The 70,397-nt window shown below is 49.0% G+C and overlaps 2 protein-coding genes and 1 long non-coding RNA gene across 5 annotated transcripts in view; 1 reads left to right on the top strand and 2 right to left on the bottom strand.

The window, feature by feature from the left end:
- The first annotated feature begins 1,501 nt into the window (after window positions 1-1,501).
- On the top strand, window positions 1,502-23,143 carry FAM167A (family with sequence similarity 167 member A). The gene is made up of 3 exons (XM_071447670.1): window positions 1,502-1,825; window positions 9,043-9,578; window positions 20,265-23,143. The coding sequence occupies exons 2-3, from the start codon at window positions 9,201-9,203 to the stop codon at window positions 20,526-20,528; spliced, it is 642 nt and encodes a 213-aa protein (XP_071303771.1). The 5' UTR covers window positions 1,502-1,825; window positions 9,043-9,200; the 3' UTR covers window positions 20,529-23,143.
- Window positions 23,144-23,452: 309 nt separating this feature from the next.
- Window positions 23,453-33,264, bottom strand: LOC139599933 (uncharacterized). The gene is made up of 3 exons (XR_011682365.1): window positions 33,055-33,264; window positions 29,433-29,634; window positions 23,453-23,957 (listed from the first exon to the last, which is right to left on the bottom strand). It is a non-coding gene; the product is annotated as an uncharacterized lncRNA (long non-coding RNA).
- A 29,957-nt stretch (window positions 33,265-63,221) lies between these two features.
- LOC139599940 (L-threonine 3-dehydrogenase, mitochondrial-like) overlaps window positions 63,222-70,397 on the bottom strand; it is a 13,655-nt gene continuing 6,479 nt past the window's right edge. For all 3 annotated transcript variants that reach the window (XM_071447688.1, XM_071447697.1, XM_071447706.1), the window contains exons 5-10: window positions 70,286-70,356; window positions 69,423-69,572; window positions 68,052-68,224; window positions 67,023-67,113; window positions 66,316-66,585; window positions 63,222-66,103 (exon numbers count right to left, since the gene is read on the bottom strand). In XM_071447688.1, coding sequence (XP_071303789.1) covers window positions 65,964-66,103; window positions 66,316-66,585; window positions 67,023-67,113; window positions 68,052-68,224; window positions 69,423-69,572; window positions 70,286-70,356 — 895 coding nt within the window. In that variant the 3' untranslated portion in view covers window positions 63,222-65,963. The remainder of the gene's footprint in view (window positions 66,104-66,315; window positions 66,586-67,022; window positions 67,114-68,051; window positions 68,225-69,422; window positions 69,573-70,285; window positions 70,357-70,397) is intronic.

Raw genomic sequence — 70,397 nt, forward strand, 5'->3', positions numbered from 1 at the left:
ATGCTGCTGTTCATTCTGAATCTGCATTGCTGCATCCAGGACACCCCCCTTCTCTGCACTCCAGATTTCCAAACCCTGTGCAGGCACAGCCTCTAAATTCCTGTGGGGGTCTGGGGTACCCCTGGCATTCGGAGGGAGGTGAGGTCGGAAATCCCAGCCCTCCCATGCTGGAGCTCAGGAGGGGGCTGTAAATCTCCCCATTGCCCTTAGGGGGTCAGGGGGGATGGATCAGACAGCAGAAGGGAAGGGTAAAAAAAAAGGAATAAAAAGGCTGTGAAGGGGTTTCTCTCAGAAAAAAAGCTGAATCTGGGAATGGGGGAAGGGGCCTGGGTGGTTGGGGGTCGATGGCCAAGGTGGAAAGGAGGAGGGAGGGAGGGAGGGAGGGAGGGAAGTGAGGGAAGGAAGTGGCAGAAGGAAGGAAGGAAGTGGCAGAAGGAAGTGGCGGAAGGAAGGAAGTGGCGGAAGGAAGTGGCGGAAGGAAGGAAGGAAGTGGCGGAAGGAAGGAAGTGGCGGAAGGAAGTGGCGGAAGGAAGTGGCGGAAGGAAGTGGCGGAAGGAAGGAAGGAAGTGGCGGAAGGAAGGAAGGAAGTGGCGGAAGGAAGGAAGGAAGGAAGGAAGGAAGGAAGGAAGGAAGGAAGGAAGGAAGGAAGGAAGGAAGGAAGGAAGGAAATGGCGGAAGGAAGTGGCGGAAGGAAGGAAGTGGCGGAAGGAAGGAAGGAAGGAAGTGGCGGAAGGAAGGAAGTGGCGGAAGGAAGGAAGTGGCGGAAGGAAGGAAGTGGCGGAAGGAAGGAAGTGGCGGAAGGAAGGAAGTGGCGGAAGGAAGGAAGGAAGGAAGGAAGGAAGGAAGGAAGGAAGGAAGGAAGGAAGGAAGGAAGGAAGGAAGGAAGGAAGGAAGGAAGCCCCCTCTGTCCCAGGGCACTGCCTCTCTCCGTCCCTCCTCAGAAGCAGCTAAAATTGTTCCCAGCCCCTCTGGGGCAGCTGTGGAAGCAACAGGAGCTTCCCCAGCACAAAATTCAGGCACAGGCTGGTTCCTAAGCTTGTTTCTGCCCGGGGATGGATGGTACCAGCCAGGGAAGCACCTCCCTGGGGCTTCCCAGAGATGCTGATGCATCCTTGCAAAATCCCTGTTGGAACCTGGAAAACGTCATCCCAAAGCTCTCCCGAATGCCAGAAGACCCCAAACTCTTTGTGGTGGGGCTGATATCCGTGCTAAGAAACACCATCAGCATGGGGACAGCAGCAGGTTGGTGTCGGGAAGAGCCACAGATTCCTTCGGGCATCTCCTGCAAGACTCGAGGGTACCTGCCCTCCTCTGGACCGCTGCATCCCTGCTCTCCACGCCGAAAGCATCGCGGATGTTCCTCCCTCTCCTGGGTGCCGGAGGATGTTTAGGACCCGGGCTGTGCAGCTCCTCCTCCCTTCCAGGTCTCTCCAGGGTTATTGCTTGGTGGGAGGTAGGTTCAGGGCTCGGTGGTATGAATGAAAGAGAGAGAGAGAGAGGAAATCGGCGCTGAAAAGCTCAAACTGGAATAGCTCGCCTGTCTCCAGGCAACAGCCCTGACGCAACCGCTGGGGAAAGAAAAAAAAAAGGAAAAAAAAAAAAAAAAAAGAGTCCCCTAAATGAAAAAAAAAAAAAGGCAAAAAACAACAAACCAACCACCACACGCACAGATTGCTGGAGCGAGACACAGAGGAGGAGGAGGATGAGACAGACTCCAGGAGGAGGCACTGGTGACACCGCTCTGCAAACACCAAGTTGGGGACCCGAGGTGCAAGGAGGGAGCCGAGATGTCCGTGCAATAATCCCCAGCCTGACTCCAGCCCCGGTAAGTTTTGGTGCTGGTGGTGGCTTGGGGGGGACAGAGCCACCCTGGGGACACCCAGCACGGGGGCTGTGGGGGACCCCAGGAGCAGCAGAGAGGGGCGATGGGGACCGCAGCGGGGTCTGGCCAGCCGGTTCTGCTGTGGGGTTTGCAAAGCGTCCCCCCCTGCCCCGCCGACATTCCCTGGAGATGGCTCCCCATTGACTGGGAATGTCTGAATCCTCCTTTCCCCGTGCTGTTTGTGGCTTTTCTCTCAGCTGGGAGCAGCGTGGGGCTCCTCACCCTCTCCAGGAGGATTTTTCCTCGCTGGGTGAGGTGTGACAGGGGAGAGGCTGCCCGGGTTTCGGGACCATCACCTGTTGCTCCCTCTGCCCCCAGCCTGAGATGTTCGGGAGCCCTGCAAACCTTCCCGAACCTGGAAAGGTTGGTGGGGTTGTGCAGTGCAGACATGGTGGGATGAGCCTCGCAGGGCGTAGCTACCTCTGGTTTTTTGAATAAATAAAAAAAAAAAACCCAACAAAAACCTGCTACCTCTGGTTTTTGAATCAAAAAAAACCAAAAATACCTCTGTGCTGAGCAGAGCAGGTTTCCACCTGCTCGGGTCTGGCCCTCGCAGCTCACGTTTACACCGAGAAGGGGGAAAAAAACCCAACAAAATAACAGACAGAACTTCTTCAGAGCCCTTCATAACAGCCTGGGGCTAATTGTTAAAATAATAGCGCCAGCTTGCAGCACGAGTGTTTGTGCCCGAACACCCCGGGGTGTGCAGCATCCCCATCCCACAGCCACAGGGCTGGCACCTCTCCCACCACAGGCACCTCTTTAAGGACATCCCTCCCTGCTTCCCTGCGATGCTCCCCCTGTTATTCCACAATCCGGAGCTTTCCTACATGGGAGATCTCAGCAGAGGCGGGAGGGGAGGTGGGAATGGATGGAAAGCAAGTTCCTGGCTTCCAGCGAGGAGCTGATTCCTCTGGCTTTGTCTGCTCGTCCCCTGTATCCCAGGAATTCCCCACTTTCCAGCGGGAACGAGCTTGTTTTGGCTGCCGCGAGTTTGCACTGTGCCAGCCATCATTTCAGCACTCGGGAGATGCTGCTGGGTTTCTGCATCCCAGCTCTTCTCTGCTTTCGAATGCCCATTAAATTCCACCCCCCATCCTTCATGGAGGGGGGGTTTGTACACCACAAAAATCCACCAGAACGGGAGGAATCCGGCTTCTGCCGGGCTCTGGGCTTGCAACAGCCCCGCAGCCATTAGGTGTTTGCAAATGTAGCAGAGACACTGCAGGGGAAAAGAGAAAAAAAAAAAATAAAAATAATCAGCCTCAGAGCAGCATAGCCCTTCTGGGGGGAGGGAGAGGAGGGTCTGTTTGCAACCAGCTGATCTTGAATGGTATTAAATGCTACAGAGCAGCTCAGCACTGGGAGAAGACAGGTCTGGGGACAGGGGTTGGATGATCATGGTTTGGATAATTGGATGGGACAGGGGGCATGTAAAGGGGATTAGGGGGTCACCGAGGGGCTGACCCCACTCCCCTGATCGTGTTAACTTGGAGCCTGGGGGTCTCCAGTGACCCTGGTGTTGTCCCTGCAGGGGCTGAGCTGGGTGCTGAGCAGATTGGAGCTCAACAAAACAAAACAAAAAGGTTGGGTTGTTTTTTTTTTTTTTTTCTTTCTGAAAACACACCCTTGCATGCTGCATCTGGGGAAAAAATAGCTCCCCGTGCTAGTCTCCTGGGAAGAGAGCATTTCTCAGCCTGCCCTGGCTCATTCCCAAGGAATCCCAGCCCCTTTCATAACCCTGGGCACAGGGGCAGGGTAATGAAAAGTGGCCGTGCCTGGGGTGGCAGTGGGGAAAAAGGGGGAACAACCAGCTGTGCCAAGCCACAGATCCTTTGGGGGCACCTCTGGGAACAGTCTGGCTGTGCCACCTCCAAATTTAGCTCCAAAACCTGCCTGCAGCCTGGGGCAGAGAGTGGAGATGAAACCCTTGCCCATAATCCATGACTCTACAGAGCTCAGAACACACTGAAGGTGGACATGGTGACTTCACCAAGAGCCTGAAAGCTTGCCTTTGCTTCTGCTCCTTAATCCTTCTCCTCCTGAGAGGAATCCCACCTGGTTTGGGCTGGTGGGTTGTAAGCACTGACCCCGTTCAGCTCCCCAGTTTGCAGCCACTTCCAGCCGACTGGAAGACTGGTTTGCTGGAATGCCAAGGATTTCCACACAAAGCCTGGAAATCTGCTGATCCAGGGGAGCCTAACCGGTCTGAAAATGGAGCTGCAAGGGTCCCTCTGAAGCAGGCAGCAGCCTCAGCCCTGCTGCCTCACCAGGAGCCTGCTAGAAGCTGTGTGGGGGACGCAGGAGGGATGAGGTGGAGTCAGGCAGGAAGGTGCAGATGTGTTTACTGAAACAGGTTCTGACTCTGCCTGTGAGGCTGGAAATCAGCCAGGGAGAAGTGCCTTGGGGCAGGGAGTGCAAACTGGTCCCCTCTAATCTCACAGAATCACGAAATGGTTTGGGCTGGGAGGGAGGTCCCTTCCATAAAGCTCATCCACCTTCCACTATGCCAGGTTGCTCCAAGCCCTGTCCAGCCTGGCCTTGAACACTGCCAGGGCTGGGGCAGCCATCTCTGCATCCCTCCACTCCTCTGATGGGTTTTCTGCAGCCCCCACTGCCCTCCCCTCCTCCCTTGCAGTGTTCAGGGCTCTTTCTGGAGGCCATTTGGGCAGAAGGATGTGCTGGAGCAAACCCTCATCTTGCTCCAGGTCATATGTGAATGGAAAGCCCCTCTTTTTCCCTTTTCCCCATTTTTCTGTGAATTCCATGTCCACATTATGCTTGTAATGCCCATTTTGGTCCCATCAGTGCTGTCATTTTTCCATGGAGAAAGAAACAAGCTCACAGACAGGAGCGTGGCCAGAAGGTCTCCATGGGCACCGTGCTCAGTGTCACTGAGGGCTCTGCCATGGCTCCTCCAGCATGGGCAGAGCCCTTTCCATCCTGTCCCAGCCATCCTGAGCAGGCAGAGAGCATCTGATCCTGACAGCACCAATTCCAGCCCTGGAGCATGTCCTGGCTCCTCAGGATCAGACAGCTCTTCCTGGCGCTGGGGTTTTGTCCTTTGGAAGGAAGGGAAGATGAAGGTCACTTTGGGACCAGGCTGCTTTTCTGCAGGAGAGGATTTCAGCTGCTACAGAAAAGGATTGGGTGGGTAAACACTGAATAATAAAATCCAAGGAAAACAGCTCTCCTCGGGGTCAGCGGGGTGCCCAGGGATTTGTTCTCCACCTCTGCAGAGCCCTTGTGCAGAGCCAGCAGGATGGGGGGGCTCTGGCAGGGTGAGGAAGCCCCCAGCTCACCAAATCCACACAGCACAGCAGCTCCTCTCCTGACAGAGCTCATTCTGGCATGGGGAAGGGAATGAGTGATGTGCAACCACCCTGAAAGGGATCCAGCAGCTCCAGGGAGCTGCAGTGTTGATCCTGATGGGTCTCTCCTTCCCTCACCCCATTCCTGAGGCCTCTGAGTCTCTGCTGCCCTGAGGATGCTCTGGAACATCCATCCTCCCTCAGCCATACTCCATTGCTATGGCAACCCCTTCTCACAGGCATCTCCTCCTCTCTGCCCCTCTCCCAACCTGCAGCAGAAACCCAGGGAGGGGTCAGAGACCCCCAGGGGGGTCAGTCACCCCCACCCCATCCCTGTGTCATTGCTGTGCATGGAGGGAGGCAAACACAGCTCTCCCTGCACACCAGGCACTGTCCCCCACCTCAGTGTTCCTCCACCCCACCTTTCCAGGCTCAGGGTCCTCCTCTGCTGCTGGGAGCTGCAGAGCTGGATGGTGATGCTGGCAGCTCAGATTTACTCCAGGGCTTATCTGGGTGATCCCTGTGCAAACCTTCAGAGCAAATGGCCAGGGGAAGCACATCCCAAACTCCATGGATCATGGGGGATGTCCCCGCACCCACTGGAGTGAGAGCATGAGCACCCAGGTGAGACCTGGATAAATCAGAGGCGAATTCTGTACATCTCTGAAAACCCTCAGAGCATTTTTCCTGAAGGCCAGTTGCACAGGCTGACTTCCCAGTGAGAGGGAAACTGAGGCACAGAGGGGCTGAGGTGCTGTTTGAGGGTCATTCACAGGCTGAAGCATTGCCTCTGCCCTGTTTGCTCCATGCCAGAAGTGTCACCCGTGGTGTGTGTGTGTGGCAAAAGGGCTTCTGTCAGCTGAGGTTTTGTCTCCCATCGAGGCTTTTTTGTCCTCCCAGCCTCCAGAGGAGCAGAATTCCTCTAACACAGACTCCTGCAGCCACTGCTGCTCCTCTGCAATAAGAAATGGTGTTACAAGAATCCACAGTCCACCAGGAACAGCGAAGGAAGAAGAATAATTTGCTTTCCACAGCTCCTCCTTGGCTAATTGTTGAAGTCCCAGTTTAACATTCCTGTTATTTCTCCATCCCAGGCTGGTTCTTCTGCTGATCCCTTGGGGTAGGTCAGTTGACTTCTCCAGTGGAAATCTAACACCAAAAAGAAGTTAAAGGGGTTTTTTGTTATTGTCTCAGTGGCCTGTTGTGCTCTGGGCTTTCAGGATTCATCCTTGAGCAGAAGTTCTTAGTGAGGTGTGAACACATCCTCCCCCTGTTTTGGGGTGAACTCTTTACCCCTAATTAAGAGTGGCACAAACTCCCTGTGGCAGGTGTGATAATGAGACAAATCAAGGATTAATCACTTAAATCCCCTCTCACAGGCCAGCCTAGGGGGAGCCAAGCCTAGGGCAGGGAGACTGGGAGGATGTGGATTTGAGCCAGAGGCAGGTTTGTTCCTGGGAATTTGGTAACTCTCAGGGTTTGTGTTACAGCACAAGGGCATTTTTCTCACACTTACAACTTTCAGATCTCTTTCTCCACAGCAGGTCTTTGATCCAAGTCCAAGGTATTGATAGGAAATTAGAGGTGGCTCCCTTCCATCATTTTGGAGTTTGGACAGGCTGGGGAATGCTGCCAATTTAGGGGGTGTCCCTGCAGAGGGATTGAGACTTTTCATGTTACACCAGAGAGAAAGTGAAGGATGGGCTGAATCAATGCTGCTTTTAGGGCAGAAAAACCAAATCCCCTCCAAAACTGCTGGGAGTTGTGGTGACAGGGAGGGGGAGATGGCAGCAGGGTTGTGACAAAGGGGATGCTCCAAGCTGCTGTTCTGTTTTCATGGTCCAGTGCTCTAAATGTTAACTGAGCTGTGCCCAGGGCTCAAATACCAGGGGCCATTGCCACCCTGAGGATTCCATACACGCTGAAAAACAGGACAAAAGAGTTTGTGTGGGGCTCTGTTTTGGAGCTGTGGCATTCAGAAAATGATAAAAATATGATCTTTGCTGGGGATTAGCAAATCCAGTGTGGAACTGCAGCAGACTCTGGGGCTGCTGGGTTTGGGCCACCCTCAGCAATCTGCACAGAGGTCTCATAGGATAGAGAAAAAAGCTCAGAAATGAGGTCTTTAGAGTCATTACTTGTTTTTCTTTATTGATTTGGGGAGGCTGGAGCAGGAGGAAAGGTAAATTCATCGACATGCCCGGAGCCCTGCAGAGAACTCTTCCACCAGGGCAGCTCACTGCTCTCCCCTCTCTTTTTCAACAGAAAAAAGGAAAATTGTTGCTGCTCCAGGCACGAGAGCTGTTGGCTCCAACCTGCCAGAGTGTCTGTGTGTGCTCCCTCTCCCTGTAAAACTCTCATTAACATAAATAAGAGCAGGAAGGAGACCACAACATGAGTAATCCTCCACCCCCACACTGTCTGTGTGTACGCTCTCAACTCCTCCTTCAGCTCATGTGCCCCCACACACAATTGTTGGGATAAGTCTTGCTCTCACTCAGTGTTTATTTCAAATTGAATCTTCTCACTGAAAAGGTTGGAGAGGCGTAATTATGGTCTGGATTTCAGAGCTGCACGTGCCCCTGGGGGAATGGCAGGGACAAGAATGGCTGAGTATCTCTAGGAAGCTGCACACATCCTGCCTGGTTTTCCAGGCACCTCACCAGGCAGGCAGAGAAGTATTTTGTTTTGTGCCTGACGTTCAGAGGAGAGCTCTGGATCTATTCCTAGCTCAGCTATAGATGAGCACACGACCTTGAGAATGTCTCCTATCTGATCCTGCTGGCAAACGAGTACAGAAGCTGCCTGAGCTTAACTCTTGAGGAGTTCTCTGCCCCTCCAGGTCCCAGGGTTTGTCAGACCAGCTTTGGGCACAGCTCCCATGACAGGAGGAGAAGTGGGGAGGAAGCTCCTGGCTTCTCTGTGCTGCTGCTCCTAAGGGTGTTTTCAAGGGACCATTCCCACTGGACAAACTGGACGTGGCCAGTGATGGAAACCACAAGTCCAAGCCTCCCTGGGTGTCTGAGCCCAGACCATGCCAGCACCCCAGGTTAGTTCCTCACCTGCCTGGGACCACGTTCCTGACTGGAGCCACTGGGCCAGGACGGGACTGAGTCCTCAGGCTGCAGCTTTGGCAAACCCAGATCTTAAACTGGATCCTAAAGTGTGGTGTGGGGAAGAATAAATCCCTTTTCCCAGTTCTCCTTTTGACTCAAACTCTTGGGAGAAGTTTGGGTTTCCAGAATGGTTTGTGTTGGAAGGGACCTTAAAGATTCCACCCCCTGCCATGGGCAGGGACACCTCCCATGATCCCAGGGTGCTCCAAGCCTCATCCAGCCTGACCTTGGACACTGCCAGGGATCCAGGGGCAGCCACAGCTTCTCTGGGCAACCTGTGCCAGGCCCTCCTCACCCTCACAGGGAAGGATTTCTCCCTAATATTTAATCCAAACTTCCCCTCTTTCAGGTTGTCCTATTTCATCTGGACCTGATTTGCCCAGATGGGGAAATGTGGGCTTGCCAGGCAGAAAATCAGCAAAACCGGACATCCCAACATCCAGCAGCAGCCACTGCTGTCTCCAGAGGACTTTGGGCTCTGGGAATGTGTCCTGGCCTCCTTGGCCACCCTTCTGTAGCCCCTTGAGTTAAGATTGGAGGTGTAGGTAACCAGAGCTTTGCTAAAAGCCAGAGCCTGTCTGTTCCTGCCCCAGAGCACTCAGATAACTGAGGTGAGGTCACCCTCCCCTGCAGCACCTTGGCACTGAGCCTCTCCCAAAACCCTCACAGGAGCTGTCTCTCTTTCCTCACTCCCTTTTCCTTCTCAAAATCAATCATTTTTTTTTTCTTCTAGGTGTTCATCCAAGGCTGGTTTGGTGCTTGAGGAGGGGCCCACACCTCAGTTGTCCTCCAGGGAGCTGTGCTGAGCACCTCGTGACAAACCTTGAGGGTTCTCATCTCCATCCCTGGTCCTTCCCAGCCCACCTCTATGCCTTTGGACTGCCAGAGAGGATGGCTGTGCCCCAAGTCCAAATAGAAGAAGCTCTGGACAGCATGGATGCTGGCTCTGGGGGGGTTCCTCCTCCAGATGATCACCTGAGAACCCTCAAGGCATTGACAGAGAAGCTGAGACTGGAGACCAGGCGCCCTTCCTACTTGGAATGGAAGGCAAAGCTGGAGGAGCAGGCTTGGAAGAGCCCCCAGGCCGAGGGAGACAGGGAGGACGAGGCCACCAAGGCCAAAAAGAGCCCAGGGGAGACTGTGCCCATGAGGAAGGTGCAGCTGCACCTCAATGGGAGCCCTGGCCAGGACAAGGGGACTGTCACCTCGGGGAGGATAGGTGGCTTTGAGAGCATCGACGAAGCTCTGACGTGGCTCAGGAAGGAGCTGGTGAGTGATTGCCTGTCCCTGTTAGCACAAATTTTCAAGAGGCATAAAAATGAAAGAGTGGGGAAACTCCTTGTTGCTACCTGCCTTCAGCCCCAGGTGGAAAGGCAACAATCAGTCATTGTGTTTTCCATCACTTGTTGAATTTTCCATCACTCATTTTGTTTTCCACACCTGGCTCTTCCAGGCCCATCCTCTGTTGTTATTTCTTGATTCAAACCCAGTCCACATTTCAGTCATCCCCCCCATCCCAGCCCCGGGCCCTGTCTCACACATCTGTTTATTTCTGGTTTTTATGTGCTGGATATTTCACAGAGAAGGAGAGGACAAAAATCCTTTATATTTTCTAGGAACCTGTGCTAGGAAAATCCACAGAGCCAGGGCTGGAATTCACCTTTTCTCTGTCACTTTGCTATCCTGATTTTTTGCACAAATTTATCCTGGGCCTGACCCAGCTCCCAGCTGAGCTCAGGAGTCAGCATAGCCTGGGGATAATTCCCAGGTGGATGCACCAATCCTGACAGAGCTCAAGAAATGTTTGGAAAACACTCTCAGGCACATCCAGTGATTCTGGGGTTGCCTTGTGCAGGGCCAGGAGTTGGACTTGATGATCCTTGTGGGTCCCTTCCCTTTTAGGGTGTTCTGTGATTCTCTGGAGGTTGATAGGATGGGTATGTCCCTGTCAGGGCAGCTGAAGTCAGAGCTGGAGGCTGAGCTCAGGTGCTCTTCACAAGAGTAGAAGCAACCAGACACCAAAACCACACTTCCCTTCTCTTTGCTGGCATGAAAATTCTTTATTATTTGGCCCAAATCACTGGAAGTGACTCATGACACGTGGCTTTGTTTCTCTTGCCCAGTTGGAATTTTGCCTGTGAGTCCCAGCAGGAATATTCGCAGCAGGGGCCGGGACATCACTTGTGGCCAGCACTTGTGAAAATGTTCCTGTGCAGACACTTTGTTTTTGAGAAGCACTGAAATCTTTGAGGAAAGCTTCTGACAAAAATGAATAGCAGTTTTAAAGATTTCTCTGTGACTTTTGCTTCAGATAATGTTGATTTGTCAACTTTCTGTTGCTGCATTCTCCCAACTCCACCGGCCCCCTGAGGATTTATTTACAGAGGTGGTTCTGGATATTGCACTTTGGTGAGTTTGTTTCTCAGGATCATGATTTCAGGAATTCAGGACTATTAGGAACAGCTTTGAGATGATCCCCTACAAGCCCTCAGTGCTCTGGAGAACCTCAGCTCCAGATCTGTGACCCGAATCTGGGTCTAATCTTAAATTCACACTTGACGGAAACCCTGAATCTCAAGATGATCGAAGAGAGTAAGAAGCAGATTTTCCTTCTCAGAATCCTGGATTTTAAAAGATTTGGGGTTTTCTTTCAATCTCTGCCCATGATGGAAGTACAAATTGTCTCAGAATCTGACTCTACCCCTTAGACTGGGGTGTGGTATCTAAACCACCATCTGTCAAAAACTGAAAGTTTGAATTAAAGATGAGAAAAGGCCAAGCAAACCCTAATTGTTCCTCACTTTCCATTTCCCAGCCACTTAATTATACCAGTCTGGTATCATCTGGATGTGACTGGTAATTTAGACCAATTTCCCCAAAAGACAGAGCAATTTTTTTGACTGACCACAGGGTGAAATAGCTGAGCTGGAGGCACGAGTGTGGGCAAGAGCTGCCAGCAGGCAGAGGGAGCACAGCCAGGCCATCCCATCACATGGTGCTGGAACCAAAAGGTGCATTTCACATTACATTTCAAGAGTGAAATGCAGTTTCTTGTCAAATAAAGGAACAAGCTTCCAAAGATCCCACCAAAGACAAGACTTTTTCCTCATGTTGTGGTAGCAGAGCCATCAGGGAGGCTCCACAGCAGCGTGAAGCCCAGAAACCAACCAGATCCTGGGCTGATCCCACAGTGTGGGCAGCAGGGGAGGGGGAATTCTGCCTCTCTGCCCCTCTCAGGTGAGACCCCACCTGCAGAGCTGACCCAGCACAGGAAGGACCTGGAGCTGCAGGAGAGAGTCCAGAGGAGGCACCAGGATGAGCAGAGGGATGGAGCAGCTCTGCTGGGAGGAAAGGATGAGAGAATTGGGTTTGCTCAGCCTGGAGAAGGCTTTGGGATGAGCTGATTGTGGCCTTCCAGTTCCTGAAGGAGCCTACAAGAAAGATGGAGAGGGACTTTAGACAAGGACCTGGAGGGACAGGACAAGGGGCAATGGCTGCCCACTGCCAGAGGTCAGGGTTAGATGGGATATTGGGAAGGAATTCCTTCCTGTGAGGGTGAGGAGGGCACCCAGAGAAGCTGTGGCTGCCCCTGGATCCCTGGAAGTGTCCAAGGCCAGGCTGGACAGGGCTTGGAGTGGCCTGGGATAGTGGAAGATGTCCCTGCCCATGACAGGGTGGAACAAGATGAGCTTTAAGGTCTATTCCCACCCAAACCATTCCATGATCCTGTGATCCCACAAAGCGGTTACGTGGGCTCTGTAGGATTCACCTATCCAATGGAGAGGCAGAAGCTGGTGAATGTGGAGATTCTTCCCATGCAGGGAAGAGCAGCAGCCCTGTCCTTAGGGAGGGAAATGCAGAGTGTGCAGCTCCATCAGCCCCAGCCCTCAGCACAGCTCCCAGCCTGTTCAGGCTGGGTTGTTTCAACAGCTTCACCCTGGAATGGTTCTGGCTTGTCCCAGGGAGCTCCTGCCAAGCACTTGGAGCTTCAGGAGTTTGCACATGCTGATGACTGTTCCCATCAGGCAGCTGGTACAGGACCACCCAGTTTTGGATTTAACTCTATCCCAGCCAAAAGCAGCAGAGGCAGGAGAGTAAATCTGGTGTTATCATAGAAGGGTTCAGGTTGTGAAAGCCCTTTAAGATTGAGTCCAACCACTCCCCAGCACTGCCAAGGCCAGCACTAAACCGTGTCCCCAAGCCACATCCACCCAGCTTTCAAATCCCTCCAGGGATGGGGATTCCTCCACTGCCCTGGACAATCCTTTTGCTGAAGAAATTTTTTCCTAATACCCAATTTAAACCTCCCTTGGTGCAATTTGAGGCCATTTCCTCTTGCCCTATCTCTCATCACTTCCCCATCCACACAAAAGCCATCATCTGACACTGCAAGGAATTTTCCTCTGTGTCTTCTGGGTCTGATCTGCTTTGACTTCAGCCAGGTTCAGGCTGCTCATGTTGAGAAGTGAAGCAAAAGACAAAACCCAAGGTTTTATTGTCCATCTGCTGTCAGAACCCAAGACATTCCTCTAAGTGCCCTAAAAGACTTGAAACCCTGGCAGGGGGCTCAGAAACCTTGGCACAGAGTCAAAGACAGCTGTGCCTTTGATTTTAACCCATAGAAACAATTACCAACTTTATGGGAAAAGTTACAAGCCACAAAAATTTGAATAAAATGATAGTAAATTTATCACAAAGTGAAAAAGTAAAATTTTAAAGATTTTAGAATAGAAGTTCAAAAAGCAAAATCAAAGAATCTAAGCATGTCCTGTCTTTCTTCTTCTTGTCCTCCATCTTCTGCTGTGATAGTAACACTTTTAAATTAGTTTAAGATAAAGACAAACTGTCTAACTTTGGTAATAAGTACCAAAAAAATTATTGTAAATAAAGTACATGTAGTTTTTAGTATAAAAAGATAACACCACCCTGAGAGCAGTCAGTGTGCCTCAACCTGACCTGCTGGACAGACCTCCACAAGTCCAAAAGAAAATGTATGAGATAAGAGAAAATAAACAACCTTAAAAACCAGAGCCGGAGAATCCTGACTTCTTCTTCAAGCACAAAGCTGAGAAAAAAAGACTTTTTAATACCTCAAGAGCCATTCCAGCAAGAACAAACCCAAAAGTCTGCTTTTCTGGGCCTGTCACCTCAGGTGACCCATGCCAGACCCAGGTTTGTAGGACTGACACAAACCCAGAGAGCCTCAGCTGGGCCCTGCTGGGAACCTGCCCCCGAGAAGCTGATTTATTCAGACATGCAAACTGCTCTTGTTTTTTTGTGCTGAGAGGCTCTGTGGAGGTGTAGGAGCAAATTGCAGCTCTCAGCATGTGCTGAGCTGCCCCGGGGCTGGAGCGTTTCCCTCTCCAGCTCCTCCTGCCTCTTCTCTGCCCTTGTGTTTGCCTTTGCACTGTCAAGTGTGGCAGCTCCTCGTCTGTGCTGAGAGCAAAACCATCACCAGCCCAGGGATGGTGACAGACTCGAGGGCTGGAGGGGTCACACTTTGCTCTTTGCTTTTGAAATTTGCCAGGTTTTACAAGTTATAAAATTAAGCATTCAAAGTCCTCTCCCTCCTAAGTATGGCTAAAGTACAACCCTGTGAACAGAGACAGAACAGTTCTAACTTTGTCCTTTTAGGAAAAATCAGTTTTCTAGCTCAAATTCACCAGTTTGGCAGTGAAATCTGAGGGGCGTGAGCCAGAATGCAGGAAAGACCTGAAAAGGAACACAGATGTCTGGGAAATCATAAAGCATCTGTGTCCTGTTGGTCAGATTTTTAAAAATTAAATATTAAGTGCTGTTATTTCCATTTGGGATACTCACATTGGCTGAACAAGTGCTTGAGTGAATTTAAACAACAATGCAGCACCAAATTTCCTCATTATGAGGGTGGGGAGGGCCTGGCACAGGGTGGCCAGAGAAGTTGTGGTGTCCCCACCCCTGGAAGTGTCCAAGGCCAGTCTGGACTGGGCTTGGTGCAACCTGGGATAGTGGGAGGTGTCCCTGCCCATGGCAGGGGGTGGAACAGGATGAGTTTTAAGGTCCTTTCCCACCCAAACCATTGTGTGACTCCGTGACCTCTACTGTTAAATTGCTGAAACTAGGGAAGAGTTTAGGATTTATTATTATGAACAGGACCGTCCCCAAGGGTCAGTTTGGGTGCAGCCACTCTGTTTTGGGGAGAGAGGGAGCCAACGGTGAGGAAGAGTGAGATTTGGGACCCACAACATGGTCCAGCTGGCAAAGAAAGCTCTCCTGGTGGTGGTGGAGAACTCCCAGGCACTCCAGAAGGAGCTGGGATAACTCATCTGGGGCTGTGGGTTGCACCATAAGGGTGTGAGCACCTAAAATTAGCCATGACAGGGTGGCATCTGAGCACTCTGAAGAAGCCCCAAACCAAAACACAGACAACGTGGGCTTGTCTGAAGGGTTTGGCAAGGATCTGACAAGTGGCCTGTGCTTCTTTGTGCTTTCCTTTGTGCTCAGGAAAGTGCCAATTGACATTTCAGTTTCTTTTGATCTTTTTGAAATAAAAAAGGGCTGGCCCTGTGGGAGCAGCTGCCTCTCCACAGACCATCCCCCTGAGCTTCATGGACCAGGCTGGGACTGGGATTATCCATGGGATTCTTCTCTTTTGGGAAGAGAGGGAAATCTCAAAGAGCTCCTCATCTCCATGCCTCGAGGTGCTACCTGCTGAAAATCCCCCAAAAGCAATTCAGAGGAAAGATGGGCTGCTGGAAATGGGAAAATTACTGCTCTTCCTGTCTGCTGAAGGCAAAATTGAAGGCAATTGCTTGTAGCTATTTAGGATGAGCCACCTAGACTGGAAATCAGGAAAGAATACATCCAGAGCTTTCTCTCCCTTACCCCTGTTAAACATCCCTGGGAGACTCTGAGGCTCAATCCAAGCAGAAAATCCTCCCTAGGCTCCTAAGATCTGGTGGTCCAGCTTTGTATTTAAATCCAGCAATTGCTTCCCTGCCAGGGAGAACCTGAGTTTGGTTCCCCTTCCATCCTGGGAAGTTCAACCTGGCATTCTGTCCATTCCAACAACATTCCCCACCCATGCTGGTGAGAAACAGCTGGGTGTGCAGAGAGGGGCAGAATGTGTTAAAATGTTGGTTTTCATCAGCAAGACACACCTAAGGCTCTTCCTGCCCTGGCCATGAGAGGATCAAAGGAAATCCAAAGCCTGGCTTCTGCTGGATGCTCCCCATGCGTTTCTCCAGGATGCTGCACCCATGTGTGGGATCCTGCTGCTGCCTCACATGGATAAACTGGAGTGTGGAGTTACCTCCTGGGTGAACTCTGCAAACCAAAAACCCCACAGCTCCCCGTGGTTAGGCCCCTGTAATCCCATTATTCATTGCCAGGCAGCTTTGTGGAGCTCTGCTGGCCTGACAACTTTGCTGCTTTTAAAGGCACATCACTCATCCTTTCCAGTGATTGTTTGGTCCTCAGCATGGGATGGGGGGAATGGCTTTAGTATTTGTGCAGACCCTGTGGGAAAGGGAAGGAGAATGAGGATTTCTGGGTTCTGGCTGAAATTTCTCTAAATATTCTGGGGGGGGGGTGTTTGAACAGAGCAGTGTTTAATGGGACATGGGTGCAGGAAGGGGGTTTGTATCTCAAGCCAAGCCCCAGGGAGGAGTGTGGGGAGTGAGAGTTCATGCCCTGCAGAGCAGCTCCACTTTGGTGCTCCACCCTCTGCCCAGCTGCCTCCACAGGACCTGTCACCAAGCAAGGAACTCCCAAGCCCTTGGGAAGACAAGGCAGCCTTCCAAGGAGCCCAGGCAGTGCCAGCCCTCATCCCATCTTCCATCTCCTCCTTGTGCACATCATCCCTGCATAGAAACATGGAATTCTTAAGGAAAAGCCCTCAAAGATCATTGAGTCCAGCTCTTAACCCAGCACTGCCAAGGCTGCCACCAAACCATGTCCCCAAGTGCCACATTCCCATGGTTTTAGTCAACCACTGCCAGGCTTTGTTCCTTATCTCTTTATGTTCTAGAGGGCTTTGCCTTCCAGCTTGTGTGAAATCAAATGGATTCCTCAAAAGAGGGAAAACAAGAGCCAGTCAAAAAATGTAAAGCTGGTTTGCAAGAGAAAAAAAAGCACCTATAAATCACAGCTCTCTGCACAATGGCCTTTTGGCAGCAGAGGCTTTTTTAATCCCACATTCTTCCAAATATTCAATGGAAGCCTTTGTTGGCATCTCTTAGGTAACTTGATACACCAAGAAGAAAGAATGACCCAGGGTCACTTCAGTAACACCTGTGATCACCTCCTGATAAAATGTCAGCATTTGTTGTGAGATAGGGCAAAATATCAACAGAATAGGTTTGTTTTTTTTTTATTGTAACTCAGGTAGAAGAATAAAAACTGCCAAGTGGCATTGCTCTGCTGGGGGCACAGGTTATGAGGTCTGAGAGGAAATAGTGGGGTTTTTTTGATAAAGGTAAATGACAACAATTTGAGAGAGATTTCCTGGGAGAGAGAGAGAGATTCACTCAGAGATTGGTACAAAGGTGACTTAATCCTCTCCAGACAGCCAAGCTGGAGTCTTATTTCATCAGGCAAGGTCCTCCAGGATACCTCTGTAGCATCAGAGAATCACAGAGTGGTTTGGGTTTGAAGGGATTTAGAACTTAGAAAAGAATTCTTCCCTGTGAGAGTGGTGAGGCCCTGGCACAGGTTCTCATCCCTGGAAGTGTCCAAGGTCAGGCTGGATGGGGTCTGGAGCAGCCTGGGATAGTGGAAGGTGTCCCTGGCCATGGCAGGGGGTGGGATTGGATGAGATTTAAGGTCTCTTCCAACCCAAACCATTCTGGGATTCTCTGCTTGCCTGGAGGAGGAGGGATCATGGCAAAAGCTAAAGCAACCCTGAGGCTGCTTTGGTTCACACCATCCTTGCAGCAGCCCTTGGAAAAGGGTCATGGAAAGGTCTCATGTGGGAATATCAGAGTCTTTGTGAGGTCTCTCAAGGGGAACTTTCCTTCCTCACTTCCCTTCTGCATCTTCATGCACAACCCACCAGGCCAGGAGTAATTCACTCCCTTTCCTCAGAAATGCATCTGCACCCACAAACTGAGCAGCTCATTTCCAGGCCTGGAGTGAAACTGATATGGTCTGATCACATCCATGCTGCTAAAATCCAGGAAAGGGAAATTTATCCCAAAATGTAGAATCACAGAGTCCTAGAACTGGCTGAATTGGAAGGGACCTTTGAGATCATCCTGTTCCAGCCTCTTCTCGTGAGCCTGTTTGGCTTCTTTCACATCTTTTCTTTGTAGCTTTTGTGGTTTTGTTGCTTTTCTGTGAAGGGGGAAGTGGGGTGGGAAGTGGGAATTGTCTTGTTTTGCTTTTCCAGCCCTGCCTTCCCCTGTTTGCCAGGCTGATTCCCACACCAAGTGTTCACTCCTTCCTTCACTACCTACAGCATCCTGTGGCAATGAGTCTTCTTAATTATGAGCTAGAATTTCTTTTTTTAATAAAAGACCTTTTTTCCTTCATTACTTCTGAATCTTCCACCTTCCCAAGCCAGGTGCCAGGGGAGGAAAAAAATACCTCCAAAACACTTAGATCATTAGCTTGGAGGTTGTAGTTCTCTGTCCTGTGGGAAACTATGGAGATCCCATCCTGAGAGCCACTTCAAATCACTGAGATAAAATAAATCACAGGGGAAGTGGACTCTGTCATGGGCCAGCTCTGATTTATTCAGGCTGGAAACCCAGGCTGAGTATTTGGGGATCAGTTATTTGGTGTTCTTTTAATTGGTCCTTTCCACCTCTAATTGCTCTGTCTCCCTGTGGCTGCTGCCTTATGAGCAAAATTAATTTGGGCTTTGTTTAATGTTGAGATGGAGGCTCTGAAGCCTGACAGATACCCAAGCCAACAGCCTTGGCACAGCTTTAATTCCATTTTCCCGGTGCTCCTGAAAACATGAGCAGGCACAGAATTTCTCAATTGTTAAAAATTCCCCCTCCTGAGCTGGTATTTTTTTTGGATACATTGCTGGCTTGGAAGATCCCTGTCTCCCTCACAGATCCAGCACCTCTAGATGAGTTCACAGAATCAGCTAGGTTGGAAAAGACCTTTGAGACTGAGTCCAGCCTAACACCTAAAACCGCCTTGTCAACCAGACCATGGCACATTTTTTTTAAACACCTCCAGGATGGTGACTCTCACCACCCTGGGCAGCCCATTCCATGCCCAATCACTCTTTCTGTGAAGAACTTTTTCCTACTGTCCAGCCTAAACTTCCTCTGGAGCAGCTTAAGGCTGTGTCCCCTCATCCTGTTGCCAGTTCCCTGGGAGAAGAACCTGACCCCCACCTGGCTGCACCTTCTGTTAGGGAGCTGTGCAGAGTGATGAGGTCTCCCCTGAGCCTCCTTTTCTCCAGGCTGAGCCCCCCTCAGCTCCTCCTTATAGGGGCTTGTGCTCCAGACCCTTCACCAACCTTGTCACCCTTTTCTGGACACATTCAAGCACCTCAACATCCTTCCATTCTCCACAATCCTGTGCAGACTTGTCTTGGTTTGGAAAGACAGGTGCCTGCTAAGGCAGGCAGGAGCCTCCCCTGAAATGGAAAATGTGAACCCCCCACCTCCGACTTGCTATAAATTTTAAATTAAGTGGCTCTCAGGCAAAAAATATGGGAGCAGGAATAACAGTTCTTTAATAGAGAAGAAAATAAAAGGATAAAATAAATAATGCAGTAAACTAAAACAACACTGCCAGAGTCAGAACACAACCTGACACCCTGTTGGTCAGGGTGTCGGTAGCAGTCCCATTGGAAATGTGGCTGCAGCCCTCCAGGAGCGTCAGGTGTGGTTCTGCTGGAACAGGGATCCTGTAGAACAGGGTGTAGCCTTCCTCTGAAAATCCAGTGGAAGAAAGAGGCAGCTGCTGTTCCTCTGGGGAATCCAGTGGAGGATCTGTGCTGGTATTCCAGAATCTCCAGATTATATCTGGGTAGGAATGCTTGGCTCCTCCCTCTGGGCAGAGCATCTCCCAATGGGATGCTGTAGTTCTTATCAATCGTGCAGTGACATTCAATAGCCTGTTATCAGCAGATGTCCCTTCCTGAGAGAGGAGTGGTTGTGGAAGAGATAAGGAAAACTACCCAATGAACAAAACACAACTGCCATACAGATGGCAAATAGAACACATCTTGCCTTGTTGCAGTGTGATTTTAGGGTTTACCTCAGAACCTCGGGTCCCTCCCATGATAATTCCCTCCCAGGTGTGTCACTCACCTCTCCTTTCCCTCCCTGACCCCTCCCAGCACTGTCTGTCAATCCTGGAATTCCAGAAGGGCATTGTCGAGTGATTGGCAGATTCAAAGGATGCCTCTACCCCTGGGGGGGCATTGGGCCATCCAGGTGTCCTTTGTCCCTTGAGACCTCCTCTCCTCTACCTGGTTGGTGGCTTCCTGTCCCTTCCCTCCCCTTCTCTCCGGGGTTAAAAGGAACAGCAACCATTCAGTTTGGGGAGTTCTGTTGGAGCTGTTGCTGGATTCAGAGGCCTGTGGGCCAGAATAAAGCTCTGGATCCAAACCCTCCATCAGAACTGACTCCTTTCCTTCACCATCGCCTTAAAGCTTCTCTGTCAGAGGTAAACCTGAGGAGTGGCCCCTCTTAAGGGAGGAGGCTCCATCCCGCCACCACCAGAGCTCCTGCAAACCTGGACTGGTCTCCACGCACCCAGCTGCAGCATCCAGCTAGACAAAAGTGTCTCTGGGGTGAAAACACCACACATCCAGCTACCCAAAAGTGTCTCTGGGGTGAAAACACCACAGTGCCACTATTTGGTTCAGCACCAAGGGCCAGACAAGTTCTAGCATGTCCCATCCAACTATATTGGTAATATTCCAACATTGCCTTGCAATCTGGCACAAGCCTCAAGCAGGGAGGCAGCAAATTCTCCACTAAAACTCCTCTCCCCTCCCCTTTCCAGGCAGAAATGCGCCTGCAGGACCAGCAGCTGGCCAGGCAGCTGATGCGGCTGCGCAGCGACATCAACAAGCTGAAGATTGAGCAGACGTGCCACCTGCACCAGCGCATGCTCAATGATGCCACCTTCGAGCTGGAGGAGAGGGACGAGCTCGCCGACCTCTTCTGCGACTTCCCCCTCGTCAGCTCCTTCAGCCTCTCCACGCCCCTCAAGCTCATCGGGGTCACCAAGATGAACATCAACTCCCGCCGGTTCTCGCTGTGCTGAACGGGGAGGGGGAAGGAGAGGGAAGGATGGGAAAGGGGAGAGGGCTCTCTCTGCCTCATGGCTGGGTGAGGAGAGGCCAATGAGGAGAGAGCTTCCCTGGGAAGCTGCAGCTGGTCTTGGTGGCAGAGTGGAGATTGGCGCTGGAACGGCCTGGGGATGCTCGTGGGGAAGGCAGGACCTGCGTGGAAGAAGCCTGGAGAGCATCCAGACCCAACACATGCACTCAGCTCCTTTGCCAAGCCCCTTCTCCTCCTCTTCCTCCCACAGGACGCAGCCCGGTGTGGGTGGTTGTGCTCAAAAATCCAAGGAGGGGTCAAAAATCAGCCACAAAGCAAAATCCCTCTTCCCCTTCCCCTCCTCCCAGGCTGGAGCAACATTGCTCTCCTCCATGGATGTCCCCTTGGGCACCAGCCCTCAGCCTCTGCTGCTCCAAGTGTGCGATCCATGGGGCTGTTTCAGATGGGAAGTTGATTTCCAGTGGGAAGGAGCCCTCCCATCAAGCAGAGGACTGTGGGTTAAATGGTACCAGCCTCAAGAAGTGGTGAGAAGATGTTTTGTTGGATTGCTCCATAGAGTCCAGGGCACTACAGCTTCATTTTGCCTGTGGTATAGATGATGGACTCACCATGGGCACATTCAGAGATTCCAGCTGACCAGAAGTCTCCTGTGTGCCCTGGAAGTCATACCCAGAGCAATACACGTTATTGATCCTGTTGGATCCTGTTGTCAGCCCCAAGGCACGCTGTGGTTCACCCTGCAAACAAGGAAATGTTGTACCCAAGATGTTTCCTGTCAGAGAAATCCCCAGGCTGACGCCCCCCAACAGCAGCACCAGCAAACCCTGGATCCTCTGTGGCAGCACCCATCCATCTGAGAGAGGGACTTCAAGAGGAGAAAGGTGACTTTTGGGTAACAAACTCAAAATGGGACTTAAAATTAAAGGGAGAAATTCCTGTTTGAGCTTTGGACCTTCAGCAACACAGGGGGTTCCCTCCCTGCCCAGCAGAATGTGAGATGGATGCTGTGTTTTCTTGCCTTTCAGTGCACACAGCTGCCTGTACCTGGCACGGGGGGCAGAGACCTCTGGTGCTGCCCAGCAAGGGACTCCAGAGGTCTTGCCATGGCAATTTTGGGACACCTGGCACCCAAGACAGTGCAGATCAAGCATGGATGCCTTCAGGTTCTCCCTCCTGTGCCCACCCCACTCCTGACCCTGTCAGAGGGAACAATCCTGCTCATGGTGCCCATACCCATGGCAGGAAGGTTGGAATGAGATGATCTTTATGGTCCTGTCCAACCCAAACCATTCTAGGATCTCAGCCCAACTCTGCTCCTCCCCATGTGCCCGAGCAGGAGCAGCTCTTGGCTGAGCAGACCTGGCTGTGCCCAAGGCCTGGGGAGGAGCAGGAGGAGCAACCCCACTGCTCTGGAAGCTGTGGCTGTGTCGATGTGCCTGTAGCTGTCTGTGAGCTCTGTGTGTGTGTGTGTCAGTTGCTGTGTGTCCATCTGAGCCCACAGGATGCCTCTGCCGGGAGGCTCCGGGCTGGGTTCACGCCTTTGTTCTGAAACGCGATGGGAACCACGATCCAGTGAGGATCCGACGTGCCTGGGGGGATGCAAGGAGGTTTTCACACCTGGAGCTCCACAAAGAGCTCTAGATTGGTGCAGAGAGGACAGATAATTTGTGTTCCTCCACAGGTCTGCACAGGAGGGATGAATTAAGGGGTTCACAGACCTGTGGGACTGTGGGCTCTGAGCTGAGTCCTCCATCCCCACAACCCCTGGGTGGTGCCTCCCCATCCACCCCAAAGCTCCCCGAGTATCTTTTCTTTCTGCTAAGGAAGAAGGAATTTTAGGCACCAGAGCTTTATCAGCACCACGCCTGGGTGCTGATTCTTGTGCTCCCCAGGTGAGGAAGGTTTATTTTGGGTTGTGACCAGTCTGTCACTTGGCCTCTGGACAAGACAACCAGCCACCCCAAAGCTCCCTGAGTATCTCTTCTTTCTGCTAAGGAAGAAGGAGTTTTAGGCACCAGAGCTTTATCTATACCATCAGCAGCACACCTAGGTGCTGATTCTTGTGCTCCCCAGGTGAGGAAGGTTTATTTTGGGTTGTGACCAGACTGTCACTTGGCCTCTGGACAAGACAACCAGCCACGGTGCCATTCAGTTTACTAGGAACAGCCTTACTTCCCCATGGACATCTTGGAAAAAAAAAAATACCCACCTCATTAAAATTCTTCTTTGTTTACTTTTTTCATAAAAATAAATCAGTTTTGTGTCCCACATGTTGATTTTCAGAGGCGTTTTCAATCAGAAGAAAGACATTATGGTTTTTCTGTTAAAATAATGCCTTGGAAAGGGGGATTGGTTCTCTCTAGGTTCAAATGGAGTGGAGTACAGCGTGGGCCTGCCTTTGGGCTCTTGTCTGGTAGCCAAAAGCAGGGGTTAATTCAAGCACAGTCTTAGTGGATCATTACACGTGGCAGTAGAAAATCAGACGTCTGGGTTCCAGACATTTATTTTCTGCATTAAGGGGGAAGAGGAATGAGTGTAACTGCCAGCTGTTTGTCAAAATGCACAATTTTTTAATTATAAAACCTCTGTCTGTATTGATTTCTGCCTCTGGTCTCTCACTGCATTGGGGAAGCACCAAGATGGTGTGTTCCAGGGTTACAGGTGTGCCAGGCTTTTTCCTGGCAGGTTTTTGTATCCATTCAAGCCCATCAGCTCCACCTGGCAGTCCAGGAGAGATGGGAGGAAAATAAGGTTGGAGCACATATGGTGTGTTTGGACAAAAGACTATGGGAAAGAAAAAAAAAAAAAAAAAGTTATGTTTTATGTTAGTTAGCCACTGAGTAAAAAGTGGGTCCAGGCACTTCAAATATATCAGGCTAGGGAGGAAAAAATAAATAGAAATAGGTCTGATTTTTGCTAAATTTTATTTAAAATTAAAAGTCACACAATTTTTGGGTCAGATTTGAGAAACATGAGGACAGGTCATTGCTCCCACCACAAAATTCCCAGACAGGAGCCTGCAGGTCTCAGCTGTCCACAATGGGATGATTCAAACCCTCGAGTGCTGGTTTCTCTCCTGTGTCTTAGAGCCACATTCCCTTTCCCAGATGCCTGGAGAGAAAAGCTGGTGGGAATCAAGGTTGGTTCTGCTGAAGTCCATCCAAAAAATGCTTCTTTGTAGACCAACAAATCAAAGCTGCATCTCCATCTGGAGCACCAGTGGCTGCTGCCCCATTTCTTGGAAGCAGGAATCTTCTGGGCACTGATTCCAGTGCTGTCCTCAGCCACCCAGCAGTGAGACACGTTGCTCGTGAAATGGAAGAGCCAGTTTGAGAATTAATCCATGGGAATAATTAACTGCAGTTTTAATTTAGGTGGCCAGGCTGGAGGACCATGGATTTCTCCAGGCTAACTGGAAGACAAAATTTCAGATTATTTTTGCTTGCCCCTAAAATCTCAACGCAAATTTTAAAGGGGAGGAATCAGTCTAGCATTTTAATGAGATAAACTTTGCTATTACTCAAAACTCAAATGCATCACTTAAAATTCTTTGCTTAGGAGGAAGTTGTTCCCTGTGAGGGTGGTGAGGCCCTGGCACAGGTTTCCCAGAGAAGCTGTGGCTGTCCCTGGATCCCTGGAAGTGTCCAAGGCCAGGCTGGATGGGGTTTGGAGCAGCCTGGGACAGTGGGAGGTGTCCCTGACCATGGCAGGGTGCTGGAACTGGATGAACTTTAAGGTCCCTTCCAACCCAAACCATTCTGGGATTCTGCAAAAATAGTTCTAAAAATTTTAAATTACAGCTGAGACATTAACACTTCATTTTCATTCAAACACTGTTTTGCTGTTAACTGTTAAAAAATTTTCCTTGAAGGAGCCTTAATAAAACTTTTCCACTTTCTCTTTCTTAACTAGACCCAATCCCTGAAGTTTTAGTCAGTCCAAAGCTCTACATTTCTCACCATAAAAAAATCAGTTAAAAATTAATTGGCCCGGGTTTCTTTTTTCTTTTTACTTCCTTTGGGTCAATTAAGAGGAAGCACAAAGCAATTTTACACATTTTACTTCACTCTCAGCTGGCTGCTGTCCCTGGCATGAGCTGCCACGACCTGGTAATGGACAGGACCTTGCTCCTCTGCCACAGCCCCAAAGCAGAAATGATTAAAAGGGTCATTGTTCCCAGCAAAGTGTCTCATTCCTCACTCTTTTGGCATGAGAAGTGTTTTCTCATAATCAGTGAGTGATCCAGGGTCTCTCACAATTACCCCCATAAAACCTTAATTAAATTCAGTGGAGACTCTGTCACAGAAAGCCACACTGGGTCCCCTTGCACCAGGAAAGCCAAGGAATGACACATTTAAGGATTTAAAGGCTGAATTTTCAGACTGGCTCTGCTACACAGGATTTCAACTGTCACAGTTTAACCTTTTTTAGAGATGTAGACGATATAGATATGGATGCATATGGGAACAAATCCCAGCTGGAGTATTCCCAGCACCTCGTGGGTTTATTTCACAGCCTGGCACTCTCTGCTGAGTGGGTTTTCCTTCAGATCAAGGCAGACAGGAGGAGGGGGAAGGCAAAAACAAGGGATTGCAAGGAGGAGGTGGCAGGCTCCACACCAGGACCGGAGCCAGGCTCGCTTCCCCTGCTGCACGTTTTACAACCAAGTGTTGTGTCTGAGGGGATGCGAGTGAGACAGCCCAAAACCCAGCAGGAACCACCCCTCTGGCATCACTCACAAACCAGATGCAGCACCCAAAGATGTGCAAACCACTCCAAAAATCCTCGCTCATCTCCATGTGACCTGGGATATCTGGGAGGCTGAGGGCAGCACTTCCCTCCCCTCTGCAGGCTCAGGACTCTCCTGATGACATTCCTTGGGACACTCCTGGATGATCACACTCACTCCTGGGAGCCCCAGGTTCCAATGGTTGGGAAGTTAAAGTGAAATGTGGAATTTAAGGTAAGCAACAATTGAATTTGGGCCAAACTCCTGCTTTCAGCCTTTCATCTTTTCAATCTATTTTATGGAGAAGGATCAAGAAACCACCTTCATTCACCCATCATTCAGAGCAGCCAAGACCTGGACTGGCTCTATCCTTGGAAAAGGTGGATATTACAGAGCTCCTGTGGTCAGACAAACCATTCTGGTCACTGTTGCCATCAGCACGTAAATGTGCTTTAAAATGCTCTGGGGCAGCCACTGAGAGGGGTCTGCAGTGCCAAAGTTGTGGCTGTCCCATCCCTGGAAGTGTCCAAGGCCAGGCTGGACAGGGCTTGGAGCAACCTGGGATGGTGGAAGGTGGAGGTTGGAATGAGATAATCTTTATTTTCCCTCCCAACCCAGTCCATTCTCAGTGAGGAATGATCAGGGCTTCACCACTGCTCCTTCCCCGACCCCCCCTCTCCCTTGTGGCTGTCTCAGCTCCCCCCAGAGGGGGATGAGGGGGAGGAGGGAGGTTATTACACAATGTTTTTGTTCCACTGACAGCTTCCCTCTGCCAGTTGGAACAGGCCGCTCATAAATTTCGGCTTTCTGGAGGGGTTTCAGGAGTTTTGCATTCTTAGATCATTGTCTGCCTTTCCCAGGAACAATGGGGGCAGGAAGGAGCTGCTCCAGAAATGCCATGTGCTCTGAGGGGATCTCTCCTGTGTGGGCATTGCTCAGGGGGGGCACACAGGGAGTTGCCCTCGACTGTTTCAGCTCCCGGCCTGGGTAGCCAAGGAGGCAGCTCAGGGGGAAGCAGGAATGCTGCTGACAGTGCCCCATGGAGATCTGCAAAGGTCAGCTCCAGGCAGAGGACTGGAGGGATTATCCTGTGAGTATAAGGTGGGAAATGAGATGTGGGGTTGTTGGGATCTCTGGCTTGTCAGAGTGACCCCGAGAAGGGTTGGAAAGTCTCTTTTCCCAGCCCAATGCTCGAAGGAGTCAGAGCTCTTGATTTCTCGTTCTCAAGGTTGTTTATTGTATCTTATCTATAAAATTCTTTCTCCTGTCCAGCCAAGGTCCATCCTGCAAGTCAGTCCAGGCACTCTGCCTGCCCCCAGGGTGGTGTTATGTCTTTATACTAAAAATTACGTGTACAATATTTACAATCACTTCCCAATACCTATCACCTGTGTTAGACAGTGAGCTTCTACTCTAAACCAATCCAAAAGTGCCACCATCACAGCAGAAGATGGAGGCCAAGAAGAAGAAGGACAAAGGCTGGACATGCCCAGATCCCTCCATCTTGCTCCCCTGAATCCCCATTCTAAAAACCCCAAGATCTACTTTTTCACCCCATGATAAATTCACCATCATTCTACTTAATTTGTCATGGCTCACAGATCTTCATCTAAGGTTGGTAACTTGCTCCATGGGTCATAATCAAAACCAGAGGCATTTTGGGCTCCGTGCCAGGGTCTCTGAGCCCCCTGGCAGGGGTCTTGGCTGCTCAGGACAGCCAGAGGGATGTCAGGGGTCCTGACATGGGATGGCCCCTGCTGTGGGTGCTCAGCTGGAGATGCAGCTGAGCCCCTCCCGGGCTCCCAGGTGTGAACACCTTGGCAGGCTCAGCACATCCTGCACCACCCTGGGAGCTGCTGGGACTGGGGCTTTGGAGAAAATCTTGTCCTGCAGGTGAATTATAACTGAAAGCCTGTTGCAAGGCTTCTAACCAGATCAGAGGGCTCAAGTTCTCAATTCTCTCAGACTCATCCTGTGAAGGCAGCAGCTTTTCAGAGTGTGCTGTTGCCTTCCCAGGCTGCCAATTCCATCCCAAGATTTGGTGCCTTGAATGCCTTGCCAACGGTGGGCTCTGCCTGCCCCATGAGGTTCCTGGCATGGTGTGGGTCCAGCCCAACCAGCAGGATGTGTTCAGGAGTTGTAGGAACCAGGGATCATCCCAAACTGCCAGCCTGGGGGCTGCTATCCTCTTTGGGGGCATGAGGGTTTAACCATATTGTGAGAAATAGCTGCTCACTTTTCATAGTTTAGGAAGGTTTATTAAACCTTATCAAAAATACAACAGAAGATTCAATAAAGAAAAAAGGTTACAGGGCTGGGAGCAAAAGATTTCCCCCACTATGTGCTCAGCTCCCTCACAATGGAGGTTTTCCCTTTTTAACCCTTTAACCCCTCCCAAAGTTCTGTCCATCAACCCCTTCTTTGCTGTCCAGTGGTGGAGATCTCTTCCTAAACCCTGATTGGAGGTCAGATGTCACCAAAGTGACAAGCCAGCCCTCCCAGATGTCCCAACCCCAGCTGTCCCTTGATAACCACGTGAGGGGGGTACAGCATAACTATAAATCTGTAAAACTTTATTTAACCTATATACATGATATTTGCCCATTAATTGTGAGAGTCAATCATGACAATACTCATCTGTCACAATATCAACCTGTGTGGGTTGCACCAGCTGGAATGCTGGGCACAGGACTGACCCTGGTGCTGTTCAGTTCACCCAGAGAGCCAAGGAAACCCAGCCAGGACAGAGTTCAAGAATCCTTTCCTACAGAGAGCAATCACTGAGGACTCAGGGACCTTGCAAAGGGACAATTCCAGTGCAAAGGGACAATTCCAGTGCAAAGGGACAATTCCAGTGCATTTTTAAGCCAAGGCTGTAGAGGCGAGGTTTTCTTGACTTGTGACATGCAAACCTCTCAGGGATCTTGCAAAGGGACAATTCCAGTGTGCAAAGGGACAATTTCCCAGTGCATTTTTAAGCCAAGGCTGTAGAGGAGAAGTTTTTTTGACTTGTGACACACAAACCTCTCCCCCAGCAGTGGAATCACTCGTTTGGATGGGAACAGCAGGAGCTGTGTCTTTACCAACAACCAGGACCCATCCTGGGGCCTGAAGCCAAGTCCCCAATCTGATCAAGCCCATATTATTAATTACAAAACAGCAGCCACACCAAACCACATTTTAGGAATGTCCCTGATCCATGAAAGCTCCCAAATTTTGCCTGGGAGTTGTTGTCCTGTGCCTAACCCATGCCAGAGACTGGGATGACCATTGAAATCCAGCACCTGGAAATGCTCCTCAGCTTTTGGTTTGCTCCCAGCCCCAGTGCAGCTCCAGCAAAGCCCTGAAGAAGTTATTTTCTTTTCCCTGGGTCTCTTCCAAGCACAGACAGAGGACCCCAGCCCTCTGAGACCCCCACTGGCCAGCTCCTTCAGAAAGGTGGCTATGAAATCTTAATTATCTCCATTAGCTGCCCGCCTGCTCTGAGTTACAGTCCCAGGGATGCCAGGAGGTTTCCTAGTAACAGCATGCAATCAGCCAAAAAAAAAAAAAATAAAATAAAGGGAATTATTTATCAGAGAGCTCCTTGCCATGCAGGAGGAGAGGATGGCAGAGGAAGGATGTCCCAGGGGCTCTACAGGGAGGAGCTTCAGTCTCCAGCACCTCTGTGAAGGATCACAAGTTGTGGTGCTCCTGGAAATCCTTCCTTTGGGCGAAAAGTCCAGCCACCAAAAAATCTTCCTGGGTGGGAAAAGCCAGGGTGTCACACAGAGCCAGGCTGAGCCCCTGCCCTGAGCTAAAAGTAACATTTCAAGCTTGGGGCTGGCTGTATATACCCAGCCACATTTCCTGGGAAAAGCCCTTTTTTGGAGTTTTTTACTATTTTCCCATCCCACCTGCAGGACAAGCAAGGGCAGGGACTGATGTTGGTGCAAAAATCTTGAGATTTACCACGTGCCACAGGGTGAGGTGAAATTTGCCTCGTTGTTCACGATTTCTTTCCAGTTCTGGCAGGGAAAGAAAGGATTTAGCACCAGGATTTGACTCCCAAGGGATTTCTTCACACCCTCAAAATGCCAGCCTTCCTCCTGAGCCCAGGTCAAAGCTCTTGGCACAGAAGAAGAAGAAAGGTTGATTGCTTTGTGTGCTTCCTCTCACCTGGAATTCCATTTCTGCAGAGCTCCTTATGCACCAGCCTCCAGAGAACTAAACTTGGAATCTGTGAGTTCTCATGTCCAGAAATTAATTCCCAGGGGACATGCTCCATGATTTTTCCAGGGTCTAAGGTGGGGCTGACCTCCAGAGCTCTCCAAATCCTCCTTTATTCCTTTCTTAAGGTGTGTATAAATCTTGGAGGCACCTGAGGGTGGGCAGAGATCAGACACCAGGAGTTTTTTGTAGATGACAGGCAGCAGCCCCACAATTCCACCAGAGTTCCATTAGAGCACTCTCATCCAGTCCCATGGATGTAAATAGATTTAATTCCACTAAAACAGCCCCTAAAATTTTATTTCCCTGGCTGCTGGTTATTCTCCCTCCCAAACACTGCTGTTCTGTGCAGAATCTTGGAGCAAGTCTGGCCTATAGAAACTGAGGAAAAGAAGGGAATCCAACCTTTGCCATAATCACCCTTTGTGAGGCTGTCCCCCCATCCAACAACCCACGCACATTTTCCCTGAAGTGTGCTGTTAAAACACTTACAACCCCCTTTTTTTGTCACTCTCAGCATCCCTGGCCACTTTCTGCTCCAGCTGGTCCTCAGCCCTCCAGCTTTCATCCCTAAGTAGCCCAGCCTTGCATTTGCACTCTTCTTTCATTTCCCCTCCTTATTTCCATTTCTTGTATGCTCCCTTTTAAAAGCTCAGCTCGCTAAGAAGTGTCTTAATTAGCCAAGGAGGCTTTGTGCTGAAATTCCTGATTTTCATGAGCAAAGGCAGGGTTTGTTCCCAAGCTCTGAATGAGTTTTCTTTAAAAATAAATCAGCCAGCTGTCTTGGACACCTTCTCCCCTTCATAGCAACCTCAGAGTTGCCCAAAAAGCTGCAATCAACTCTCCTGAAATCTCAACTCCACAGCCAAGAGCTTCTCAAGCCTCTCCAGGTGCAAGTTCAGTTATTTCACAGCTCTGAGAGCCCCACCTGCCACCCCTGACCCCAATTGTCCTCCGCCCCTTTTTCTTTATGAACAGCAGGTCAAACACTCTGGTGGGTGTGGACAGGACTGACCAAGGGCTCCCTCCCTCTACTCATCCAGCCTGGAGCACTGAATCCACCCCTGGAGTATCTGATAAGGACATGGAATCACTGGAGCAGGTCCAGAGGAGGCCACAGAGATGCTCCAAGGGCTGGAGCCCCTCTGCTCTGGAGCCAGGCTGGGAGAGCTGGGGGTGCTCACCTGGAAAAGAGAAGGACCCAGGGAGAGCTCAGAGCCCCCTCCAGTGCCTAAATGGGATTATAAAAAAGAGGATGAGCAACTTTTTATGTGGGCAGAGAGTAGCAGGACAATGGGAACAGTTCTAAACTAGAAGAGGGGATATTTAGATTAGATTTTAGGAAGAAAATCTTCAGTGTGAGGGTGGGGAGGCCCTGGCACAGGCTGCCCAGAGAAGCTGAGGCTGCTGCTGGATCCCTGAAAGTGTCCAAGGCCAGGTTGGACAGGGCTTGGAGCAACCTGGGATAGTGGAAGTTCCTGGGACAGAATGGGATGAACTTTCAGCTCCCTTCCAAGCCAAACCATTCTGTGCTTCTGGATTTATCCTTCCCTGGAGATTTTTAAAAGCCATCTGGACACAACCCTGAGTAACCTGCTCTAGGGAAACCTCAGGCTAGGTGACCTCCAGTGTCCCTTCCAATCCAAACCTGACTCTGACCCGAAGCCAAGCTCTTGCCCTTGCCAGAAGTTCAGCTGCAATTCTTCAGCTGCTGCTCGTGGGGATTTCAGATGGGCCCTCTGCACATCCCAGATCCCCCTGAGTGTGTGTGTGTGCCCATCCCAGCCCGTACAGGACACAGGGATGTGCTTTTCCTGCATTCCCTGCCTTCCTCCCACCCTTCATCACCTCACCCCTGGCATCACAGCCCAGATGAAACGCGGCTTTTAATGATCTCCAGCTCAGCCTCGCAGTGTCACAGGCATCTTTGATGAAAAATCCTTTCCTTAGGATTTTTCCTCCTGAGAAGCTGAGAGGCCTCAGGAACAAAATGTAGCCAATGGTTATCTGCTGCTGTGGAATGCAACAGGTGGATCTTTGATTGGTCTCATGTGGTTGTTTCTAATTAATGGCCAATCACAGTCCAGCTGCATCGGACTTTCTGTCCAAGACACAAACCTTTGTTATCTTTCTTTCTTTTGCTATTCTTAGCCAGCCTTCTGATGAAATCCTTTCTTCTATTCTTTTAGTATAGTTTTAATATTATATATATATATCATAAAATAATAAATCAAGCCTTCTGAAACATGGAGTCAGATCCTCGTCTCTTCCCTCATCCTGGGACCCCTGTGAACACGGTCACATCGCAGCTCCTTTCTTTCCCCTCAGATCCCATCAGTGGAATGTTGACTCTGCCTCTCCCGCTCCCCCCTGCGCTGCTTTGTTCCCCTCGCACCGCGGGGCTTTGATCACCTGCGGCTTTTTCATCCCCGTGTGCAGCTCCCTCCCATCTCCCGGAGAGCAAAGAAAGAAAGGTCCCCTTTCAGTTTCTCCCCGTTTTGTCGCCGGGCTCTCAATACCCGCCTGGAGCAGCTCTGCCCCATCCCCTTGAGCATCCCGCTCGCACAAAGCCCTCTTTGTGCTGGTCTGGGCTCCAGCCAGCCCAGCCTGCAGGCTCAGCTTATCTTTAGGCAGAGCCAGCTTTACAGCCTTCAGCAGAACCACTGAGTGCATCGTGGCATGGCTCGGGGGTGCTCGGGGAGCCTTTGTTTGCTGCTGGCACCTCCCTCAAACCCTCACTTTTTGTTCTCCTGGATTTTGGAGGGAACAGATTTGCTCTTCTCAGCCCCTCTGGGCAGAGCTGGCTGGGGAACAGAAGATTCAGGTTTCCCCCTTACCTGTAAGGGACAATTTTACTCCTTTTCCTAAGGAGTAACTCCTAATTCCTGAGGAACTTCTGAAGAAGTCAGGCAAGGGATATGACCTCAGGATTCAGGCTTGTCCTAGAGATCCTTTACACCCCCTCCTTGAAGCTTTACATCCCATATTGTCAGAGATTCCTGCCATTCCCCTGAACCTTTACATCCCACATTGTCAGAGATTCCTGCCATTCCCCCTGAACATTTACATCCCATATTGTCAGAGATTCCTGCAATTCCCCTGAACCTTTACATCCCATATTGCCAGAGATTCCTGTCATTTCCCTGAACCTTTACATCCCCTCCTGAACCTTTACATCCCATATTGTCAGAGATTCCTGCCATTCCCCCTGAACCTTTACATCCCCTCCTGAACCTTTACATCCCATATTGTCAGAGATTCCTGCCATTCCCCCTGAACCTTTACATTCCATGTTAAAAATAGGTCAGAAAGTGTTGTAGAATAGTTGATAGATCGTTAAGCATGTGCTGTTAGTTTGGTTATTATATTGTAAAAGGGGTTTCAAAGGGCAGTTATAAGAAATATAAGAAATACTCAAAGTACCATAATACACCTAAGTGCAGTGCATCACGCCCCAGCGAAACGAGCCAGCCCGGACAGAACTGTAATGGGCCAATCAAGCGGAAATGAAGGATCCGACAAGAAACCAATCCAAAGGGACAAAAAACCGGGATAAAAAGGGGCTTCTGACCCACTGAACCTGCGCCACTCCATCCGGGGCCATCGCTGCTGAGCAGCCCCAGCGCCGGCGTCGCATCCGAGGTCCTTCTGCAGCGCCCAAAAAATTCCCTGCCCCAGCCCCCACTGCTGAGAATTGCCCGTTTTTTCACATTTTCACTCAAAGATGCTCCTGCTGCTGTGGTGGTCTGCCACCCCTCCCTGGCACCAGCCAGAGGATGTTGGGCTGCCTGGGCAGGATTTGGGAAGCTCTGGCCAGCTCAGGATGCCTTGGGGGCTCGCCCCGGTCTCCCAGAGTGATTGCCAAGGGGAGCAGAGGGAATGGCAGGAATTTCTGCCAGGATGGGACAATAAAACGAGAGCAAGTTCCCAGGACTAAAATTTTCCCGGTGTTGGGAAAATTAAAAATTTTCCTGGTGTTAGGAAGATTAATCCACAAACACCAGAGGTTTATGTCCAAAAAGGAGACAGAGGAGTCCTTTGTGGCTTTATTCAAATAAAGGGAGAGGCTATGGGGCATTCGCTTGGATTGCTCAAATTTTTGGAGGATGCAGCCTCCTTTTTATCCCAATTTCCCGGCCACATTTCCCTTCTCTCTTTCCCCATTGGCTGAGGTACTTGAGAGGTACAAACTTCCCGATACACCTGATACCAAAGATTTCCCTCTAATGTATAACCTTCCCTTTTTATTTTTAATTCTTACTGAATTTAAGGGGTTTCCCCATTGTCTCTTTCACCTTTCAATGTCCAATTTCATTTAACAACAAACCCAAAGTTTCTTTGTAAAAGCAAATATCTTTTTCCATTCATCCATCAGTGGAATATTTCCCATTGTTTCTTTTATCTCTCAGTGCCAGTTTTATCTACCAGCAGACCCACAGCTTGTTTGTAAACACAAATCAGCTATTCCTCTCAAGTGATTTCAGCATTTATTATAAGAAAAAGCAAGGCCTAAAGCAAGGGGACCCTCGGGCGGAGCAGGGGATGGAGTGGCACAGCTTCCCTGGGTCAGAAGCCCCTTTTTATCCTGGTTTTTGTCCCTTTGACTCGGTTTCTTTTTGGATCCTTCATTTGCAGGAAGGTTTAAGGCACTTAATTGGCCCATTATAGTTCTGTCTACGCAGGCTCGTGGTGCACTTTACTTAAGTGTATTATTGTACTTTGAGTACCATATTTTTTATAACTACCCTTTTAAACCTCTTTTAAAATATAATAACCAAACTAACAGTACATGCTTAACCATCTATCAACCATTTTACAACAGTTTCTGACCTATTTTTAACATGGGATGTAAAGGTTATGGGGGAATGGCAGGAATTTCTGCCAAAATGGGGTGTAAATGTTCAGGGGAATGGCAGGAATCTCTGTCAAAATGAGATGTAAAGGTTCAGGGAAATTGCAGGTATCTGTGTCAATATGGGATGTAAATGTTCAGGGGGAATGGCAGGAATTTCTGCCAGTGTGGGATGTAAAGGTTCAGGGGAATAGCAGGAATCTCTGCCAGTGTGGGATGTAAATGTTCAGTGGAATTGTAGGAATTTCTGCCAAAATGGGATGTAAAGGTACCTGGCGGGTTCCATGCCCTGCAGGGGCTGATTCCCTCAGGGAAGGAAAGGAAATCCTCATGGGTGGACTCAAGGGCTGCTTTTAAAATGGTTTTCCTGTGTGGAGTGGGCTTGGTGAGAGGGATCAGAGGTTCTGGGGGGATTCCCTCTAACCTGGCTTTGCTTGGAAAGGAAAACTCCCCTCTTCCTACTGATTTACCCTTAGCAGGCTGCACTTCCAGATTTCAGGCCAGGCACGGACTGGACTCCAGGCTGGTTTCAACCAGGATGCTCTGTGAATCCCAGAGGGAAAAAATGCTGCTTCATTACTCCAGAAGTGCCTTTAACCCCAAAGGAGACCACACCTGACTGTTACTATAGGGTTTTTCCTCAGGGAAAACCCTGATCAGTAATTGCCAGGTGGTTGTTGCAAAGATTTTTGCAGTCACAGGCTGATCTTTTTTCCCCTGTGCTGTTTGCAGGTGGAAATGATCTCCTTAGGGGAATCAGTCCAGGCTATTTACCCATCTCTAGGACAAGCTTGAATCCTGAGGCTTCTTCAGAAACTCCCTAGGAATAGAAAAAGGAGTAAAATTGTCCCTTACAGGTAAGGGGGAAACCTGAATCTTCTGTTCCCCAGCCAGCCCTGCCCAGAGGGGCTGAGAAGAGCAAATCTGCTCCCTCCAAAATCCAGGAGAGCAAAACCTGAGGGTTTGAGGGAGGTGCCAGCAGCAGACAAAGGCTCCCCGAGCAGGGGAGGGAATGAGGAGCTGGCTCCGAGGCTGCTGGCCGGGTTGCCATGGATTTTGTGCTAATCAGCCCCTTTCTTGCCGGGAAGCAGAGGGAAAAGGGAGGATTTTGAGCGTGCAGGAGCTGCCTCCCTACCTGAGCCGTGTCCTGTGACCATCTGCCCAGTGGATGTGCCAGAGCAAAGCGCCAAAATTCGCTGGTACTTTGGGATATTTTGGGAAATGATGTCCCTTTGTCTCGTTCCTGGCTGTGGTTCAGACCTCACCTGGATCCTGCCACGTTTGGGGTGTGGGTGTTGGAAAGGGGAAATTTGGGGATTTTGGGGTGTCTGTGTGAGCTGTGGGACATCTGCAGAGCCCAGAAGAGCCTCCAAAGCTCTCCTGTAAGGGTGCACATGAGTGTGGAAGCCTGTGTGTGTCTCACTGTGCCCCTGTGTGGGGGCTGGCACTGAGCCTGGGGCTCCCCCAACATTTTATTGCTGTTTTCAGGACATTCCCTTGAGCAGACCAGAGGGGCAGAGCCAGGCTCTGGAGCTGAACATGAACCAGGGGAGGTTTATCTTGAATATTAGGAATAATTTCTTCACTGAAATGGGGATCAGACATCGGAACAGGCTGCCCAGGGCAGTGCTGATGTCCCCAGCCCTGGAAGGACTTAAAAGATGGATGTGGCACTTGGGGACATGGGTCAGTGGTGGGCTTGGCAGTGCTGGAGGAATGGTTGGACTCAAGGATTTTAAAGCACTTTTTCAACATAAATTATTTCCAGTATTCCTCCACTTCAGAGTGGCTTTTCATATTTGCAGTCTCTTAAACCTAGATTTATATATTTAAAAAAAAAAAAACCAAACACAAACAACAAACAAACCCTTAAAATTCAGATAACATGAAAAACATCAAATAGACAAACTACTCAGCAGCCTGAAAAATATAAAATATGATAAAATATTTATAAAATAAAATTATTATAAAATATTTATAAAACATTTTATTTTATAAAATATTTATAAAAGATTTTATTTTATAAAATGAAAATAAAATACTTAAAATTTTTATTTTATAAATAAATATTTTATAAATAAATATTTTATTTTATAAAATATTTTATTTTATAATATTTTATTTTATAAATAAATATATATATATAAATATGAAATTAATTTCTCAGTAGCCTGTAACCCTCCCTCTCTCCCTGGAGCACTTTTTGGGACAGCTGTTGACATGACAGAGATTCTGTGAGAAGGATTGGAACAGACCTCCCAGGGAAAGGGTGGAATCACCACCCCTGGATGTGTTCAAAAGCCCTGTGGATGTGACATTTGGGGACATGGGTTAGTGGTGGGTTTGGTAGTGCTGGGGGAACTGTTGGACCCCATTATTTCAAAGCTCTTTTCCACCCTAAATGATCCAAATATTCTGATTTTATGCCCATTCCTTGGGGTGGGGCTGCACACCAGCCCTGGGCACCTGTCCCCCGTGGGGCTGTCCCGTGTGTCTGTGACCTTCAGCCACCTTGTCCCCACCTGCACGGAGCCTCTGTGGCCACAGGGGATGCCCAGGGCCAGGGGACAGCCCTGCTGCTCCTGGCAGCCCGTGCCAGCACAGGCAGGCTGCAGGCAGGAGATCTGTGCTGGCTGTCCTTGGGGACAGCAGGTGAAGGGCATCTCCTTGGAACTGAAACAACTGCCAGAAGATGGATCCTCATGGCATATTTCATTCCCAAACCCCCTTTTCCTCCTTTAATTCCTCCTTTAACCAGCATTCCAAGCCTACTCCTTGCACTCTTTCCTCCCAGGGAGGTTTCCTCCCCTCCCCTCCAACACCATTTTTCCTCTGAAACACCCTCAGCTGTGGGACTCAGATAAAGGCACATCCTTGAAAAGGATGCAGATGTTCTCCCTCCATGCTGCCTTCCAGCTGCCTCCAGGACCCCCTGCTCCAGCCCCTCTGGAGGGCTGAATCCCTGCCACAGAAAGCTCTGCTTGAGTAAGGAGCTGCTTGCTGGCTCACGTTCCGGTTTCTTTTCCCTCAGCACCCCAAACAGTCAAATATTTGCTTTTCCCTGCAGCATCTCTTTGTACAGACAGGGATGAGGGGGAGTGGGGAATGGTCTCAGCTCACCCAGCCCATCTGTCCACGGTGGATCTCTTCAAAATAAAGGACATAATTAAAGGAGAAATAAAGAATAGCTGTGCTGGTCTTACTCTGCTGTTGAGTCGTGTTCCCAGTTATTTCTCTGCTTCATTTAATGCTCATCCTGCACTGGCTGTATCCCAGGAAATTCCTCTTGGCTGCTGTGGGGTTTGGAGCACCACAGACATGTAAATTCTAAGCCTGCAGCAGGACAGGAGCTGATTTTGACACTGTAAGGCTGATGAGGGTTGGAAACTCCAGTGCCCAAAGCTCTTCTGGGCACCACATTCCTTTTTATTCCTGGATTTTCCATAATGGCTTCTGAGATGCTCCTCCAAATCCGCTGCTGCAAAATCCAGGACTGCTAAGGAGCCAGGCTGGGCTTAAAACCCACAAAACTGGGCTTAGAGGCCCCCTGAACTTCTTAAACCACAGCAAAATCTCCCAGTGCCATCACCTCCATGGGGTGCTGCTTTGGAATTCGAGGTTGTGGAGTTCAAGGTGCCAGAGCCCAGAATCCAGAGGTTTGGATCACCCTGCACAAACCCATGGTTCTCCTTCCAGCTCCTGCAGGATGAGTGGCAGCACCCAAAGCCTTTGCTGCCCTTCAGCTGGGGTAATCCTCATCATGGCAACAGCCAAGGATTTCAGTGGGAAGGGCTGAAGGCATCCTGCCTCTTCAGGATCTCCTTTTGGAGGATCTCATCTCCACTCTGGACCCCACTTTTAAGCTTCTGACATCATTGTGAGGTTTTCCTGAGTGAGATTTCATTAAATTCCTATGGATAGACCAACCCTGCATTAATTTCTCTCACCCCTTCCTTGAATCTCCACAACCCCTGGGGAGGATGTGGCACTCCAGGAGCCAGGAGGTTTTTAAGGTTTTTGCTCAAATCCAGGCTGGGAGATGAGGTCCTTGGGCCAGTGCTCAGCCTCCCCAGCCAGGAGCAGCCATTGCCCACCACAACACCATGGATTCATCCCTGGAATGGGGCCCACTGTGCTCCCAGTGCTTCCCAAAGGATGCCTGAGCTGTGAGGCTGAGAAGAGGGAAGGACCAGAGCCACTCTGGGTTTTGTAACAGCAGCATCATTTCCAAGGCCAGCAGCTCCCAAACCAAGTTAAAAACAACCCCAGGTGAATTCCCTGCTCCTCCCCCTTCTCCTCCAGCATTCCCAGTTCCCTTTCACCCAGCAAGGGAACCCTGAATAAGCATTTTGCTCTGAAGAGTTAAGGGAGGCAGGGAAGGGGGGTTGCAACCCCAAACAAAACTGGGTTAATTCAGCATGGAAAGGTTTTTGTCTCCCTGTAGGAACGTTGGGGGGTAGGACGGTCGAGACAGGCGGAGAGGAGAGATCTCTGCAGCCAGGTGGTGGAACCTGGGGTTTATTGCAAAGGGCCTGGGTGCAGGGCCCTGCTGGGAGCTGCCAGCCACAGCTCAGAGCAGGCCTGAGAGAAGAGAGGGGGAGAGAGGATGAGAGGGTAAGGGAGTAAAAAAGGTAAGAGAGGGAGGTTCCCATTACAATACCATAAAACAACTTCTGTGCTGAATATTCTAATTCTCACTAACCAATCTAGTACAAGATACAAATCCTATAGCATTTACATACAGCCTATAAGAATCATTACATTACCATACTGTGTTACATTTTAAACCCTAAAAACTCCTCTTTGGACCCCTTCTGCCAAGCTAGTAGGGTCTGCTCTGACCCTTGGAGCTGTCTGCAAGCAGAGGGAATTGTTTCATCAAAAGGGGATCACCTTCAGCTGGCCACACCATTGTTTTCCACTTGTTCAGTAACTGAGGTATCTCAAAGCTTTCATTTCAATCTCACAGTTTCCATATTCTCAAAATCTTTTGCCAGACAATCATATTTATAAGGCTTTCCTGTTTCATCTTCCCCAGCATCTCCCCACTGCTCCTCCATCAAGGGAAGAGAGTGCTCCTTCCTCTCTCCATTGGTATTCTGAGCTCATTTGCTGCAGTGGGAGCTGCACAGCCGCCAGCCAGGCTGGGAAGCACATCTGCATGGTGATGCAGTCAGAAATTCGGGTCTCCAAATCAATTACTGACCTTCTGCTGCTCCAGAAATTGCTCAGGATGGATTTGCATGCTGGGTGTGGGGAGAGGGAGAGGCTCAGCCTCGTTTTCTGCTTCTCTGCTTCTCCTGCTGCCTCAGAGGCAGAGCTGTGGTTTGTTTTTTGGGTCTGATTAATTGCGCCTTGTAGAAATTTCCCAGCCATCCGGGTTTCCCTTCTCCTGGTGTCAGTTTGGATTGCTGATGCACAAGCTGCTTTTGGAGTGTTTGTTTTATTCCTACAGCACTTGAGAATGATGCTGATTGTGTATCCTGCTGTCGCCCACCCCCTCTTCCCCCCAAACCACTCTGGAACCTCCTCACCCCAGCCAGACTTGATGGAGCAGTGAAGCTCAGAGCTGTCACATTCCCACAAATGTTTCTCAAGTGCTTTTCCATCAGTGCAGTTTTCCAGAGGAGACTGAGGGGGTTGGGCTGTCCAGCCTGGGGAGGAGAAGGCTTCAGGGGGATCTCAGAGCCCTTCTCAGAGCCCAAAGAGGCTGCAGGAGAGCTGGAGAGGGACTTGGAACAAGGGATGGAGGGACAGGACAAGGGGGAATGGGTTCAAACTGGAAAAGGGGAAATTTGGGTGGGATATTGGGAAGGAATTGTTCCCTGTGAGAGTGGTGAGGCCCTTGCACAGGGTGCCCAGAGAAGCTGTGGCTGCTCCTGGATCCCTGGAAGTGTCCAAGGCCAGGTTGGACAGGACTTGGAGAAGCCTGGGATAGTGGAAGGTGCCCCTGCCCATGGCAGGGGGTTATATAAAGACAATCTTTACTTTCCCTTCCAACACAAAATATTCCATATTTCCAGGATCTAACACGTGCTGGACACTGACTACATCCACACCAGTGAAATGACCACTGCCTGGTCCTGTCCCCTGGCCCCTGGATGTGTCAAGTGGCCACAGAGGAGCTGGGTATAACAACTACAGACCCATCTTCCCCCAAATCCTTCAGAGCAAGGGATGAAACCCTCAGGGAATCAGTTTAAAACCATGAATTAGCTGTTAATAAGTGACATGAATTAGCTCTTGGCAAGTAACATGAATTGGCTCTTGGCACAGTGGGCATCAGAAAATATCAGGATGTTGGAGAATATTGTAGCAGTGGGCCCCTGAATGGGGAATAATGAGCATTGACTCTATGATTGCAGAAGGCTGATTAATTGCCTTATTTTACTATACTATTAAGAAAAGAACATTGGCCTTGCAGAGTCTGATACAGACAGACAGATCCAATTGGTCAATTGAAATCTAAACACCACCACCAGTGTCCAGTTAAGAAATCACCCTTTGGTAAACAAACCTCCACAACACATTCTACATGTGCACAACAACAGGTGCAGCAAGTGGAAATAAGAATTGTTTCTCATTCTTTTTTTCTGAGCTTTCTCACAGCTTCCCAGGAAATCCTGGGAGAGAGCTGTGTCCCTCTCTGTTCAGAGGATGTGTGATCACCACAGGGGAAAGGGTGAGAAATACAGCAAGGCCATAAATGTATGTTAAAGACCAGGCTGGGGTGTCCTCTTTGGCATCCCTAACTCCTGGAATCATCCTCTCCAGGGATGAGGATGCTAAGGAAGCACTCAAAGATGGGCCCATGGGGAGCTCCTGCCCATGGATTAACAAGTTCTCCCTAAAAAGCATCTCTTTGGCCACTGTGGGCTCGGGGGACTGTGCTGTGACCCTGGAGAGATTTTCTACATCCACTCCTGCCTGTAGCACTCTGATCCTCACAGTCCCTCTTGGGGCTGATGCTCTTCCTCCTCAATTGTCTGCAATCACATCCTGAGGGGCCCTGATGCCTTGAGAAGGCCAAGCTAGAACAGAGACTAGATGGAGAATAAAGCAAGGATTTATTAAAAGCCTCAATGGATACACCTTGGGCAGCACAAGAGCCCAGCCAGGGCTGCACCCAAAATGAACCAAAATGGTCACAAAATGGATGACCAGTCACAGGATGTCTCATTTTTTTATAATTTCTGGTCCATTTGCATATTGGAGGTAATTGTCCAATTACAGCTTTATGTTTTGAAGTCCCATCCTTCCTGTTTTTTTCTCTTCATTCCACTGTTGTTATGTTCTGGGGCCTGAAATTTGGATCATTTATCCTTGGTCCCCAGCTAGAGAAGGAATTGTTTTTTCTCCCTACTCTGTGCAGAGAGCTCACCATCCCCTAATATGAAGCTCAGAATTTCACACTAAAGCAGCTCAGAATCTGAAAAACACAAAAGCTAAAACCTGAAGCATCAACCCCACATCCCATTTGGGGAGAAGGGAGGCAGATGGGGGAGGACAAAGACGTCTCACAGTGCTCAGAAATCCTGCAGGGAGGGAGAGACCTTGGAAAACTGAGGGGGCTGAGAGCTCATGGGAGCAGATTCCAGCTCCGTGTGCATCACGGCATTCGCTGAGCCATGAACAGGCAGAGCCTGGTGTTGTTTGTCTCCATGAGCTGGTTATTAATCCTTGCAGCCAGGAAGGGATGATTTTGCATTTCCTTGGCAGTATGGAGTGCTGGCAGGAGAGGAGAAGGCAGGAATGTGGGCTCTCCCCTCATTTAAAGACAACCTGGACATGCAGCCATGGCCAGAGGCTGCTCAGCCATCCTCAGGGATGCTGGGGGGGTCTGGTCACTGCCAACACTCAGATCTTCCTAAATTAGAGGGCTGAAGTCTGATCTTTTCAGAAAAAAAAAAAAATAAAATCAACAAAAAACCCAGCCAGCAAGGAAACCCAAGGCTGTTGTTCCCTCAGAAATCCCTACACACACAAACAAACCTGCCCACGCACACGGTGCCAGATAAATAAACAAATACAGGGAGGTTTCTTTAGTTCTCCAAGGGTTTTGCCCTCAGCTCACTGACAGAGATCAGAGCATCCCCTGGATAATGTCAGTGCTTGGATCACACTCCCAGCAGGCACTGAGGGGCCTCGGGAGCTGCTCCTTTCCTCAGATTAAATATCAGCTTTGGATGACTTTGGGTTTGATTATTTCAGTTTCTGTTCAATCCTCTCCTTGTTTTCATGGTTGCTTGGAGCTTACAGGAGAGGGAGGGTGGCTGGAAATGCTCTCATCAGGTGAATGTCAGTGCTTGCAGGGTGGATTTGGAGGAGAGGGGAAAATACAACAGGAATCAAAGCACAGAAGGATCCCCAAATCTTCATGTTCACCCCATCCCCATCCCTCTGGGGTGGGGAATCCTGTGCAGGGAATCTCACCAGTGCTGCTGCACCCAGAGCTCAAACTGAGTGAACTGGTGGAGCTCCAAAGCTCCACTGAGGTTATTCAGATTCTCCCCCTGAATTGAAATATCTCCCCTACAAGTGTTCCTTGAGGGAGTTTCACAGAGCCATGGAATGGTTTGGGTTGGAAATGACCTTAAATCTCCTCCAGTGCCACCCCTGCCACGGGCAGGGACAATTCCCACTATCCCAGGGTGCTCCAAGCCTCATCCAGCCTGGCCTTGGACACTTCCAGGGATCCAGGGGCAGCCACAGCTTCTCTGGGCACCCTGTGCCAGGGCCTCACCACTCTCACAGCCAAGAATTCCTTCCCAATATCCCATCTCTCCCTGCCCTCTGGTACTGGGAAACCATTCCCTGTGTCCTGTCCCTCCAGCCCTTGTCCCCAATCCCTCTCCAGCTCTCCTGGAGCCCCTTTAGGCTCTGGAAGGGGCTCTGAGGTCTCTCTGGGGCCTTCTCTTAGTGGACACCCCCAATTTGGATCTGGAAGGACATTTCTGGGATCACCTGAGTCAGCTCAAACGAAGTGCAAGACCGGGAAAAAGCAGAAGTGGTCAATGCCCAAAGCAGAGCGAGGAGGAAGAACCTTCCTGGCCTTGCACACGACATTTTCAAGGATCACAGTTTCCAGCAGCACCTTTGGAGGTGGGGCAGGACATCCATTTCCAGGGAAAGGTCTGTAAGGCCTCTCTGCCTGCGGAGATGAAGGAAGGCAGAGGATTCACTGAAAGGGTTTCTGCATCCCCAGCAACCTTTGAAAAATCACCTCTGATCAGGAAGAAAGGCAAAGAGGCTCCATTAAATGGGTGAATCTTTTCAGAGCTCATGTTTGTGTCCCACAGCTCCAAGGCTGCTTTTACCCATTCACACAAGACTCCAAGATATTCCACACAATCCTTATCTTTTCTGCTTCAGTCCCTTTTATCTCCCAGGTGCAATTTTTCACTGCTTTCTCTCCTCTGACCCTGTCTGCTCCCCATGGCTGTGAATATCCCCCATCCTGGCCTCATTTGGAAAGTTCCAGGTGCTGAGCAGGTGGGCAGAGGCACCCCCTGGCTGCTGGATCTGTGTTTTAAGGAGCACAAACCATCTCAGGCACTGCCAACCCTGCCCTTCCTTCAGTGCCAACACTGAAACATCTCCTGCCCTTCAGCCAGCAATTAGTTTTACTTAAAACCTTCAAAAACCACCTCTCTTTGAGAGCTGCACCCCCAGATCAGACCTGGCTGTGATTTCTCACCTATTTCAGGTGACCAAACCTGCAGGCAAGCAAGTGACAAAGGTCTGCAGGTCATGTGGGCTGTTTTCTCTAGAAAATCCCCCCAAAAATGGTGTCTCAGGGCCTGGAGTTGGCTGCTGGCTCTGGTGTGGTTTCATTTCCTCCCAGTGTTGCTGTGTAAACACCGATCAGTCCAAATTATTCAAATCACAACTGCTGAGCGTGGAAGGAGCATTAATGAGAAAACAGAGGGAACAGATTGGTGGAGCAGAACGTGTCCCTTGGCTGGAGGTTGGTGGCTCCCATCCAGCACATGCCACTCACACCCCTCCCTCTGCCACAGCCCTTGGAAACCAGCCCTGCAGGGAGAGAGCTCTGGGACAGCTTGTCCAGCCCCAGGGGGCCTGGATGGACAAACCCCAGGGGAAATTTCCTGTCAGGGATATGAGGCCTTTGCAGTCTGACTCCAGAATGTTTGGGGTTGGGAAGGACTTTAAAGCTCATCCCATTCCACCCCCTGCCATGGGCAGGGACACCTTCCACTATCCCAGGCTGCTCCAAGCCCTGTTCAACCTGGCCTTGGACACTTCCAGGGATCCAGGGAGAGCCACAGCTTCTCTGGGCACCCTGTGCCAGGGCCTCCCCACCCTCACAGCCAGCAATTCCTTCCCAATATCCCATCTATTCCTGCCCTCTGGCAGTGGGAAGCCATTCCCTGTGTCCTGTCCCTCCATGCTTTGTCCCCAGTCCCTCTCCAGCTCTTCTGGAGCCCCTTTAAGCACTGGAAGGAGCTCTGAGGTCTCTCTGGAGCCTTCTCCTCTCCTGGTGAACACCCCCAGTTCTCTGAGGACAAGTTTCCAAAGCCCAGGACTGTGAAGAGCATTTAAATTACCATTTCCCCACCCAATTCTGGAGTACCAGAGCTGCATGTATTCATCACTGCCCCTGCCTGGTTCTGTTAGACCAGGGAGACTATGCCAGACCTGGGGAACAGGCATCCTTCCTTCCCCAAAACCTCACACAACATGGTCAGGCCTTTCTTCATCCTCATTCATGGCCTTGCAGGTGTTTAAAACACACCTGGACATGGCCCTCAATGATCTGATGTCTCGGTTTGGAAAGACAGGAGTCTGCTAAGGAAGGCAGGAGCCTCCCCTGAAATGGAGAATGTAAACCCTCCCCACCCCTCTGAATTGCTATAAATTTTAAATTAAGGGGCTGTCAGGCAAAAATATGGGAGCAGGGAATAACAGTTCTTTAATAGGGAAAAGAAAAAAATAAAAGGATAAAAAATAACAATGCAGTACACTAGAACAACACTGACAGAGTCAGAACACAACCTGACACCCTGTTGGTCAGGGTGTTGGCAGCAGTCCCATTGGAAATGTGGCTGCAGTCCTCCTGGAGTGTCAGGTGTGGTTCTGCTGGAGCAGGGATCCTGTAGAAGAGGGTGTAGGCTTCCTCTGAAGATCCAGTGGAAGAAAGAGGCAGCTGCTGTTCCTCTGGGGAATCCAGTGGAGAAGCTGTGCTGGTGTTCCAGGATCTCCAGATTATATCCGGGTAGGAATGCTTGGCTCCTCCCTCTGGGCTCACCTCTCCCAATGGGATGCTGTAGTTCTTATCAGTCATGCAGTGACATTCAATAGCCTGTTATCAGCAGATGTCCCCTCCTGAGGGAGGAGTGATTGTGATCACTCAGAGAGAGATAAGGAAAACTGCCCACTTGACAAAAAATAATCTGCCATACAGATGGGAATAGAATACATCTTGCATTGCAATCTGGAACACCTGATTTAATTAGACCTGCCCTGATCAAGGCATGGGATGAGATGAGCTCCATGAATTCCTTCCAACCTGAATTATTCCACGAGTTTAAATTGCTGCTGTGGTTTGTATTAATAAAATAACTACTACCAGCCACCAGGCCAGGAACAAACTCTCACCCTGGGGGCTGCATCTGGTGGTTGGTTTCTTTTTAAGATAAACTTTTCCAGATCATTTTTGAGCCTCAGTGACACCAAAACCTGGAATAAATGGGAACCACTCACACAGAAAGGTCCTGGCAAAGCCTTGCAGGAGGCTCTTCAAAGGTGGGAATGGGATCTCTTGGGAGCTGCTCAGATTCAGCAATTTTCATATTTGAGCAATTTTGCAAAAGCAAAGCAGGTGTTACAGGTGGAAAGGGTAAAGTGAATTCTGAGGAGGGGCAAATTCACATTTTTCCATGGAAACCTCTTGGTCTATGGAGAAAGCCAGACAGAAATCACCTGCACCCATTCCTGCATCCCACTGCAGCATGAACTAAAGCTTCAAGTCAGTCCCTGAAGCTGATGTTTAAACTACCTGGAAAATATCCCAGACATTAAACACTTGGAGCTGCTACAATAGGGTCAGAATAAGAAAAATTACACTTGGAAAGGGAAAGAATGAACCCATCAATCTCCAGCCTCAGGAAGAGCAATTTTAAACCATCAGGGGCAAGAATTTCAAATTTGGCTGGAGCACCATGAAACGCTGCACCCAAGGTGTTTGGGTTTCCCTCCTTGCTTTGCAGGAAGTCCTGTTTTCCACCTGTCTGGCCCAGAAAAGTGGAAAATCCGGGTGTTCTGCATTGTGGCCCTGCTTCCTTCTCCTGTGCAGTATGAAAGGAGCCATTGTCCCCATCCTTGCTTCAGAGGTGGCAGCATTTTGGAGGGACAGGAGCCAACGCTGTGTCCAGGAGCTGGAGGAGGTGTTGGTATTTCCCAGAGACTGACTGGAACCCTGTTTTCCACCCAAGCTCAACTCAGCTGGGAAAGTGCTTAAAAATGGACTCACTTCCCAGAAATGGGGCAACTCCCTGCTGCAAGGTGCTGTTCCTGCTAAAGGCTGATATGAAATTGTTGGGATGCTGGATTATTTTGTGGCAGTGAAATTCAGTGTTGGTGAATGAGCAGAAGGAAACAACAGATAAATTCAGGAATATTTTGAGGCACAGCCAAATCCTTCCTGGTGAAGAATATTTTAACTTTGCCTCCTCCTGTTGTAACAGAACAAGGGGGGATGGGTTTAAACTGAAAAAGGTTGATTTAAATTAGATTAGATTAGGTATTTTTTTACAATGAGGGTTGTAAAACACTGGCAAAGGTGAGAAGCTGTGGCTGCCCCATCCCTGGAAGTGTCCAAGGCCAGGTTGGACAGGGCACAGAACAACGTGGAAGATGTCCCTGCCCCTGGCAGGGTTTTTGGGCTGGATCACCTTTAAAAGGGTCATCCCTTCAAATCCAAACTATTCCATGATTCCACGATTCTCTGCAATCCATTCTCCAGCTCTGTATGCCTTGCCTGGTCTGTTCCTATTAACAAGGCTTTGTGGTTTGTCTTTATAGGGATAATGTCTCCCAAATGAGACATCTGAATGTTCTCAGCTGTGCTTGGCTCCTGAGAGTGGTGAGATCAGTTCATGCAGCTCCAGAGATTCCTATGCCTCCTCCTGGTTTCCCACCACAAAGGAAACCAGTCCCATCCCTGTTCCCATGCACCTGATTTCCATCTGCCCAAGTAGCTCTTTGCACTGGAGCTAAAACAAGGTTGGGATTACATTTGCAATTCCCAAATGTCCTCCACTGATGGCTAAATAAATCCCTGGGGTTAGCAAGGATGTTCTCCAGGCTGGTGCAGGCTCCTCTCCACCAGTCAGACCCTGCACCCACACCAGTGAGGTGGGTCAGGGCTGCCCCTCAGCCTCTAAAACCTCAAATCAACCCCTTTCAGATGCAGACACACAAGAAATCCTTGGATTTTGTCTTTCCTGCAAACTTTCAGGAGTCTTTGGCCCTGGGAGCACGGTGGGTTGGTGGAAATTAAGCTTTTAGGAGCTATGGGGTATTGTTAAGGTCAGAAAAGATGACCTTTTCCAATGGGATGGATTTTGGGAGGGAATTTGGCCCACTGATCCCATCTGATATAAGTCTGGCATGAAGCAAACCCTTCCCTGCTCAGGGACCCACCTTCCCCACCAACACCACACGGCAAAGGTGGCCCGAGGAGCCTTGGCCTTCCACCAAGTTAAAGGGCAAAGAGAGGAGGGATTGCTGCTCTCCACCATGAAATGTGTCCTCAGGCAGGTCCTGATCTCATTGAGGCTGACCCTGCTCATGGCAGAGGGTTGGAGTAAATGACCTTTAAAGGTCCCTTCCAACCCAAGCCATGCTGTGGCTCTGTGAGAGCCTGGCTTGGCCAAGGGAGCTCCACATCTGAGAGCCCACACAGACCAGCCATGGGGAAGCAGTCCTGGTTCCCAGACTCCCTACCATCCTTCCCTTCAAGGCTTGAGGCAAAACCCCTTTGTTTTGCATGCAGTGGGATCAAAACCATGTGAGGAAGTGTCACAACCTGTTGTATTTGTTCCCAGATGTGGGAAGGAAAATGATGAAGGTTTCCAGATGAAGGAAGGAAATGATGAATTGTGGAAGGGGCTAACAGCGGGCCTGTTAGCTAAAGGAGTGAGAAGAAGCTGAGAAGTAAGAAGAAACTGATAAAGAGCTCTCTCCAAGGCTGTAGCCAAGGAGACCGAGAGAAGAAAGATAGAAGAACTTTGCAGCTAGATGAAGCATTTTTAGAAAGTTAGTTAAGTCACTATAACTTCTCACCAATAGTATTATGTTGATTTATTGTGGCCAATAGTAAAGATAGAAGAAGCATAAACAATTGGAAAGTGTATAAAAGTCAGCCATGTTCAATAATAAAGTATTGCCAACTGAGACTGCTTGTAGTCTCTGCTTTATGTCATGACCACCTTGACAGCGACAATGAATCTGACTCCATGTTCTTAGAAGGCTAATTTATTATTTTAAGATACTATATTATATAAAAGAACACTTCACTAAACTATACTAAAGAATAGAGAAAGGATACAGACAGAAGGCTAGAAAGATAGTAATGAAAAACTCGTGACTCTTTCCAGAGCCTAGACACAGCTTGGCCATGATTGGTCAGCAAGTCAAAACAATTCACAGCAGACACCAATGAAACAATCACCTGTTGGCAAACAAAGTCCAAACACATTCCAAAGCAGAAAAACACAGGAGAAACAAATCAGATCATTACTGTTTTCATTTTTTTCTGAGGCTTCCCAGCTTCCCAGGAGAAGAAATCCTGGGAAAAGAGATATTTCAGAAAACGTGACGGTGAAAACAACCCAGCTGGAGATGTCCATGGTCTGCCACATCCATCTCCCAGCCTTCAGAAGCCCTCTCTGCTGACACAAACACAGTAATGACCCCCACTCCATTTGCACAGAGCTTTATATAAGATTTATATGGGACTTCACCTCCCATAAACCCCACATTCCCTGAAGGAAGCGTGGCAGGGACCCAGAGCTCCTCAGAGGGCAGGACACAGTTCATTAGTGTGGAACTGCAGGACCAATTACAGCAGAAAAGCTGAAAGGAACTGAAAGAGAAAGGTCAGCCCCAGCCTCCAGCTGCCAGGTCATGTCCAGTGTGTGGAAATGCAAAGGGAAGTCTGATGGCTCCAGGAAGGGTAATTAGCTCTCAGTGATGAGTGGGAGACTGGGGACAACGTTAGTGCAGCATAAATAATCTCCTAAACAAGCCTTGTTTATTTATTATGGGCTCCCATGACCTGTGCCCTGAACTTCTCCCCCTCTGCTCCCTTATCCACTCATCTCTGGGTTTTTCCTGGCTGGGTGGAAGGCTGTGGGTTGGCAGGCCCTTCAGAAATGCAGATAAGGAGATCTGCAAAGTGCCTTGAGAGGTTTTTCCAATTATTTCGCTGCCCTGAGGGAGCAGAAATTACACATAAATCCAAGCTGGCAGCGTCCATGTGAGGGTCTCAAGTTCCACACCCATACCGTGTCCATCACCTTCTGCCCCAGCCGCCCTGGGGTTCCTGTGCCACAGGCTGAAGAATCCTTTTATCCCTGCTTGGTTCCATGGCTGCACATCCTTATCTCTGTCCTTCCACCCCAGGATGATGCTTGTGCTGTGGAGCGAGGATCACAGAATGGTTTGGATTGGAAGGAACCTTAAAGGTCATCTGATTCCACCCCCTGCCATGGACAGGGACACCTTCCTCTATCCAGGTTGCTCCAAGCCCATCCAACCCGGCCTTGGACACCTCCAGGGATGGTGTAGCCACAGGCTTTATCAGAATTCTCCACCCAAACCCTGCAGGTGGCATCAGGAAAATCCTCCTTTTCCCCCCAAAAAAGCCCATTATTTTCAGTCCACCACCCCCTTGTGCACAGGTACAGTGAGTGTTTGGGTCAGTGGGATTCATCCTGGCCAAAGCTCTGCCCAAAGCTCAGGGTGAGCAGGTGCAGAGCAGGAGCACAGCCCTGAGCCTGAAATTAAATCAACTCTTTAATTATGCCAGGTTTCTCAAAAAATGGACAATTTCTAGGGAATGTGCTTAAATATATGTATATATAATGAACACCTTGAAGCAAGCAGAGGATAGTGAGACATCTGAGGGCAGAGTGAGGGGTGTCCAAGGGGTTGGGATTGGAGCAGGATGGGCTCTTGGTGGTGCTGGGGGAAAGTGACTTGTCCCCTGCTCCGTCTGTCCTGTGAATGGGACACAAGGGTCAGCCACGGGTCAGCTCTGCCCTAAACTATGCAGATACCCTATAAATAGATGCAGTTTCCTGCTAGAGCCTGGTTGCTGCTGTTTCAAGCCAGATCTTGATGCTGGAGACCCCAAGGAAAGTGGAGAGTGACCTGGAACAGGCAAGAGTGGCCCTCAGTGCTGCCCAGGTGACCCCAGCACCAGCTGTTCCCCAAGGCAGAGCCCCTGCCATGGTGCTGGGAAAGCCAAGACTTTCTGGGATTGAAGACAACTCATCTCCTTCTTGCTGAGATGTGATAATTCCCTGTCTTTATTCCCTTTGACTTGCTGCATCTCCCTGGAAGAAGAGTCCTGATGAAAGGTCAAGTGCCTGTCTTACCCAAGAAAGGGAATTCCTTAATCTCCATCCATTTTTTAAAGTAGCCCAGAGAATTATTTGCCAGGTTTAGTTGGCTTTGAGCAGCCTGGGGTAGTGGAAGGTGCCCCTGCCCATGGCAAGTGGTTGGAATGAGGTGGTTTTTAATGGTCTCCTACAATCCAAAATGTTCTGCGATTCTGTGATTCCACCTTGGAGCAAGGATGTCACCATCATATTTTCTGAAAAATCCCCTTGCCCAGGACTCTTCTCCTGGGAAGCAGAGAAACCTCAGAGAAAAAGGAAAACAATAATTATCTCATTTGCTTCTTGTGTGTTTTTCTGCTTTGTAACGTGTTTTGGACATTATTTATCCAACAGATGATTGTTTCATTGGTGTCTGCTGTGAATTGTTTTGACTTAATGACCAATCACCATCCAGCTGTGTCAGAGCTCTGGAGAGTCATGAGTTTTTAATTAGTATCTTGTTAAGCCTTCTGTATGTATCCTTTCTCTATTCTTTAGTACAGTTTAGTATAGCATAATTATGATATGATATGTTATGATATGATATGATATAATATAATATAATATAATATAATATAATATAATATAATATAATATAATATAATATAATATAATATAATATAATATAATATAATATAATATACATAACACAATATAACACAAGATTATAATAAATTAGCCTTCTAAGAACATGGAGTCAGATTCATCATTTCCTTCCTGCCACAGGGACCCCAGAAAACACCGCACAAAGATTTGGGAATGGGAGTTCTCCTGGCAGGGCTTTGATCACCCCCAGACCCACAAGAGCATTGGCAGCACAAATCTCACTGTGAGCCCTTCCTGCTGCTGGCCCTGGCTCTCCTCTCTGCTCTGTGCTCAGCTGAGGTCAGGGGGAGAGGGTTGTCCTCAGACTCAACCTCACAGTTCATCTGGCTACCAAAAACATCCTGCCCTCCTGTACCTGCCAGTTTTTCCCACTGGCACTGTGCAGTGGGATTTCCACCAGCAAAAAAAGGGAGACCTCAGGCTGGAGAGGGCCTTTGGTCTCCAGCAGTCCTTGGCCAAGCCTCTCATGGAATGGTTTGGGTTGGAGGGGACTTCAAAGATCATCCAGTGCCGTCCCCTGTCATGGGCAGGGACACCTTCCACCATCCCAGGTTGCTCCAAGCTGGCCTTGGACACTTCCAGGGAAGTCTTATAAATGTATAAACAAAATATCCCCAGCACAACTAATTCAGAATTAGAGTTCTGGGAGCCAAGGCACTCTGCAGGTGCCACTCTCTGCTGCAGCTCAGTCTGGGTTAAACTCAGCTCAAACTGCTTGGTTTTCACAAAGCCATTCATAGACTAAAATTTGAGGGCTGGTGCCTCTGACCTCAGAACGCCAGGGAATTTGTGCTCCTTTTTTGATTGGGATTGGGGTTTGAAGAAATGAGTGCTGCTGCACCCAGACCTCATAGAAATCGCTGGAGCCATTTTTAGGCTATGAATGGCTCTTAAAGAAGAGCTTTGAGATACTGAACTGCCCCTTTGCTGCCCAGCTGTGCTTCTAACCCATCATTTTCTATATCCAGACACACACAAACACAGCTCTTTGTCCCCTCCAGATGAAGCCTGGCTTTGCCTGAGCAGCTGGGGCTCAGTGCTTTTCTCCCTCTGACCTGTAAATCCATGAGCACTGTAGCTGAGGAGCTCCCTCAAGGTGACACAAAGACCCTTTGCCTTCTCCCAGCTCCTGGCACAGCTTCCACACTGATCAAGTTGGGTTTAAGACCCCTCAGACAGCCCAGGCTCTCCCTAGAGCCCTTTCCCTGAAGGTGGCCACTCTTAAATCACCACCCCATGCACTCAAAGCCATCCTCAGTGTCCCCCAAGGTCCCCATCCATCCCTTACTCCCCTCCTCCCTCCTCAATCTGCTCAACTCTGAGCAAAACCACTGAAAAGGAAAGCGTGTTCCCAGCTCCAGCCCACAGGGAGAAGGTCTGGAGAGCTAATTATAAACTCCTGCATCAGAGCCATCAATAATTCAGGGAGCTGAAATGGAGCTGGAGAGGAGCGGCAGGACAGGGCCCATTCAGTGCCTTAAGCACCCAGGGTCAGGGTGGCCAAATCACTGGGAATTAGTGGGATGCAGCTCTGCCACCTCTGCATTTCCAGGGCCAGACACCAAATTCAGGCTCCCCATTCCTCCTCCTGCTTCACTGGCAAGTGAAGCTGGCAGGATCCTGCCTCTCTCTGGGTTTCAAGCCACCAAACTCCAGGTTTCCTCCCAAAAAAAGATACAAGTCCCATTCACCACCTCTTCCCACACTCAGCCCTGCACTTCTCTCTGCCCTGGGTGAGATTTTGAATTTGTTAGAACGGGGTTTTATCCATGAGTTGGGGTTGGAGTATCCATATGGCCAGAAATGTTTCTCTCTTCCCATCCTTGAGACACTGGGCTGGGGCTGCCACATCTTCCTGAGCATCCCTTAAATTCAAGAGGAAGGAAAACTGGAAGGAAGAAGCCTGAAGCTGAAGTTAAAACATCACATGGGGTGTATTTTGCTAAATTGTGAGTTCGACCCATCTTTGGATGCATTTCCCATCGGCTGAGCTTCTGTGTGGACTCAGCAAAACAGAGGGACTGCATTTGTTGAGGCAGGTAAAAATGGGATGTGGGTTCCTCATGCCACAGGGGAAGGGACAAGGGGACACTCCAGCCACAGCACAGAGCACTCCATGCAGTTAAAATTCCAGGCAAAACTCACACAGGGCTCAGAATTATTGTCCTGACCACCCTGGGATGTGTCTCCATCCTGATTTAGCCACTCTGCCAGCTGCTAGGAGGAAAATTAACTCTATCCCAGCCAAAACAGCTGGAATCAAGGATTTTAGAGCTTTTCCAAGCTGTGATTCTATGAAACAAGGACAGTCTCCAAAAATTAGGGCCCTGACATGCTCTGAACATCCTCAAGTGTGTCTGGGACCAGCTCCAAAGGGGTAGTTGTGTAATTTGGGGGGTCCCTGCAGCAGTGAGAGCTGTTCCCTGCAGCTCTCCCAGCTCTCAGCTGAGGCTCTGGCTCCCTCTCCTGACTCCTTTTACCGGTCCAGCCATCCTCTAAAAGCTGGTGGGGGAGGCACTGAGATTGCTTTTCACCCATCAGATCCAGGCCAGGGGCACAAACAAAACCTCCGAGTGGCTCAGGTGTCCCCAAAATCCAGTTGTGGAGATGGTTCACCCACTGAAGTTTCTGAAGGAATAACAGGGTGCAATGTGCTTCCAAAGCTCCTCCAAAAAACCCTGTTAAACCTGTTGGACCACATCAAAATACCACCAGCACCTTGCCAAGCCTTGCATTTTTGGGACCTACAGAGAGCCTCCCATGTCCATCTCCTCCCAGTGTACCTGTGCTTTAATGTGGGACAGATCCTTTTTGCTTCTCCAAGCCCTGGTGTCCATCCCATATCCTGGGATGGCTTCCATGCCCTCCTAATTCCACCAAAATCCGTGCCAGGCCACCTCCAGCTCATCCTTGGGAAGGTGGAACCAGGAGAGCAGCAGCAGCAATGAGGCAGAGGAGGGAACATCCCTGAGCCAAGCCTGGGGTGCAGGAAAGGGATCCTGAAGGATATTTAGGAGGGGGGACATGCATCATGGGGATAAACACATTTAAAGAGGAATTAGTGGCTCCAGGAGCAAGGAAATCCTTCTGGAAAACAAAAAATCACCTTGCAAGGCAGCGTTTGGTATCTTCGTGACCAGGCTTGTCCCCTCTGGGGGTGACAACAACAATCCAGGGCTCAGTCCTGCCCTTGTCCCTGTCCTGGATGTCCTCTGTGCCCCTGCCCTGCTCCTCTGACAGGCTCAGGATTGCACCAGCAGATGGCAAGACGAGCCCACATTTTGGGATTAAAGTAACCACGAAGGGGAGAGAAATGTGGGAGCCACCGGTGCCAGAGTGGGGCTCCTCTTGTGTCTGATTTGGGGTTCAGCTCACCCCAGGGCATCTCTCTCACTCCCTCCAGCTGCTACTGCCTCAAATTTTCCATACATTTGGCATTTTTTTGTTTCTCTGCCTCTCAGTGAAGTAAATCCTGGGGTGGAAACATTGCTAGGGAAGGGCTGGTGGGCAAATGGGATAACACCCAGGTGTGTAATGCTTCATTTCCATGGGAAGAAGGCTGGAAAATATTTGTAGCATGGGAGGCTGGGGGAGAAAAAAGGGGAATGGCCAGGTTTCAAGAACCTTTAGGGAAAAAAAATTAAAAAGCAATGCTGGTCCCATGAATCCTGTCCCAGCAGAACACCTGGCTATGGTCCCTGCCTGAATTTGACCTTCTTGGGAGAGATTTGGTTCCCATCCCACCACTTCCCATTCCCATTATTGGGAATTAATTGAGATTTATGTCAAGAAATTCGTTCCTCTCTCTCTCTTTTCCTGTCTCCCATTCCTCCTGTTTATTCTATGATTCCATGATTCTGTGATTCCATTAAAATAACAACACATTTGAGGAGGGGAGAGCTGCTTTCACATAAATGAGTGTATCCCAATTGTACATAACTACCATTTTCTTTTGAAAATATTAAACAATCAAATATTCAAACAAAATCCTGTACCGGGAGAGTTTTGATGATTCAAAACCTTGCCTGCTGATGTTGTCATGCACAAGGTCCTCAAAATCCAGGGTGCAGGGGAGAGAGGATGTGATAAAGCAAAGCAGATTTTTGGCCTGGGCTCAATGAGTGAGGATGGAGAATCCTCCACCTTCTCACTTCTTCAAAATCATTCTTTGAGCAGCTTCTTTAAGTTTGAAGAAGAATCCTGGGTCAGATGTTTCTCTGACACCAAGCTTGGACATGGAAAAAACTTTTCATAGAATCCCAGAACAGGTTGGGTTGGAAGAGAACTTAAAAACCACCCAGTTCCACCCCTTACCATGGCCAGGGACACCTCCCACTATCCCAGGCTGCTCCAAGCCCTGTCCAGCCTGGCCTTGGACACTTCCAGGGATCCAGGGGCAGCCACAGCTTCTCTGGCCAACCTGTGCCAGGGCCTCCCCACCCTCACAGCCAAGAATTCCTTCCCAATATCCCATCTAGCTTTGTCCTCTTTCAACTTAAAGCCATTTTGTGTGTTCTGTCCCTCCATACCTTGTCCCAAGTCCCTCTCAAGCTCTCATGGAGCCTCTTTAGGCACTGAAAGAGGCTCTGAGCTCTCCCTGGATCCTTCTCCAGGTGAACAACCCCAGCTCTTCCAGACTTTCTCCAGAGCAGAGGGGCTCCAGCCCTTGGAACATCTTCTTTCCAAAGACTTCTCCTGCCCCAGCAGTGCTGCTTGCCCCAGGCACACCCCAAATTTCTGCAGCTGCTGCATCTTCAATGCCCCACAGCACAGCAACCTCCACCACCTCCCCTCCAGCCTCCCAGCCAAACCAGCTCCAGTTATTTAATGGCTTCTGGGGAGAGGACAAGTTAAGCCTCAAATTAAACTTTCCACTTCAACAGGCACCTCAGCAGGATGGAGACCCCTGCCCTGGCCAGACAAGTAAAGCTGTGTCTGGCTCCAAGTGTCTTGGAAGAGATGGAGAGGCAGCTTCTGGTGGAGTGGCAGGTGGCTGCCATGGGGAGGGATTTGGGAACTGGCAGGAGAGAGGCACGAGCCTCCAGCCCAGCAAATATCTGATCCTCAGCCATGGAAAAAAAGCCATCACTAAAAAGCATCAGCCAGAGCCATGAGTGGAATCTTCTTGGCAGTAATGGAACAGTGTTGGAAGACCATCCAGGCTTTGAGCTCAGTGTGAGCGGCTCTGTTGTCACTGCATCATCATCATCATCATCATCATCATCATCATCATCATCACTGCATTCAGAGTCTGAATCAGGGCTGAAAACTGAAATGAGGCCTTTCAAACTGACAGAGGGCAGGGATAGATGGGATATTGGGAAGGAATTCTTCCCTGTGAGGGTGGTGAGGCCCTTGCACAGGGTGCCCAGAGCAGCTGTGGCTGCCCCTGGATCCCTGGAAGTGTCCAAGGCCAAGCTGGACATTGGGGCTTGGAGCATCCTGGGATAGTGGGAATTGTCCCTGGCCATGGCAGGGGGTGGAGCGAGATGGCCTTCAAGATCTCTTCCAACATAAACCATTCTATGGTTCTACTATTTTAATGTGGGTTTTTTAAATAATTAAATTACAATTTATTTTATTTGCCTCCATCCAACAGCTTGGGGGCTGTGGACTGCAGTCCCTCCATGGATCCCAGCCTAGCAATGCCTTCTTCCTCCTGTGCACAGCCCTCCTCCATCACAACTCCCTTTACACCATGGCTGTCACCTCTGGAAAAACAAAACCTCCCCAAAGCTCCCCAGGCCCTTGCACAGAGACATTGTCCTGAGAGGGCTGTGGGGTATCCCCAGGGACTGAGGTGCCACCATTCCCATGGAATGCTGACCCTGATGGCCTCAGTCTCCTGCCAGCTGAGGCCCTGGGGACAATGCCAGGTCCATGTGCCCAGGCATGGGTGGGAAATGTCCCCCAGAGGCTCAGGATTATCTCAGGCCAATGGGCTTGGCTGCTGTTGCCAGGCAGGAAGGCTGGAGGTGGGAAATCTGCTCCTGGCACTGATCCTGGGGCATGCTGCCAACAGAGCAAACAGCCCTGTGATCATCAGCACCCAAACGTCTGCTCTGTCACCCACGGGTGCCCAGAGGGACCCTGCTGCTCCTGGCCAAGGGACAGGGCAGCTCTTCCAGCCAGGAGGGCTGAGGGATGGATGGATGGATGGATGGATGGATGGATGGATGGATGGATATGGATGGATGGATGGATGGATGGATGGATGGATGGATGGATGATGGATGGATGATGGATGGATGATGGATGGATGGATGGATGGATGGATGGATGGATGGATGATGGATGGAAGGATGGATGGATGGATGGATGGATGGATGGATGGATGGATGATGGATGGATGATGGATGGATGATGGATGGATGGATGGATGGATGGATGGATGGATGGATGATGGATGGATGGATGGATGGATGGATGATGGATGGAAGGATGGATGGATGGATGGATGGATATGAATGGATGATATGAATGGATGGATGGATGGATGGATGGATGGATGGATGGATGGATGGATGTGGGTGGATGGATGGATGATGGATGGATGGATGGATGGATGATGGATGGATGATGGATGGATGATGGATGGATGGATGGATGGATGGATGGATGGATGATGGATGGATGATGGATGGATGATGGATGGATGATGGATGGATGGATGGATGGATGGATGGATGGATGATGGATGGATGGATGGATGGATGGATGGATGGATGGATGGATGATGGATGGAAGGATGGATGGATGGATGGATGGATATGAATGGATGATATGAATGGATGGATGGATGGATGGATGGATGGATGGATGGATGGATGGATGTGGGTGGATGGATGGATGATGGATGGATGGATGGATGGATGATGGATGGATGATGGATGGATGGATGGATGGATGGATGGATGGATGTGGATGGATGATGGATGAGGGAGGGATGGATGGATGGATGGATGGATGGATGGATGGATGGATGATGGAGGGAAGGATGGATGGATGGATGGATGGATGGATGGATGATGGATGATGGATGGATGGATGGATGGATGGATGGATGATGGATGGAAGGATGGATGGATGGATGGATGGATGGATATGAATGGATGATATGAATGGATGGATGGATGGATGGATGGATGGATGGATGGATGTGGGTGGATGGATGGATGGAAGGATGGATGGATGGATGGATGGATGGATGGATGTGGATGGATGGATGGATATGAATGGATGATATGGATGGATGGATGGATGGATGGATGGATGGATGGATGGATGGATGTGGATGGATGATGGATGAGGGAGGGATGGATGGATGGATGGATGGATGGATGGATATGAATGGATGATATGAATGGATGGATGGATGGATGGATGGATGGATGGATGGATGGATGTGGATGGATGGATGGATATGAATGGATGATATGAATGGATGGATGGATGGATGGATGATGGATGGATGGATGGATGGGTGGATGGATGGATGGATGGATGGATGGATGGATGGATGGATGGATGGAGGTGTTGCTGTTTTCTTGGCATCTCCTCAGCCAGACAGCATATTAAAAACAGCTCAACAAACTTCCAGGTGGGCCCTGTGCCAGTTGGGGCTTTTCAAGGCCTCTGCCTTCCATGGAGGTGGCAAAATTCATGGAGAAGTGAGAGCAGAGGTGGTGGGGGGAACCAGAAGGTTTTTCACAATGTGATTTAGTGGGAATTATGGGATCCAGTCAAAGGCTGGGCTGGATGATCTGAGAGGTTTGTTCCCACCTTAATGCTGACATTCCATTCCCTGTTTCTGTGATCAAACGTGGGCTTGGATGAGCAGGATCTGCACCTCACTGACCCCTCCTCCTCCTCCTGCCACTCTCTGTTCTGGCAAATTCAGCTCTGACCCAACTTGGAATTACTTTTGTTTGTTTTATCTGTCAGCTTCCACACTACCTTGAGGTGGGGGAAAGATTGCAGGAGGAATTGGGATTATCCCTGGTTTCCAACGTATATTTCCCTCCAACAAGGCCAAGTGTGACATCTCTTCATCCCTGCCTCAACTTCAGACCTGCTTAAACCACATCTAACCATGGAAAAACACATGAAAAAATAAATGGGCAATTTATTGACCTTTCCTCCTTTTACCTTCCCCAAAGGCAAGTGCAGCTGGGAAAAGTGTGGAAGCACATGTGTGCCCTCCAGGAGGGGGCTGGACTCAGGCAAAAGGAACATATTTTATTTCAATATTAGACACCCACACCAATCATGAATCCACACCAAATCAATTTCCCTAGAGCTGGAGCTCAGTAAACCACTTATCCCATGAAACAGCATCCTTGGGGTGGTGTTTGTGTGCAGCCAAACACACTCAGACACTCTGTGATGAGTTCCCTACAAGACATCCTACCAAAAAATGTCATTTTAGCAGTTTATCACATGTCATTTTATCAATTTAGGACATGTTGGCAAGCTGTATCTGAGCAATTATGATGTAAATTCCTGTATTTATCAAAGGAATATTGCTGTGGATATAGTGAAAACCTGATCCCACTAAAGTAAGCATGATAATAAGATAAGTAATTATTATAAATAAAATAGTGATAAAATATTAAAACTCAACTGTCTTAAAAATTAATTACAAATTTTGGAGTTCACATGGTTCATATTCCTTTCTAGAAGATAATTTTTTCCTTAAAATTTCAAGGACTAGAAAGGTAAAGATTTTTCCTAAACCTCCTATGAGCCTCTCAGCATCACAAGGGTCCAGGAAGAAGAACTTTAAAAATGCCCCAAATCTGGGCACTTTTGGGCCACGTTGGGTCAAAGGGGATGAACTCTGGACTTTACTTTCTCTCCTCTGACTCATCCTTTTTGCAACAGCTCTGCTGGTGACAGATCTTTAACCTGGAATAGTGGAAAGGCTGGAGAGGTGTGTGATCTGTTGCATCACACAGGTGAAGTGACATCACCCTGGCAGCAATGCTCCTGCCGTGCCAAAAATCCATCGGTGTCCTTGGAGCCGGCTGTGCCCTGCCAAGAGCCTCCTCTATTTTAGGATTGGTCCAAAGCTCATCAGAGAAGTTCCTGAGGATGCATTCCCAACCCAGTTTTCCATTCAGCTTCACATTCACCTGTGAAAGGGTTCACAGAATTGTGGAATCATGGAATGGTTGGTGTTGAAAGGAAATTTGAGAGCATCCAGTTCCTACCCCCTGCCGTGGGCAGGGACAGCTTCCACTATCCAAAGTTTCTCCATGCCCCGTCCAACCTGGCCTTGGACACTTCCAGGGATCCAGGGGCAGCCACAGCTTCTCTGGGCACCTCGCCAGGGCCTCCCCACCCTCACAGCTGAGAATTCCTTCCCAATATCTCATCCATCCCTGCCTTCTGGCAGTGGGAAGCCATTCCCCCTTGTGCTTTCCCTCCATCCCTTGTCCCAAGTCCCTCCCCAGCTCTTCTGGAGTCCCTTTAGGCACAGGAAGGTGCTCTCAGTTCTCTCTGGAGCCTTCTCTTTTCCAAACTGGGATATCAAAGCTCTGCTTGAGGTCAAAAGAAGTATTATCCTGTACCCTAGGTATTTTCTACTCTGGGATTCCATATGAAATGGGGGGAGAGGGCAGAAGACTGTCTATATTTTTGGTTAAAAAGTTTAAATCCTCTCAAAAGCTAACATTAACCTGTGTCCTGTACCTTCTCAGGAGCTGCAGGAGGCTGCACAAGGACTTTAGGGGCAGGAAAACCTCCTGAACTACTCACAGTTGCAGAAACAAGTGCAGGAGACAACTTTCTTTCCTGGTTGAGCAATGCCTAGTTGAGATTTAGCTTCCATAATGGTGCTGCTGAGGCATGAATGTCTTTTGAATTGCATCTCCACAACTCTGTGTGCCAGCTCTGAGCTGCTCTGTGTCATCCCAGTCATCATGAATTCCCTGGGTTTGTTCCAGGAGCTGCCCCCTCCCTGCCCCTCAGCCCCAGCATGCCACAGGCACTCAGTCCCACGGGGAATTTAGGATCACATACAGTTATGGTATGAAGCCAGAAATAGCCTGGAGAGCATCTGTCTGGCCTGAGGCTCCAGGAGAAGGGCAAATGTCAGCTGATGTTCCCTAAAATAGACACAACCTGCCTGCAGCAGGGCAGGAAAGCCACCAGGCCTGGCTGAAACACAGAGCGTGGGGAGGGGGCTGCAAGGTGGGGATCCCAGCCCCTGGATTTCCCTCTGGATAACCCAGATGCTCTCCTCTCTTCACCTCCCTGGGCTCCACTTCTCTTCCCTGCAGGAATGCAGAGCTCCTGACAAACAGTTGGGAACTTGATTCCAACCTGAGGAGCAGCAGGAGGGGTTTTCCAAAAGCACAGGGGTTAATCCCCCACATCCCACACACCTTTCCACTAAGGGAAGGAGCTTCCTCCTCTTTCTGCACCTGTCTGATGTCTTAAACAGCCAAAAGAAGAAAGCAGCTCCAAGTTTCATCCAATCTGGCCTTGGACACTTCTAGGGATCCAGGGGCAGCCACAGCTTTTCTGAGCAATCTGTGCCAGGGCCTGCCCACCCTCACAGCCAAGAATTTCCTCCTAATATCCCATCTAAACCCACTATCTTTCAGTTTAAGGCCATTCCCTGTGTCCTGTTCCTCCATACTTTGTTCCCAAGTCCCTCTCCAGCTCTCCTGGAGCCCCTTTAGGCTCTGGAAGGGGCTCTGAGCTCTCCCTGGATCCTTCTCTTCTCCAGGTGAGCACCCCCAGCTCTCCCAGCCTGGCTCCAGCTGCAGCACCATCACCTCTGGCACCTCTAAAAGCCAGGCTGGGCTTGTGTCAAACAGGACTCAACAAGACCCAGACCAAGGATCAAAGAGGAGTAGCTGGGAAGAGCAACACTCTCCGAAGCGCCATGGCCACGTTATTCATTGTACCGTGGTCAGGAGGAACGTTCTCTCCACCACAGGTTCTCATCATCAGGAGGAATGTTCTCTCCACCAGAGGTTCCCATGATCAGTAGCAATGTTTTCTCCACCAGAGGTTCCCATCGCTGGAAAGCCGAGGTGTGGGAGGAGGGCAAGGCCTCCTTTCACCTGCAGGGAGGGTTTATCCATGGATTAAGGAGGCAGGGTGGGGCTGTGGGGGAGTTATGGGTGTCATATCCTCAGCCAAGCTTCTCTTGCTGACCCATCACAGGTTGTGCAACACCTGGAGGCAGGACCTGCTCAGACAAAGAAACAGGGACCCAGCAGGGCCTCACCACCCTCACAGCAAAGAATTCCTTTCCAATATCCCATCCATCCCTGCCCTCTGGCAGTGGGAGCCATTCCCTGTGTCCTGTCCCTCCATCCCTTGTCCCAAGTCCCTCTCCAGTTCTCCTGGAGCCCCTTTAGGCTCTGAGGCCTTCCTGAATCCTTCCCTTCTCCAGGTGAACACCCGCAGGAGCTTCTCCCAGCCTGGCTCCAGCCCTTGGAGCATCTCCATGGCCTCCTCTGGACTCTCCCCAGCTGCTCCATGTGGATTTTCACTTTACAAACTCTCCCTGTGACTTCATTTACTCCGAGCATCGATGCCACATTTAACACCCCAGCTGCTGACTCAGCCTGCAGGGCTCTTCCCTCCTGGCTGTGTCACTTTTCCCACCTGCTCCAACCAATGACAAACCAAGGATCCATTTGCAAAGGATTTTATTAAAGTAGGCATCACCCACAACTAACAATAGTTGAAAAAATATTCTTAACAACCTTTTTTTTTTTAATGTTTTTTGTCCTGAATAAGTAATTTAACAGCCACAGTGCTCAAGTGTCATAAGGGAAATCTCTGCCCAGAAGTCAAACTTCCAGCTGGTAGAAAAAGGTAGATATTTTGCACCACATCAAGTTGGTTTAATACAGAAAAAAAATTGTGACATCTTTACACATCATTAATGTGGAAAACATGGGGGGAAAAAATTTACAGATCATTGGCGAGATTGAAAATGAGAATTTCAAACAGGATGCAGACCTTGCAGACACATTTAATAACATTCCCTGATTGTCACCACAGTTTCCTTCAGACCACTCTTTATAGGAACATGGGTTATTTCAGATTTTAAAAAAATTAAGTTGCTTAAATGACTGCTCCTAAATGAGGCCAGTAACATCTCGGCAGGAAAAACAAAACTGTTCAAAATGCCATAGGTTTGAATTCCACCTTTGCCATGACACCTGTTCCAAGGCTTTTGTGTAATTCCACCACCAAGGACAGTGTTTCAGAAGAAAGAACATTCCTGTTCCTCACTCTTGCTGACTCCAATGAAACTGGAGCTGGAAATGAGGGTGAGGGGATCAGAGCCCAGGACTCTGAGTGATGTAAGGACATGGAGTGAGACCCATCAAAAACTCTTTATTTTACACTTCCCAAAAGTGGAACAGAGGCACTGCGGAGTGGACAAGACACTTCAGCTCCTTTCCGGCCCTTCATCTGCTGGCTCCAGGTCCCTGGGAGATAATCCAGTCTGGATCCCATCCTTTTGGGCAGAGGACAAAGCCCAGCCAGTCTCTCCTCAGAGGGTGGGAAGGGAGGGCCGACTTCACCGCCCATTGAGCCAAAAATTACACTTGAGCTACATGAGAGTTACAAAGTGGCCAAAGTTTAAAAATTTGTCCTTTCAGCAATGTAAACAATATAAAAATGTTTCAGTAACAGCCACGACCCTTGAGCTTAAATACCGGGGAAATTCCTACTTTGCCCACAGATGAAAGGGTAAAATACATACAAAACCAAGAGATACAAGTGTAACAAATGTTGCAAATAACTGGGTTTCACCAAAGAATCTTCATTGGAAGGTTACTTTTGTGAGGAAACATATTCCCTGCAGGAGAACTCCTGCACAAAGAGACAGAAGTCTGATCATGGCAGGGTTACAGAGAACACAACAGACTCACAACCACCAAAGCACCGTCACAAAAAATAGAGCAAACAAGTTGTAAGCAAAAAAAAAAAAAAAAAAAACCTTGAATGTTTGTTTTTACCTATACACACTACTGGAGTATACAAGACAAAAAAAAAAAATTAAAAAAAAAAGAGAGCTTCCTGTAGGGAATTTCCAGTCATTTTGAAAATGAAAGGTATTTTTCTTTGAAAAAAATAAAAGTCCAAAGCTCCCAGAAGCTGTTTCTCAGCTGGAGTAGCTAACAGCTCAGACTCACATCCATGGAAACTGGTATTTTACCTACAATGGCTTTCCTGTGTCTCCAGTTTGTCATTTCCTGAAGTCTCCTAAGTAGCTTTTGAACTGACACCTCTTCCTCTCACACATCTACTAAAACTCCCTTGTTCATCCCAGAATTCTCCTGTGCTTGAAACTAAACGAGCAGAACAGCCCTTAGCTGTAGCTAGAAGATGGCTTCAGCTTCTGGATCCCTCTCTGAAGAATAAAAGGGTATGAGTTACATATAAACAGCATCTACAAACACAGTGCATGTGGAAAATGGGGTGAACAGGAAAGATTTCCAAGGCTGACCCGACTCTACAGTAAGGCTCCATCCTCAGCCTACCTTTAAAATTTGTTCCAGGCAATGACACTGTGCAGGGACTCCAAACAGCTGGGAGAACCAAAAGTACTGCTAGAAACCCCAGCCAGAGCCTTGCCCTCCCTGAAATCCCACCCAGACTCACATCCATGGAACAGCTCTTCAGATTTCAGCTCTCCCTCCGAGGCTGCACTGAAGGCAGCGGCACTTGCAGAGAACAGGAGAAAGCTTTGCTTGTAAACCCTGTTTTTTTTTAAAGCATGATGAGAATTCAAGTCCTATTCCACTTCACATTTATAAATAGCATCATAAGAATGCTACTCTGTATGCCCTAGGTATAGAAAAGTGTATGCTTAGACAGCACTAAAGAGAGATATAAATAGGAGCTATCAAGCAAAGCTTGATTTCAAACTAGAATTGCAACACCCCCCTGCAATTTGGAAACATGAAACAGCTCTTCTGATGTCTCTTTTGTAAGCAAAAACTAAAAAAAGGTTCTTGCTACAACCTAACATCCTCCACCAGCAAAAAGCAAAACCTATTGTTAGCTTTTTGGGATATGCCTAAAAGTTGGACAATGCTATCCCACGTTGTTTGCCAAGGAAGAGGCAGGAATGATTGGAGAGCCATCAGCCAGGAGTAAGTGCTATTTTGGTGTTTTTCCCTAAGTGTGAAAGTTCAAGAACTCTGTGTTTGCCAGCAGTGCTGTGTTTGGGGACAGCACCCAGTGCTGTTGTTTATCTAAAGGACATTCCAGCTACAGGACATTTCTGCCCAACTCTGTCACTACTTACAAAAATTAGTAACTGACATGCTCTAAGACTCAGAAAATTAGAAACTAAAATGCAGCCATTTCTTCCTGGTCCTCTGTGGAAATCTGGAAACATCTGAAAGCATTTCAGTTAGCTTGGGCAATCCTAGAGTCAGACCCAAGGTAGCTAAACATGGTGGTCACCAGCTCAGGGAGGTCATAGTCGTGTTTCCAACCCCAGTCCCTGCGGGCATTGCTGTCGTCGAAGTTCATGGGCCAGCTGTCAGCTGCAGGGGAAAAAAAGAAAAAGAACCAAGAAAGGTGAGGTTTAGGAAAAAATCTCCCTGAACTTTGAGATGTTTCATCACTACTAAAGCTGAATTTTGAACCATAAGACTTGAACTGCACAGGAGCAATTTGTCAGTTCCTAAAAAGAAGAGAGACTTTATTTCAGCTCTGGTGATGTTTTTCCTTACCTGCTGCCAGGGAACATACTAACCTATGGCCTGCCTGACTTGATCCACGTTGTAGGTCATCTGGAGCTCAGGGACATACTTCTGCACCTCCTGGGCCAGCTCCTCAGGAGTGAAGCTCATGGCACTGATGTTGTAGGTCCTCATGGTCAGGGCTTCTGCAGGGGCCTCCATGACCTCCAGCGTGGCCTTCAGGCAGTCATCGATGTACATCATGGGCAGCCGGGTGTCCGGCCTCAGGTAACACTTGAATTTGCCAGTCTTTATGGCATCATGGAAAATCTGGACAGCATAATCTGGGAAAGAGAATAATGGATGTGTATGATCTGTGTTGTGCACTTCATGACAGTCAACAAACCTCAGATCAACCCCAAAGTCTCCTGTCTCAAATCTGGCAGCAGGATTGTGAGATATTCAGTATGAAATCACAAAGTGGTTTGGGTTGAAAGGGAGCTTAAAGATCATCAAGTTCCAATCCCCTGCCATGGGAAGGGATGCCACTCACTGTCCCAGGGTGCTCCAAGCCCCATTGAACCTGGCCTTGAATATTTACAGGGATGGGGCAGCCACAGCTTCTCAGGGCAACCTCACCACTCTCACAGGGAAGACTTTCTTCCCAATATCCCATCCATCCCTGCTCTCTGGCAGTGGGAAGCCATTCCCCCTTGTCCTGTCACTCCATGTCCTTGTGAAAAGTCCTCCCCAGCCCTCTTGTCATGTACCAGTCACTCACCAGTTGTTCCCCCCCCAGGCTGGGAATCAGCAGAGATAATCCCTGGATACCTGAGGCAGCGGAAGTCCAGGCCATAGCGGTAGTGGTAGTACTGGGGAGGGGGGAGAAACACAGAGTTACACACCAAGAGTTGGTCACACACCCACTCATTTCACAGGAAAAATCTGACACAGGATGAACCTTCAGCTGTCCCAGGACAGGGATGAAAGGAATGGAATTATTGAACAAGGCCTATTCCCTGCCTGGCAGCTGATCTCCCTGCTTGTCTTTTTCCAGCTCACATCCACATCGGTAAACATGGATCTTTGACATGGATTGTCATGCTACTCATGTAAGGGTCTACAATGTTCAGAAACTGAACATTCCCAAGTTTGTGAGACTTTCCAGGATAATACAGACCTCAGACCTGGAAACTATATAAAAATACCAGCTTTAAAAATGTTTTTTATAAGTAACTACAAAGCCAAAACAGAAGTTGTGCATGTGCAGACTCACAAGACTTTAGTCTTTTTTTGTAGAGGAGGAGCAAAAAGTCATCATTGTGTATCTGCTGTCACAAGGCTTTGTGCACTGTCCTTTCTGCAGTGCCATTCACACTGGCACAGAGGCCAAAGCCATAAAAAAACAAGGAAAGAAATGACACTCAAAGTCAGCTGTTTGCCAGCTTCCCACGTTTTTTGCTTTTCCCAACAGAACTCAAAAGATATTTGACTTTCAGAGCTGCCTCAGACTATTGCTGAGTAGTAAAGTCTGAATTAAGGAAAAATGGGGGAAAGAATGAGTGGGGAATCTTACAAAAGCAATGATGTTCCAATCATAGAATCATGGAATAGCTTGGGTTGGAAGAGACCTTAAAGAACATTCCAACCCCTGCCAAGGACAGGGACAACTTCCACCATCCCAGGCTGCTCTGAGCTCTGTCCAACCTGGCATTACCATGGATGGGGCAGCCACAGCTTCTTTGAGAAACCTGTTTCAGTGAAGTTCTCCCAGACCTTTTAGAAAATGAATAAAATAAAAAATTCTCACCTCTCCCATGAGCTCAGCATGGACTTTGGAGACTCCATAGATTGTCCTTGGTCTCTGAATGCAGAGATCAGGAGTTGGATCTCGAGGAGAGGTGGGTCCAAAGGCTCCAATGGTGCTTGGAACAAAGAGCCTCAAATTATGTTCAGCTGCAATATCCAGAACATTGTGTAAACCTGGGAAAAAAACCACAAAACAATAGGATTTATCAGAATATTTCTGCTTTCTCAAGCCATTGTGGGAATTATAGAATATTCTCATCTGGAAGGCACCCATCAAGATCATCCAGTCCAACTCCTGGCCCTGCACAGATATCCCAATAATCCCACCCTGGGAGCATTATCCAAACACTCCTGGAGCTCTGACAGCCTTGGGAATGTCACCATTCACTGGGGAGTGTTATAGGAGCCTCCTTGAGCTAGGTCTCATAAGCTCTTGGAGGTCTATAACACACCTAAGATCACTCAGCTACCCTTAGAGGCATAAAAATCAGCAGGATGGCTTCTGTTGCAGTGTTGGAAAGAAAAAGGTTTAATAAAAGGTAAAATAAGAAACAGAGAAAAACTGAGCCAAGTGCAAGAGGTTCTTGCTCCTGGAAAAACACCTCACAAAAGTGATTAGTTTCTTTGTTCTCTTCTTTTTCTAATAAATTGCCCAAGCAGGACTTTTTGGCTTCTGTCCAGTTAGCTACCCTTAAGTTTGAGGTGAAGTCCCTAAGGTCCTATGAAGTGTCTTTTTCACCTAATGGAAGAGAGAAACTATGGTGGTGTTCACAGGGGTCCCAGGATGAGAGAAAAGAATGCTGACTCCATGTTTCAGAAGACTGATTTATTATTTTATGATATATATATTTATATTATATTTAAAGTAAATTATATATTAAAACTATACTAAAAGAATAGAAGAAAGGGTTTCATCAGAAGGCAGGAAAGGAAAGGAAAAGAGGAAAAGGAAAAGGAGGAAAAGGAAAAGGAGGAAAAGGAAAGGATGATAATAAAATCTTGTGACTGACCAGACAGTCTGAGACAGCTGGACTGTGATTGGCCATTAATTAGAATCAACCACATGAGACCAATCACAGATCCACCTGTTGCATTCCACAGCAGCAGATAATTCTTGTTAACATTTTGTTCCTGAGGCCTCTCAGCTTCTCAGGAGAAAAATCCTGGCAAAGGGATTTTTCAGAAAAATATCATGGCTACAAGAAACTTCTGGCCTTCTTTCCTTTTTGAGGGGACAAAAGACACTTTTGTGTCTCCATCAACAGGGAGCACATTCCTACAGGGGAGCTGTTCCAATGCCCCACACCCTCTGGGGAAGAACCTTTCCAAACCTGCCCTGACACAGCTTTAAGCACTCCAAGGCAGCACTCACCAGTGATGTTGACAGCCCTGGCCAAGGGCACGTTGGCCTCTCCCACGGCGCTGAGCAGGGCGCTGTAGTGGAAGAGCCACGTGATGCGATTGTTCACCACGATCTCCCGCAGGTTCTTGTAGTCCAAGATGTCTGCGAAGATGAAAGGACCTGGAGGAGGTGGAAGCAGTGGGAAATTGGATGTCAGGAATGGATGGAAGGAAGGTCCTACATGAAGCTCAGGCTGCTGTTTCTACCACCTAAATACATCACTAAACATCGAGGTTGAGGAAAAGTTTTTGTAAGTTTCCAGTGAAAATCAAAGAGTCTTAAATCCTACTCTATATCCACCTCATAGTAAAAATTCCCTGAGCATGTAAAAACAAAGCACAAGTTTCATTTCCAACCTCCTCCCTCTGAAAGAATAAAAGCACCTCTTTTTCAGCAGGAGCACAAGGTGTCTTAAATCCTACTCTATATCCACCTCATAGTAAAAATTCCCTGAGCTTGTAAAAACAAAGCACAAGTTTCATTTCCAACCTCCTCCCTCCAAGAGAATAAAAGCACCTATTTTTCAGCAGGAGCACAAGGTGCCTCAAATAGTTATTCAAGTTGTAAAAGTGGCACATTTTTTCACTGCAAAGAGAAATATTTTCTTAAATATTTCTCTTTGAAGTGAAAAAATGCAAAGAGAAATATTTAGGAAAAGGGAATAAGAGAAGAAACCAACATCTTGGCAAGATTTGAAAGCAGGGAGGCATTATGCAGAAGGTTTCAACAGCAGCTTGTCAGTGTAATCCACTTATCACTTTGATAATTAGTTTATGAACATCTGAGGTAAAGTCAAGGTTTTTTTTTTTCCATGTGCTTCCCCAGTCACTTACCACTATAAAAAACATTATCTGCAGGCTTTCTAATGTCAGACAAGATCACATTGTTCTTTCCAAAACGTTTCCTATGTAAAAACACCCACAGGGAACAGTGAGTCCACAGCTT

Source organism: Agelaius tricolor, unplaced genomic scaffold, assembly GCF_023055355.1.
Source record: "Agelaius tricolor isolate 1412-34295 unplaced genomic scaffold, bAgeTri1.0.p SCAF_1, whole genome shotgun sequence".
NCBI classification, from domain to species: domain Eukaryota; kingdom Metazoa; phylum Chordata; class Aves; order Passeriformes; family Icteridae; genus Agelaius; species Agelaius tricolor.

Excerpts from the sequence above, each read along its gene's own strand:
- FAM167A (XM_071447670.1), top strand. The coding sequence starts at position 9,201 with ATGGCTGTGCCCCAAGTCCAAATAGAAGAAGCTCTGGACAGCATGGAT. Across the intron at positions 9,579-20,264 it reads CGTGGCTCAGGAAGGAGCTG|GCAGAAATGCGCCTGCAGGA; the intron begins GTGAGTGATTGC and ends TCCCCTTTCCAG.